Here is a 64555-nt window from a genome sequence, read left to right as displayed (position 1 = left end):
TTCCAAATATGTGATCGATTTTAGAGTTTGTCCCATGGACTGCTAAAAAGAATGTGTATTCTGTGGTGGTTGAGTTGAATGTTCTGTAGACATTTCTTCTATGGTGTCATTTAACTCTAATGTTTTTCACTTTATATTTCTGTCTGCATGATCTAATGGATAGAAGTGAGTACTGAAGTCGCCTATTGCTACTGTGTTTGGGTTTACCTGTGACTTCATTATCTAGCAGTGTTTACTTTTTTGAAGTTGAGTGCCCCTGTGTTCAATGAATGCATACTTATAATTGTAATGTTCTCTTCATGGATGGTTTCCTTAATTAGAATAAAGTGGCCTTCTTTGTCTCCTCTGACTGGTTTTGGTTTAAGGTCTATTTTGTCAGAAAATAGAAATAGCTACTCCTGCTTTTCTCCTGCTTCCATTTCCCTGGAACACATTGTTCCATCCTTTCACTGTAGTTATTGTCTGTCTTTGATGGTGAGATGAGTTTCATGGCACCAGCAAAAGGTGGATGTTGTTTCCTAATCCAATCTGCTAGTCTGTATCTTTAGATTGGGCAGTTGAGACCATTACTATTCAGAGTTATTATTGAAAAGTATTTATTAACTACTGTCATGTTGATTTTTTTTTTGTAACGTTTGTTTTCTTAACTTGACTGGTCTACCATTAATTATTCCCTGTAGTTTTTCAAATGTTTTCATCCTTCTCTTTAGTCTGATGTATTATTTCCAATATCCTCTGTAGTCCTAGATTGGGAGTCAAAATTTCCTTTAGCAAGCCAGGCATGGTGGCTCATGCCTTTAATCCTAGCACTTGGGAAGCTGAGGTAGGAGGTCTGCCATAAGTTCAGGGCTACAGTGACACCCTGCCTTGAAAAACAGCCCCCCCAACAAAAGAAACCCCATTCATTTAGCCTGCCTTTATCATAGACCAAGTTTTTCTTTCCCCTTCAATCATACCAGATGTCTTTTTGTTGGTTATAGTAGTCTGGGTTGGCAACTGTGGTTTTTCAGAACTTGAAATACATCCCTTTAAGCCCTTCTGGCATTTAAAATTTCCACTTAAAACCAGCTATTAGGTCCTTCTTTTATCTGTATATTTAGTTGCTTGATTATAAATGATGAGGGGAAGATCTTTTCTGATCTTCTGCTTGGTATTCTAAATGCCTCCTGTATCTATATTTTCATCTCTTTCCCTAATTTGTGGAAATACTCTTCTATAATTTTGCTGAAATGCTTATTATGTCTTTAGACCAAAATTCTTCTAGTCTCTGAATTATGATATTTGACCTCTTTGTTATGCCCCATATGTTCTAAAAGCCCCCTTCATGCCTTTATATTGATTGATTTTAGGAAGTTCCAATTTTCCCACCTTGTCTTCAAGCTCAGACATTCTGTCCTCACCTTGATCCATTCTGTCCTCACCTTGATCCATTCTATTAACAAGGATTTCTACATAAAAATAGAAAAGGGACTGGTTGGAGGGAGGAAAAGGTTCAGTGGAAAGGGTGTGGGGAAAGGTGAACAAGAAAGAGTGTGAGAGGTGATTGAAATCAAAATACTTATGTACATATGTCAAAAATGTTAATAAAAAGCCTCCCAACTACAGTAAGTCCAGAGCCAGATGGACTCACTCATAAATCTTACCAGACTCTCAAAGAAGAACTAATACCAAGGCTTCTCAAATGATTCCATAAAATAGAAAGTTAGGAGCACTACTAAACTCCTTTTATGAAAACCTTGATACCTAAACTAAAGACACAACAAAAAAGAAAATTACAGACAAATCTCCCTCATGACGGATCAAATGGATCAAAACATTAATGTCACACCTGAAACCCTAAACCCACTAGAAGAAAACAGGGGAATCACTATGTAGGCGTAGGCATGGACTTTCTGAATAGAACCCCAGTCGACTCAGGAAATAAGGCTAATAATAAACAACTGGGAACTCATGAAAGTAAAAAGCATTTGCACTGGAAAGGAAATTAACTGAGCAGAGAAGCAGTCTACATGATGGGAGAAAATCTGTTGGAGGGTTTGTATCTCCATCATACGAAGAACTGACTGAACAATGAGAAATCAAACAAGGCAGTCAAAAGAAGGAATACAGAAGTGGCACTTTTATCTAAGAAGAAACACAAATGGCCAATAAGTATTTTAAAAGTGTTTAACATCCTTAACCGTCAGGAAAATGCAAATTAAAACTACTTTGAGACTGTATCTCACTCTGATCAGGATGGCTAGTAGCATCTACAAATCAAATGACAGCAAATGCTGGCAAGGATGTGGGCCGAGAGGAACCCTAACTCACTGTTGATGGGAGAAAAAACTAGTGCAACCATTAAGCCAATGGACCTATCATATCGCCTGGCTAGACCACTCCTGGGCATATTCCCTAAGGACTCTACACTCTGTTACAGATACATGCTCATGTATGTTTTTGATTTATGAGAGAGAGAGAGAGAGAGAGAGAGAGAGAATGAATGAATGGGCACATCAGTTCATTAGCCACTGCAAATGAACTCCAGATGCATGTGCCACTTTGTGCATCTGGCTTACGTGAGTACTGGGGAATTGAACCTCAGTCCTTAGGCTTCACAGGCACGTGCCTTAACTGCTAAGCCATGCCTCCATTCCTCATCCATGTTTATTGCTGCTCTACTCACAATAGCTACCAAATGCAATCAGCCTAGAAGCCCATCAATGATGAATGGGTAATTAAGATGTGGTACATACACACAAAGGAGCTTTGTTCAGCTGTGAAGAAAAAGAAAACTATGAAATCTGCAAGAAAATAGATGAATCCTTAAAATGTTATATTAAGTGAAGTAACACAGACTCAAACTCGCTTGTATTTGGATCCTTGCTTTCAAATTTTGATTTGTACATGAGTTGGTTTAAGATTCAGTAGCTCCCAGGAAGCTAGAAAGGGGCCCATGAGAGAGAGGGAAAGAAACTTAAGGGCAGAGGATAGCAGAACAGGTGTGATATGAGAGAGTGGAGTGGTGAGGCCAGATGTGGTGATGTACACCTTGAATCCCAGAACTCTGCATGCACAGTTAGGAGGGTCACCATGAGTTCAAGGCCACCCTGAGATTATATGGTGAATTCCACATCAGCCTAGAGAGAAATCCTACCTACCTTGGCAGGGGGGCGGAGGGAGGGAAGTAGTGTGGCAATAGTATTGTGGATGGAAAGGTTTAAGTGGGGATAGAGATGGGAGATTGAGGAGAAAAGAGAGTTTGAAGGGAGGGTTAACCGAAACTGAAAACTTACTTCTCTATTAGCTAATTAAAAAATGTAACAATACCCAGCACTCAGGAGGCAGAGGTAGGAGGACTGCCATAGGTTTGAGGCCACCCTGAGACTCCATAGTGAATTCCAGGTCAGCCTGGGCTAGAGTGAGACCCTACCTTGAAAAACCAAAAAGGCTTGTGCAGGGTGAATAGAATTGCTGCTCCCAGAAGCCATAGGTTGTTAAAGGAAAATCCTAGTGCCAGGGGTAGTATAATTCCCCATGAGTGGTTGGTGAGGGTGACCCGCTAAGCCCTATGAACAGAACAGATTACTGACAATGCTCTTGAGTGCCTGCCAGAACTAGATGGTAAGAGTCTACTGCTGAAGACACCATACATTTTGGTTTCAAGACACTAAGAAATCAAGCTGGAACTGATTGACTGTCATTGTGCTGAAAAGTGCTGTGCAGGCTTCTGGGAGATAGTCTTCAATAGTCTTATCCAGCAGTGGGCCCCATGAGTTACACAGCCAAATGCTCAGGCAAGGTGTGCCCACTAGTGTAGTAGTGGCACTATTGTTATGGGGTAACCAACTGCTGATTGGATTTGAGGCCTCTTCCACAGGAGGGAATTCATGCCTGGTGCTGAAAACCCAGTCAGAAGCCTGTATGGCTAGAAGGGTCACAGGCCCTAGGAGGGAAGCTGCTCTTTTGTTAAATGGACATAATGTGCCCATCAAATTGACCTCTAGATGTTTATACAAAAAGGTTCATGTTGCTCTCACCTTTGGTCAGAGGAGTTTCTTTTTGTAGCTGGAAGTGACTACCAGCAAGACTCAAAACTCCTCAAAGTTCTGTGACTTAGCGCCTGTCCTTGGTGGGAGAACTTGCATTTACACACAATTGAGATGACGAGATTTATGACTTCTGGGCCTATACTTACTTGGTTAAGTGTTTGGTTTTGGAATTGAGGCTGCACTGGGCTGAGCTCTTGAATGACGAAGTGGATGTACTCTGCATGTTCGACTAGTAAGGACTGTTGAGGGACAAGAAGGTACACTGGAAGTGGGTTGAACGGTGGCCCCCAAGATGTGCCCATACCCTAAGTCTTATGCTACTCCTTTGGCAAAATGTGTGATTGCACTGAAGTCTCAAGAGATACTTATCCTAGATTTTCTAGTTTGTTTTTTTTTTTTTTTTTTTTTTGAGGTAGGGTTTCACTCTAACCCAAGCTGACCTGGAATTCACTCTGTAGTCTCAGAGTGGCCTCGAATTCACGATCCTCCTACCTCTGCCTCCTGGGTGGGATTAAAGGTGTGCGCCAGCACTCCTGGCCTTATGCTAGATTTTCTAGACCAGCTCTCAATCCAATAATGAGCGCACTCATAATGACACACGAGGACCACTGACAGAGGAGGCTGCAGGGCTGTTTTGGTCTGAATGTGAACCATCTGCCACAGCAGCCCTGCTGCCTAATGGCACTACTTTGGGAGATTGTGGAACTTTGGGGACACAGGGCCATGGGATGGGACCTGGGTGCTGGAGGACAGCTGTGCTTCGGCTTGACCTGTTTGCTTCCTGACTGCATGCAGCATACCAGCGCCTCCCTTCCTAGCCAGGAGTTGCTTCTGTTCTTTCCTCCCTGCCATGATGCACTGTGCCCTCTCAAACCAGCCCAAATAAGGTATTTTGTCTTAGCCAAGAGAAAAACAACGAATACACCCATGCTGGGGTAGAATGCAGCCACAAGGGTTAGCTAGAGCTACCAGAGACAGGAGGAGGCAAGGGACAGAATCTTCCTCTGAGCCTTCAGTGAAGGTATAATAAACCTGATAATGTCTAGCTTTCAATTCCTGGCCTTCAGAACTGTGAGGATAAATTTATAACCAGGTGTTGTGGTACATACTTTAGTTCCAGCACTTGGGAGGCAGAGGTAGGAGCATGGCTATGAGTTCAAGGCCAGTCTGAGGCTACAGAGTGAGTTCCAGGTCAGCCTGGGCTAGAGTGAGACTCTGCCTTGAAAAAAAAAAAAGAGAGGACAAACTTACGTTGTTCTAGCCATGTAATTTTAATCTTATTTCCTATTTTGTCTCCTTTCCAGGTTTATAAAATCATGTTCTCAAACTCTAGGTATTCTAGATGTTGATCAACATTAAACGAGTATGAGGGAGGGGAGGTAGAGTTCTATGATCAAATTATGTTGGTTAGCAGTGGATTTATATAGTGTTAAGCTAGCATCTTTATTGTAAGATTTTTTTCAGATACTTTCCAGTGCACTGTGTGAATCTATAAGATGAATGAATTACAGCCTAAAGCATTTCCCATTCTTGACCGGGGACTGTTTCCTATATCCACTGCAGCCACTTGGTGAAATTCCTATGCTCTAATTTTCTTCTCCAAATGCACCTGCTTATAAGAACCAGAGCTTGCTTTGCTTTTTGCGCATGTGTACATGCATGCACGCACCCAAGTTTATGTGATGTTGGAGCAACAATCATACTGCACTACTTATTATACAGGTAATTTTCCATTATGTTGGATTTTGACTGCACAAGTTCTAACCATGAGTATGGTACAAATAAAACTGTAGAGCCTAGAATACACATTTGAATCATGTTACAAAATATAGAGACAATGTTTAAAATAAACCAATTCAATAATATAGCTAAGCTGATGTGAGTGGTGGCAACCCCACCCCATCAGCACACACAGGTGGATGTGACGGGCGTCGAGGTGCAGCATGGTGTTCAGCAGCCTAGCAGCTGGCACCCACCACACCATGCCATCTTCCCTATGACAACTGACTCTCAGGAAATCCTTGGGACTCAAAAGAAGGTTGCTGCTCTTCCCATCTGGCTCTGTGAGTCACTGTGGCTTCCAGACAGCAGACAGCAGGAGCTGGGCATGAATATAACTCACTCAAAGTCGTGTGCCAAACAATCACTAGCACAGTGGATAAAATCAGATTTAGCAGCGATGAAAAGGAAACAAGCAAAGTGGACGGGGCTGCCAAACCTACCACTAAAAGTCTGAGAGAGGCTAGATCCACATGAAGTCCTAGCTGTAAGGAGAGGGAAGACAGGCAGATCAGGACCTCCTGGAGTCCAGACAGGACAGGAGGGCAGCTATGCTGAAACATTCAACGGCAGACATTTGTCCAGTGTCTGTATGGCAAGCTGTACTCGGCACTGTTCTCACAGCAAAGGAAGCAGCTGTGAAGGCATTTCCCCACATTCTCTTATCTGGGTTCACTTGGCCTTTGTGATGGAGGGCTTCCCGTGTGCAGACAGAGCCAGCAACAGCCTGGCGATGGCACAGTTCTGATCCAGGGTGAACATCCCAGCTGCTGGGGGAGTGAGGTCTCTTTCTAGATGCTGGAGACTACTGGGACATCATCATGGCAAGAGCCACCAGGGGAGAGCCAAGGAAGGGCCAGGTGAGGCTTCAGTCACAAGGCCTGTTCCAGGCCACCCTGTTCTTCATCTTCCATCTGTAACCAGCTCCAGTCCAAAGTCTGAAAGTCAACAATTACATTAAATGCACAGCAGCCACTGTGGACCTAAGCTATGTTTCCTCTTCAGGACATAACTAGGCACACTTTGGAATTAAGTGTTAACCCTTTATCAACAGTAGTCCTATTTCGGGTCACCCTGGAATCAAGAGAATTATACAATCAAAACTGTGCAGGAGATAGCCTTTGGACTAGCTCACAGTCTTTAGAATTCTGTGCCTATGGAAACTGGGAGGCCACTTTCAGCACTACCTGTAACACACAGCTCTCATGCATTTACTGTAAGTAGGTGGTCCTGAGCTAATCTAGCTATCCATTCCCAACTGCACCGGGCTGGGTAAAGCTTTCTTTCTCCTGGCCAAAGGGCCAGCAAGCTCTGAAATGATGGAAATCGATAGAACCTGGAGGCAAAGAGCAGTAAGTGACAGGCTGGTAGTGGGGTCTCTTGTGATTCTTCCCCATGCTAAGAAGTGTGAGAGGTAAGCAGATGATTGTATTAGCTGACGAAAATCTACTCAGACATCTACAGGAGTGATTAACATGTTCCCAGTGATTGTATCTTTGCCATCATAAACCTTTATCTTGGCTGGTTTTTCTTCAGGTCACTTTCCCTGTGCCTAGCAGTGCCTATGGCTAAGCTATGAGTCCTTGAGATACAGAACCAGGACAGGTTCTTGTTAGTTCACCAGAGTCTAGAACAGTGCTCAGCACACCATGATGCTCAGCAATGGCGTCCAAGGAGCAGATGAGGATGGGCTTCTGGGAATACTGCTTACTGTCTCCTCAAGATGAAGTCTAGTGGAGATTAAGGTGATACATATAATATTGTAAACATGTGATAATTAGGAACAACTTGAAGATGGACTAGCACATCAGAAATATCTACTGAGACCAAGGCTAACAATGGACCAGCTTTCACCTTTCTTTTCCTTTTTTTGCTGTAGAAAAAAGGGATATGGGGTAGATGGGACCCCCCCCACAGATAGTTACCATGAAACTCTGGTGCTGCCCCTTCACGGTCTCTTGCAGGGCACTTTCAAGCTGGGTGTAGAGAGTATGTGCTTCAGCCAGTAGCTCCTCACTAGAGACAACGACAGAATCACTACAGGAGCAGCTTAGAGGAGCAAGCACTACTGTTTTAAAATATGCTAAAAAGCTGTTGACCCCGTGTGCGTGCGCGCACACACATATGGCTGCCACAGCCTGCACGGGGAGGTCAGAGGACAACTTCAGGCGCTGGCCCTCACCTCCCATCTTTTGGAGGCAGGATCTCTTTGTTGGTCACCAGCAGGCCGGCTGGCCCGTGGGCTTCCAGTTCACCAACTCCCATCCCATAGGAGTGCTACAAGTACAGACACTCCCTGCTTTCTGGGTTTGATGAGGGTTCTGGGGATCCAGACTCAGGTGCGCATGCTTTTACCCGCTGAGCCATCTACTTTTAAAAACAAAGTAACAGTTTCTTTGATCCTGCCTATCTTAAAGCACCACGTCACCGAACAGTAATTTCATTTGACCGGTTAAATATTTTTCAGGGGCTGGAGAGATGGTTCAGCCATTAAGGTGCTTGCCTGCAAAGCCTAAGGACCCAAGTTCGATTCCTCAGTACCCATATAAAGACCAATGCACTAAGTAGCACATGCATCTGGAGTTTGTTGGCAGTGGCAGGAAGCCCTGGCATGCCTATACTCACTCTCTCTGTATCTGCCTCTTTCTCTCTCTCAAATAAATAAATTAAGAAAAACTTTTCAGATGTTCAAATCTATTCAGAAAAAATACTGTTGAAAATATGAGTGTAAATAGATTTCTGTTTAACTAAAAAGCAAAAGACTTTTTTTTTTTCTGACTTACAAGACAAATAAATTTCACTCCACACTCCCATTATCTGTTTCCTAACTTTTTTGGGGGAGGGGTCAGTGCTGGGACTTGAACCCAGGATGCTGTACATACTACACAAGTTCTCTACCCCTAAGCTATAACACCAAGCCACAGATTACTTATTTAAGAGAGACACAGACGGACACAGCATGGGTACACCAGGGTCTGTCGCCTCTGTAAACAAGTTCCAGGTGCAAGCACCACTTTGTGCATCTGGCTTTACATAGATACTGGGGAATTGAACCCAGGCTGGCAGACTTTGCAAGCAAGTACCTTTAAATTGCTGAGCTTTCTTCCCTAGCCCCAACTAGCCCACAGTTTTTAAAATTTTTATTTTATTTATTTATTTGAGAGAGAGAGCGCACACCAGGGCCTCCAGCCACTGCAAATGAACTCCAGATGCATGTGCCCCTTGTGTATCTGGCTTTTGTGAGCCCTACAGAATCGAACTAGGATCCTTTTGGGCTTTGCATGCAAACGCCTTAACTGCTAAGCTAGCTCTCCAGCCCCAACCCACAGTTTTTGAAATAAAGACAAATTCATGAGTTCCCATAGTCCTTTGTGATCTTTCAACACACAAACTTCTAGGGACCCATCTGATCACTCTTTATTCTAGTTGGTGACTGCACTCCAAGTTGCAGGTATTAGTGACTTCCAACGCAATCTCTATAGGGTAGTTCATAGTCCTGAACCGTGGTTGAGAAAAGCATTTCCAGCAGCCTGAACAGGACTTATTCCTATCATTGGTAATCACTGCACTTGCTGCTGCAGGATCTTTAGACTCTTCTGCTGTAGACTTTAAGGCTGCTGTGAAAGGCATGCTTTCAGGAACACTGAACACTCTGTATGGCAGCCACGGGTCCAGCATGAGAGTGACCTTTGACATGGTGCAGCTGCCAAGAATAAGCTTTTCAAAAACATCTTTTTTGATATTTGGTGCATTTGTCACAAAGTTTGTCTGCTGCATATGTACAGAGTTGTGTAATCATCATTATATGTAGTTGTAGGAAATGTTATATGATATCACTCTGAAAAGAAATCTCGGATCTATTACCAGTCAGTTCCATGGCCTTCCCCATTGACACCAGGCTAATGTCAACCTCTTTTCCATGCCTAAAAACTTGTCTACAGAAACTGTTTTTAATTATATTCAGTACCTGACACCCAGGACACAGAAGATGCTAACTGCAGTAGACCTGAACAAAACAGACCCTATAAAGAGTCCATCAGTGTGTGTGGATGGTGAATACGTTGAAAGCTAGGCAAGCACAGACGTGACGTGCCATGAAAAAAGGGCATCTAAGGAAGGAGGGTCGGTCCAGTAAGAGTGGCAGTCCTTACACTTCAGTGTGCAGCAGAACTAGCTAGAGAACTGCTGGGCACTACTCCAATTCAGAAGGTTTCCGGTAGAACCCGAGAACCTGCACTTCTGCTGCGGCTAGTGGTCAGGGGGAGACTAAGGGCTGAACCAGAGCAAGCCATTTGCAAGAGACAGGAGACCAACCCAAGGGCTCACTGGTGGTGATTGTAAATGCCTGAAGTTCAGAAAGGAGTAAAATTGCTGCTAGTGACTAAGCAACTTGATCAAAGTGGCATTAAGGGAGCAGAGGAGACACAGCAGCTTGGTCACTCCAGATGGTGGCTAGGAGGGAGGAGTGTACCTCATGAGGTGGGTTTGGAGGAACAAACAGCATCAATACAATAATAACATAACTTCCACTTCTAACATACTCTCACTAAGTGCCAGAATTCAACCCTCAAACAAAGGAACCTAGTCAGCAAGTGAGTGATAAGAGACAATGGGAGCAGAATAAAAATCAGGTTTGTGGGCTGGAGAAATGGCTTAGTGGTTAAGCACTTGCCTATGAAGCCTAAGGACCCTGGTTCTAGGCTCAGTTCCTCAGTACCCACATAAACCGCATGCACAAGTTGGCGCATGGATCTGGAGTTTGTTTGCAGTCGCTGGAGGCCCTGATGCACCTTATTCTCTCTCTCTCTGCCCCTTTCTCTGTCTGTCGCTCTCAAATAAATAATAAAAATAAACTAAGAAAATAAAAAAACAGATTCATATTAAAAAAAAGTTAGGTTTGTGGGCTGGAGAGATGGCTTAGTGGTTAACGCATTTGCCTGAAATGCCCAACGACCCAGGTTTGATTCCTTAGTACCCACATAAAGCCAGATACAAAAAGTGGTGCATGCATCTGGAGTTTGTTTGCAGTGGACAGAGGCCCTGGTGTGCCCATTCTCTCCCTCTTTGCCTTCTCAAATAAATAAAATATATTTTAAAAAGTTAAGTTTGTGACTACAGGTCCTCATATATATAACAAAGATAAGCAAACATAAGACCCTCAGACAGATGTGATTGGGTCTAAATGCATTCCCATCTCCATGTTCTCCCCATGCGCCCTTAAATTTACATTTGGCACTTTCAAGCATGATTTACCTTTTCTGGGCTGACTGAGGTGCACTTTCGCAGGCAGTGGAACTCTGGGACATTAGCTGCCCAGGGTGACTGAGTCGAGAGGTATTCATGCTGTCTGGGCTTCCGCTGACAGGACCCCGGACCTTGCTCTGAAAGATAGTCAAAAAGGCAATCAACAAAATTCTGGAGTCAAGACATGAAATAAATTCTGCATCATACCGCATACTTTCCCATGAAACAGTTGGCTGCAAGATACCACAGCTATTCCTAGAAACGACAGTCAACATGTCTGTCCACGCCAACAGCTGGGACTTGGACTTCAGTCTCGAGTGTTTTTGCATCCACAGCTGTGCTTCCTGAGAAAGGGTTCTAAGAACAGGGAGCCTTAAGTGCCTGCGTTCATAGGTTTTCTTCCAGTTGTTTGACTTGTTAGCAAGCTCTTACAGGGACAGAAGACAAAGGTGCTTTTACTCTCTTCCAAGTAGGAGACTAAGACCCATGAAGTGGATAAGAGACTGGAGTACACTACCCATACCGTAGCTGAGAAGAAAACCAACACGTTCTGGTGGCCGGGAGTGCTGTGGCCGGCCTTTCTCCGAGCCAAGGCTCAGCCAGCAGCTTCTGCACTGCCTGTCGCCGCCCACGGCCCATAACCATGACCTGTGGCCAGTTCCTCAGCACTTCTAGCCACATCTCCAGCTGAGTCTCTGACCACCCATGTATGCCTCATTGTCCCTGCTCCTCCTTTCACTACTGCCTGCAGTTCCACAGCCCCCCCCCCACTTGACCCCTGCACCCCCCCTCTACCAGTGCCTTTCAAGTAAGCAGTTTTGTACTGCTCCTCACCTATCTGCTGCTCCATCTGTGGAGGCACTCAGCCGCCCTCCTCTTTCAGTTTTGCCCTGGGCTTGGACCAGTGAGCACAGCAGGTTGCTGTGCCGACTGACTCCTACAGCTGAGGTAGCCTGCTCCCCACACGGGCTCCTGAGCTCCAGTTCCCCACTCTGGTCCTCACTCTTAGTGCTGAGGTCTGTCAAAGTGCCATATCCAGGCTCCAACTTCTCCCCCATCTCTGATGCCACGAATCTCCTGAACACTGTTTCCTCCTGCTTGGCCTACAAATGTGTTCTAGTTTTGAGAATCCATATAAAAGACCATCTCTCTCACTGCTAAAAGCCTCTATCTACACAGCCTCCATCTTTTTGTCATTCTTTTACTTTGTTTTCTGAGACAGGGTCTTGCTATATAGCCCAGTCTGGCCTTGAACTCAAGATCCTTCTGCCCCAGACTCCAAATTGCTGTGATTACGGTGTATGCCACCATGCCAGACTTTTGCTCTTGAGACTGGTTACTAATTACTGAACAGCTTTCTTGCCATCCCATCTCAGCTCTCACAAACCTGCACAGTGGGTTACTCTCCACTGACTTCCAAGACATGTTGTTTCATGGCTCACTCCTTTCTGTTAGCTCTCTTTTTGGTTTACATTTTCTCTGAGTGACACTCACTGGCATCACAGCTGCAGTAAGATGGTGTGCCCATGTTCATTACAGCCTCAAAAACAAATAGCAGTAACCACAAAGCCCTTGGAATAAACTTAACCAAAGAAGTGAAACCTTTTTCAATGAAAAATTTAAAACAATGGAAAAGGAAATTAAAGACACTGGAACAGTGAAAGACCTCCTCCCATGCTCATGGATCTGAAGAATTTGTATTGTGAAAATGGCTATCTTACCAAAAGCAACTATAGACTCAATGTAACCTCTATCAAAAATTACAATAGTATTTTTACAGAAATAGAAAAAATAATCCCCAAATTCATATGGAAACACAGAAGACCCTGGGTAGCTAAAGCAACCCTTAGTTAAAATAACAGAGCTGGAGTTATCACTGTACCTGACTTCCAGGTCCACTGGAGCACAGTAACAGAAACAGCATGGTACTGGCACATAAGCCAGACTCAGATCAAGGGAACAGAATAAAGGACCCGGATTCAAACCCACATACTAACAGCTTGCTGATGTTGGACAAAGATACCAAAAATACCTATCTCAAAAAGGACAATGGGGCTTGGAAACTGAATATCCACATGCAGAAGAATGAACCTAGATTTCACTCTGTACACAGATAAATCTCAAAGTGATAAAAGAATAAGATCTGAAGTGATTAGAGAAAAAAGCAGGGAAGATTCCCAGATGCAGGTATAGGTAGGCACTTTCCAAAAATGACTCCAATTGCTCAGGAAATAATGGCGAAAACTGACAAATGAAATGACATGAAATTTTCTATATAGCAAAGGAAACAATGAGCAGAGTAAAGACATAGCCTAAAGAACGGGAAAAAAATCTTCCCAAGTACACATCAGATAGAAGATTCATATTTCAGTTATAATAAGAACTCCACAAACCAAACACCAAGAAATCAAACAATGCAATTAATAAATGAACTAATGAAATGAATAGACAGTTCTCAAAATATGGACAAATGGCCAATAAACACATGAAAAGATGTTCTACATCATTAACCAACAGAGAAATCCAAGTTTAAACTATATTTAGATTCCTTCTCTCCCCATTCAGAATGAGGTGAGATTTTTAAAAAGACAACAAATTCTGGCAAAGACAGAGAGAAATGGGAATCCTATACACTGGTGGTAGGAATGTAAGCTAGTACGGTCACCACGGAAATCAGTATTGGGGGTTCCTCAAAAAACTAAAAGTAGATCTTTCATAAGACCCAGTTATGCCATTTCTGGGCATTTACCCAAAGGACCCCAGGTCAATATACCACAGAGATACTTGAATACCAATGTTTACTGTAGCATGATTTACAACAGCCAAGTTACAGAACAAACCTAGGTGTTTAACAGAGGAATGGATTAAAAAAATGTGGCGTATATACACAATGAAATTTTTTCAGCCATAAAAAGAATGAAATTAAGCCAGGTGTGGTGGCGCATGCCTTTAATTCTAGTACTTGGGAGGCAGAGGTGGGAGGATCTCCATGAGTTTGAGGCCACCCTGAAACTACATAGTGAATTCCAGGTCAGCCTGGACTAGAGTGAAACCCTACCTCGAACCCCCCCCCCCAAAAAATTAGAAAATAAAATTTCATTTTCAGGAAAATGGATACAACTAGATATCATATTAAGCAAATTAAGTCAGTCTTACAAATACCATGTTTTGACTCATTTGTGGATCCTAGATTTAATATAGGTACATAAAATCATGTATCCAATTTTATACAAAAGTAGAAATAAAGCTGTCTAGGGAACCAGTGAGGGGAGAAAGGAGGAGTGTGGGACATATGGTCCCTCCTTCCCTCTCTGTACGTCTCATTATGTAGCTCAGACTGGGCTAGAACTCATAGTCCTCCTGTGTCAGCCTTCCCAGTGCTGGGATCATGGGAGTGCACGCTCCTGCTCAGCTGTGCACGTGTGTGCGGCTAGGGGTTGCACCCATGGCCTTGTGAACACCAGGCAAACATTCTACCATGGATCCCCATCCCTAACACCAACAGGTTCTGAGGAGACATTCAGATGACAGACACTGAGGTCACATGAAGATACAGACACAGATAAGACAGATACAGCCCCAAGCCAAGGAAGGCTTACAGCCACTGAAGCTGGTAAAGGCCCCTGGGGCTACTAGAGGGAACACCATCCTTCTAACATCTGGATTTTAAACTTCTGGTCTCTGGAGTGCCAAGGAATTATGTCTGCTTTGGTAATTACAGCAGCCACCTCCTATGAGCTCTTCCTCCAGGGAGCCTCCCTATCCATTCCATGTTACAAAAAAAGCTAGTTGGCTGGGTGTGGTGGTGCACGCCTTTAATTCCAGCACTCAGGAGGTAGAGGTAGGAGGATCACCATGAGTTTGAGGCCAGCCTGAGATTACAGAGTAAATTCCAGGTCAGCCTGGGCTCCCTACCTTGAAAAAACAAAACACAAACAAACAAAAAAACAAACCTAGTGGAATAGCTAGAGGTGGGGAGCCTGCTGCTGGTCCTTGGTCTCCTGGCAAACAGTGACAGTACAGGGCAAGGGAGCTGAGAGGCGGGGGCGAGGGCTCACTCACACATGCAATCTTCAGGAGGTTCCAGAGCTCCTTCTGCCGCTTCTCCTGAAGCCGGACGACAGTCTTCTCATCCTCATTCATTAAACTCACTACCTCTTCCACCTTGGGCAGCAATTCCAGAGCCTTCTGCTTGCAAACCACGGTTTTACTGGGAAGGACAAACGTGCCACATTTAGTGAGCTGTGGGGGCACAAGCACATATTGCCAGACTATTAAGACCCGGTCAGCCGCCGTGGGAGCCAACCACAGCAGAGCGAGGGAACCGGCCTCATTGACACCTTGCCCTGGCTCCACGTCTCGTCCCGTAGCAGGAGAGGGGCGCCTACCTGAGCTGCGTATAGATCACTCGTACTTTCTTCTCGAAGCTTTGGATTGCTTGAAGTAGCAGCCGTACCATTTCTTGACTGTCGCCATCTGTTCGCTGGTCTGAGGAGGAAAATGATCTAGTTGCTCCCAGTGGCCAACAGAGTGCATCAAAAACAAGACAAGAAGGGGCAAAGCAGCCAGAACCTCCTACCTCTTGGCCTTTCCCTTAGTCTCCTGTAGAGTTCCCTTGCTTGCTCCTCTCTGGAACAGAGAAAAAGCTGTTCAGATTCAAGGCCCAACAGTCACATGTGAAGGGCTAGTCTGCTAATCACTGATTTCTGGGCACAACTGGTCACATGTCTTCAATGGGAGAAGACTGACATTCCTGGTGAAATGTCTATAGTAAGCAAACGACCACTCTCACTGCCAAAAGTCAAACAAGGGTAAGTGAAGAAAGCAGCCTCAGGGAAAGGAGCATCTACTCCTCCCTGGGTCCCTTCTCTGCTTGGTTTCTGCAAGAGGGATTCCAGATGCCATCCTGGGACCCAAACAAGGAAACCCTTACCCTCACAAACTTGAGTCCACGGCTGGACACCAACTCCTATCCCTTCAACAGCTTCGAAAGAAGACTCTAACTGGTTCTGGTCTCACAAATCTATAATTCCGTCACTCTCAGGAGGACTGCTCCAAGTTTGAGGCCAGCCTGGGCTACCTGGAGAGTAACAGGCTACCTAGGGTTATATCACAAGATCTATCTCTCTCTCGCTTTCTTAAAAAAAAAAAAAAAAAAAAAGGAAAGACAAGAAAAGAAAGAAAGTAACCAAAAAATTGGGGCTTGGAAGATGAACCAATAGGTAAGAGCACTTGTCACATACGCATGAGGATTTGAGCTGGATCCTTAGCACTCACACCAAAAGCCAGGCCAGACTGTGCATGCCTTTAACACCAGTGCTGAGTGAGGCAGAGATACAGGAAGACTGCCAGGGCTCCCTGCTCAGCCAGCCTATCAAAAACGCAGTATGAGTTCCGGGTGCAGAGAAAGATCCTGTCTCAAGGAAATAAGGTGGAAGAGCACTAGAGGATACCAGCATTCCTCCTGGCTTCCACATGTGTGCACACGGGGCGTGCAAAACTGCACACACAAGTGCATCACCACACACACAACCAAAAACCAAACAAGGAGAAAGTTCTCATTTGAAAACCTGAGAATAAAGGGTTAAAGAACAAGAGAGCGCAGAGCGCGCAAATCACTTATTTTTAGACAGGATCTCATGTAATCCATGCACCACCACTCCTGGGTTTCTGCAGTGCTGGGTTCCAATCCAGGGTCTTGTGAATGCTAAGCAAGAACTCTACCAAGGGTTTCCCCAGCCCCAGAACAAATAACTTTGTTTGTTTGTTTGTTCTTTGAGGTAAGACCTCACTCTAGATCACGCTGACCTGGAATTCACTATATAGTCTATATAGGGTGGCCTTGAACTCTCAGTGATCCTTCTACCTCTGCCTCCTGAGTGCTGGGATTAAGGGTGTACGCCACCACGCCTGGCACAAATTCTTGATTTTCAGATTTCTCATTCTCAGAATCCTAGTAAAAACATTAGGTAATATTGAGAGCTCAAGTGGCAACACACTCAGTAAACGGACCCACCTGCTTGGTTCCCATCTGTCAGCACACAAGGGCTGCATGCTGCTAGGTCCTCTACGTAGGATGGAAATGCCAGGACACCTCAACCCTTCCTGGAGCCAATGCCAAACTCCTGGGCTGGCTAGGTTCCTCTTCCTGCTCTATTTCCTGCTCTGCAAGCCACACCCGAGCTGGAGTGGGGTGGACTGGACAACCAGGGATGTCTACAATGGGAAAGACTACTTGCATCTACAGTTTTGAATATGAACACTGCTTCTGAAATGCATTGCTTGAATGGTGCCTCACAGATTTGTGACATCAGGTTTTCTTGTCACTTGAGAGATCTAGACACTACAGCTCAGACTGGTGGTCATTTGCCCCAGCTTATGTCTGAAATATGCCAAGATGATTCACTAGGAGGATGGTCCCACTGAGCCTCCTGAAGTGATTCCAATACATCCATATGTGTGTACTCCTCAGGGGTGCTGGTGCATGCTGGGACAGAGCTGCAGCCCACTCCCGGGTGGTACTCACAGGTCATCCAGTGTGCCTCCCTGCTTCCGACCCATTGGGCTCCGCTGTAAGTCCACGATGTCAGTCTGCAGTGCCATCATCCGCTCCACCAAATGCTTTACTTCGTTTTCCTGGTGGAAAAGCTGTGTTAACATCAACTGATGGAAAAAGAGCATTCTGAGGAGCAGGGTTTGCCAGAGCAGGCTGGGAAGAGACCCTCCAAACTTACAGGAGACTCAAGTGACTGGCCAGAAGATACCCGGACTCAGGAGTCAGAATGAGCTGAGTCTGGGTCTCATGCTTACCCCTTTCTATATCCCTGGGCAGTTACTTAACTTTGAGTAGCAGTTTCCTCCTCCATCCAGTAAGCCTCGAGGAGGGCTTAAATAGGACTAAGTAAGATGGTGTAAGTCCAGTCTCTGCCACAGAGAAGATGCCCAATGTACATTGCTTTATCTTCTCTTACTGTGTCTACCCCAAAGCCACCTATGTGGCAGGTGCTGTACATGAGTGCCAAGTTAGGGAGAATGCATACCCCATCAGGCAAGGATATTCTCCTTTAAGCATTCATTAACCCATTAGGACTCACTTATAAAGACAAACATTAAGCCACAGAGACAAAGCTCCTCATCCAGTATACAGGGGATAATGATGGGAAGTCTTGGAACCCAGGGTCTTAGATTTATATATGGCATTAGAGTCACGCTTATTTCCCTGATCTCATGTTGACAGGGTTTTAAGTGGGATCTGATTTACAGTATTCACAGACTTTCTGCCTAGGCTCACTCCTTCCTTCCTTCCTCTCTCTTTCTCCCTTCCTTCCTTTCTTCTTATGGATTTCTTTAAAAACATTTTTTTTGTTTGTTTTTTGAAGCAGAGTCTCACTCTATCCCACACTGACCTTGAACTCACGGTGATCCTCCTACCTTTGCTTCCCAGAGCTGGAATCAAAGGCATGCACTACCACACTTGGCTCTTTTGTTAAAATTCTATTTATTTGCAGGTGTGTGTGTGTGTGTGTGTGTGTGTGATGGGCACACCAGGGTCTCTTACAAGTAAATGAACACCAAACATATGCATGACTTTTTGTGTCTGACTTAATGTGGGTATTAGGAATTGAACTTTGGCTAGCAGGCTTTGTAAGCTAGAGCCTTTAACCACTGAGTTATGCCCCCAGGCCTACATATGGATTTCACAAACCAATAAGCTTGGGCCAAAACCTTTGACAAGAGGGAGTGGTTGATCATTTAACCAATGCCTTCCATAATAGCAAGAGGGCTAAGCCTTTACCACAAGGCCATTTGGCATCTTGCTCCTTGAATAAATTTGGACCATCTCGGTCTCCCTGTGCAGCTCTTAAGCCTGGCCACAGCAGGGCTCGGTTGTATCCATTACTCTTGTTTCTCTCCAGAAAGTCTGATGAAGTTCACATGGTGACACAGCAGATCAACCCAGTGTGTAATGAGAAAGTAGGAAATGTTGGAACAAAGCTTCCCCCACAGCACAAGTACAGGAACCTAGAATGAGTCTCCTACCCGCCCACACAGCTCCACAGCCTGTTCCATTTCCCTCCAGGCCAGCAGCAGTTTATCTGATGCTGGAAAAAAAATTGGGAAGAAAAAAAAAAAAATGAAAAACAAAAACACCACAAAACTAAAACAGAAATAAATAACTAAATTATAAGGGAACAAAAGAAACCTCAGAAAGAAAAAAGAAGGGCAAAAGAAGGAAAAAGGGAAGAACAGTGTCTTTAAGCTCACTGCAGAGCACACTCACTGATCCCAAACTCAGTCTGCTCACTATACTTCTCCAGGTCAATCTGGATGCTGGTTTTAAAGAAATCCAACTTGGCTTTGAGCTGCTGAGCCATGGAGGCCATGGAGTTCTTCATTTTGGAGAGGCAGCTGTTATTCCGAAGGAGATTCATCCTGCAAAAACCACGAGAAACAGAGCCTTGGAACATCTTTGGGATTTAAATACCACTTCCTGTACCATCACAAAACCCTTCAATTCCAAGGGAGGTCTCTGCTATAACAACAGTCATCCTGTTACCAAAGTAGCCACTTATAACTATGAAGACAATTTCCTAAACCTCAGCGATGCATAAAGTTCTATGCCAATTGAAATTAGGCAAAGTACTACACAGAGAGCCAATTATTTGTCCTGACTGGGGAAAGTGTCAGTGTGCCTCCTGCATAATCATCAGGGTGTCTTGCTAACCCAAATTACAATGAACTTTTCCAAGTTCTAAATCGTGTTCAGTTTAGGCACCAGAACCCTCACTTTTCGTTTATCCTCTGGCTCCATCTGTCAGCCATTCACCTCAGCAGGCCAAAAGGGCTTCCCTCCAGCCAGGCCACCCAAGCTTCCCGCCTATCTCCTCTCATCTCTCCTGACAGTTGCCTCTGGATCCCTGCCTTGGCCACCCCCCTAGAGTGTTGGCCACCAAGCAATTTTAAATGCAGTAAGACAGAAATGCCTGGCACAGTACATGGCAGCTCGCTGTCCTTGCTGTAGCCGGTTGCAGTCCTCCTTCAGGGTTTGCATGCTGTGCCAGACTTGGCCCCATACCTTCCTCAGCTGGAAGAAAGGGAGGTTTCGCCTGGGTTCCTGAACTGAACACAGAGACCAACAATTATCAAAGAATTTTTATAAGGAACCACATCCTGCCTGCAGCATTGCTGGTACTTTTAAAAGTTATATAACCATGCATGGCCACATGACTTTGCAGGCACCACACGTTATTACTGGACAACACATTTTGAGTACTCTCTCAATAGTACCAGATGGTCAGTAAATAGCTATTTGATTTGGTTTGAAGAAATATTTTATACACTGCGAATGGAGACACACGCATGTCATCCAAGCACCTGGGAAGCTGAGGGGGGAGGAACAACGGCACTTTGAGGCCAGCTTGGCTTATACAGTGAGTTCAAGGCAAGCCTGGGCTATGCAGCACAATCTTGTCTCAAAGAGAGAAAGAAAGAGAAGGGTGGGGGGCAACATTTTATGATACACTTAGAGACACAGGTGCAGGGGTCCATATATTACCAATAGAAACCCTTGTGTTACCACATTTAGGTTGTATGAAGTTTTATAAAAATATAGCATCAAGCTGGGCATGGAGGCACATGTCATTAATCCCAGCACTTGAGGAGAGGTAGGAACATCACTGTGAGTTCAAGGCCACCCTGAGACTATATAGTGAATTCCAGATCAGCTTGGGCTACAGCAAGTTCCTACCTGGAAAAACCAATATGATATATATGGCATCAGCCACCAGTGCTAGAGATAGCTAAATAACCAAAAAGACTGGTGACCTCAACATCTTGGATCCTTGATCTGTTCTACATGTGTAGGTGGGGATAGCAGGAAACAGGAGAGTGTGATAGATTAAAATATCCATCACACATTTATGCAATGGGAGACTATAAAATCATTAAAAAAAAAATCAGGCAGTTCAACACATCTCATGAAAGAACAATCCAGACAACATACTGAGTGAAGAGGCAGGTATACATCAGTATGTATTTATTTATCCCCAAGAACTTTTCCTAGAATGGGACCTTACTGACCACAAGGCATGTTTATGCTTTAGTACCTTCTGAAATTCTGTAAGGTTTTTTGTAAGTATCACATATATACATTAACTCTGTTGGTTTGTCTTGAGAAAGGTTCTACTATAGCCCAGGCTGGCCTCAGACTCACTATGTAGCAGAGAATAACCTTGAACTCATGATCCTCCTGTTTCCACATTCCCAAAACACATTAATTATTAAAATATGAATGCACCTTCAAAAATAAAGCTCCAGAGTACCTGAGCCACTCCCTGCATGTCCTGCCCTGAGCACCGGGTAAATGGATTTTCTTCATGCCTCTCCTTCCCACTTTGTCCTAAGTATGACAACTATCATTTAAAAAAAATAAGGTGGAGCTGGGTGTGTGGTGCACGCCTTTAATCCCAGCATTTGGGAGACTGAGGTAGGTGGGGTGGCTGTGAGTTCGTGGCCACCCTGAGACTACATAGTGAATTCCAGGTTAGCCTGGGCAAGAGTGAGACCCTACCTCAAAAAAACACAAAACAAAAACAACAACAACAAAAAAGTGTTCTTACGGATACAGCTGACACTTTCAGGTTGGGGCCGTGGGGTGATCTGAGTCTCATAGGTGATTTTACTGTTGTCAAAGAGAAAGACAAGATCCATGTCCAGTGTGTGGCCCTCGTTTAGCTGCAAAGGGACAAGAACATGCTGGGATCTGGGGGCTCTACCCCCTTCTCTGCAGCCACCCATGAGGGGCTGCAGAGCCCTTCCCACTGCTCTCTATCAGCATCAGCCCAGCCCATGGGCACAAAGCCCACATGAGTTCTTTCCGCTCCTAGCACGATTGCTATCCGATCCATGCCTTACTTACAATGCATCACAATCTGCTTTATTCTAATCGCCTCTGTTCTGCCTCTCTGCCAGTATCAATGTCTGGCCCATAGACTTAGGCGAGCTTGTAGCTTCAACCCCTAGCAGGCAGATCTCTGCTACAGGGGACATGTCATGGGGGGTGGGAGGGGGCTGCAGATCTGAATTTCAGCCCAAATGTTGGAGAGAGCAGTTTGAACTCTGGCTGTTCACATTTCATGGCGCTGGCTGTTGTGATGTCATTTTGCTTGGATCTATGAAAGGAAGCCAGCTGCTTTTGCCATTGATGGTGTTCCCTTGGACTCTGTAAGCCTGGAATAAACTACCTTCCTCCTGTATGCTGTAACTGATTGGGTGTTTGTCTCAGCAACAAGAAGTTAATTAACTTTCTCCTGTGCAGAAGCTCCTGGTACACTTTGCACTTCCCTGTGCAAAGTCTTTCTCATCTATTAACATGCTCTCCATCAGTAGGTCTTTAGGCCAGGGACCATGTCTTACACTGACACTGTTAATGCAGGTGACCAACACAGCTATGTACTCACAGAGAATCCTAAGTAGCTTGAGTTGGCCAGGAGAGCCCAGCAGTTTTGGCAATAAAGGTGTAAGACAGCCATATTAGGTGGTGTGGAAGTGACAGTGCAAGCATGACTGATGTGTGTCTCTAGTAAGCCCTCTCCCAGCTCACACAGAGGCGGGTCCATTATGTGTGACTAACTGCTTGACATGGCAGAGTAGCAACTCGGAGAACCATTAGTTTCAAGAAGATCAAGGCAGGGGAAAACAGGGCAGTGTGCAAGAAGGCAGGAGCTCACCTTGCCCTCTGAGGTACACTGAGTAGCAGGCTTGTCAGGGAGCAATGCCAGACCTGCCTCTTGCAACAGCTCTTGATCCTTCTCCAGGATTCCCGTGTCTTCCTGGATTCTTGCCTTTAGGCTCTGCAGACTCTCGTCTTCCGTCACAGGGTAGGTGTGAATGGTGCCTGTGACCATGTTCAAAATATGAACCAGCTGCAACACAACCCAGATGTTATTGGGAAAAAATTCTTTTTTTTATTTTTAATTTTTTAATTTTTATTAACATTTTCCATGATTATAAAATATATCCCATGGTAATTCCCTCCCTTGGGAAAAAAAACTCTTTACAGAGGCTACTGCCTTTGTCAAGATCCCTCAGCTACTTCCAGCACTTCCTAGGGAAGGACTAGCATGAGGAAGAAAGGCTGGGTGCCATGTTCCATGCTCTCCGGACTTCATATTCCCATTTTCCCTTAGTAACAGTGTGGCACCCAGTGACATGGTACCCAGTGACAAACAGCTCAGTTCGCCTATCCTCTTACTTAAGCTGAAACACTCACAGCAACCCAAATTTCCCCACAGGGCTGAGAGGCCACAACCTGCTGTATCCACTGGGGACCACAGCTGTTGCCTTGGAGCTGCCTTGGCTCATACTCACTTTCAAGTTCAGGATGTCATCCAGTGCCTTGAAGCAGCCATTGGGACCGTACTGGGGGTCTGTGCCCCTTTGTCTGGGGTGCCACATAAGCATCAGCTGCAGCCACTTCTCCAGACGCTCAGCCAGGACACTGGAAAGAGCAGAGGATATGAGACACCTGAGCCAGGCTGCCTGGGTGTGCAAACCAAAGCACAGCTTCAGGTGTGTCTCACCATCACACATGTGATGGCAACCAAATGATTACTGAAAATGAAAATGAGAGAAAACAAACGCACATTTCCAACTAATTCAACTAGAAGCTTCTCTCCCACCTGACTTGCTAAAAATAGGGAAGAGTCTGATAATGGGCTCGCCTGGTATGAGTGAGGTCTATGCTCATTTGCATGCATGTGTACACATGTGTGCATGCACACGCAGCACAGTACTTTGTAGGCTAGCCCTGCTTCTTAACTAAATGTGAGAGCAATGAAAATCTGGCAACGGTGAAGTTTACGAACTCTCAACAATGGAATATCAAGATCCAGTGTGTGATGATGCTGAGAACAAGTCCAGCCGAGCGAGTGCTGGGTTTCTGGCAGGGCGCACTCCTGGTGCTCCAGCACCTGCACCGCAGCTGCGGTTCTGAGCACGCAACATGCGCTTCCTGCGTGACACGGGCGGTCACGCCAGCTCAGGTGAGACCAGCGGGTGTCATGAGCAGCAGTGCTTTCATTTCACACACCACGCATTCTGTTCTTATAGAAACAAAATGCTTTCATAAGAGAAAACGAAACCTTTTAATATTTTTCTACCATCATTCATCTGCATGTAAATATCAAATTAGTGTATCTTGGGGTTTAGTAAATGTTTGCTTTTAAAAATAGGCATTTGGATGGGCGTGGTGGCACACATGTTTAATCCGAGCACTTGGGAGGCAGAGGTAGGAGGATTGCTGTGAGTTCGAGGCCCACCCTGACACTACATAGTGAATTTCAGGTCAGCCTGGACCAGAGTGAGACCCTACCTCAAAAAACAAAACAAAACAAAACAAAAAAGATATTTGTCTTGTTAAAAAAAAAAGTTAGGTGAATTTTGGCTTAGAATTAAGAGAATGTCTAGCAATTTCTGAAATTGACCTAATCATATTTCTGCAATTTTATCTTCTTTATTTTTGCAAAGAAACCTTTTCAAGATTGACAATTATAAAATCAAAATATCACCTAATAAAACATTAATAATGTATGGCTTTAATCTCAGCACTCAGGAGGCAGAGGTAGGAGGATTGCCTTAAATTCGAAACCACCCTGAGAATTCACAGTGAAGTCCAGGTCAGTTTGGGCAAGAGTGAGACTCTACTTTGAAAATCCATAAAACCTTCTTCTAGCCCAGAGTGACTTGGAATTCGCTATGTAGTCTCAGGGTGGCCTCGAACTCATGGTGATCCTCCTACCTCTGCCTCCTGAGTGCTGGGACTATAGGGGTGTGCCACCACGACCAGCTCAAGAAAAAGAAAAAAACAAAACTTTTTAATATGCTCTACATCCTATAAAGTACATTTAGTCAAGGGTAGAGAATGCTGCCCAGTTGGTAGCGTGCTTGCTTAACAAACACAAAGCCCTGGGCTTGATCCCCAGCACCTTGTAAGCCAGGCTGGGAGGATGAAGGTGATGCATGCCTATAATCTCACTATTGAGGTGGCAGCAAGAAGATCAAAAGTTCAAGGTCGGGGGCTGCAGAGATGGCTTAGTGGTTAAGGCACTTGCCTGCGAAGCCTGAGGACCCAGGTTTGATTTTCCAGGATCCACGTAAAGCCAGATGCACAAGGTGGCACATAAATCTGCAAATGCATTTGGAGTTCATTTGCAGTGGCTGGCGGTCCTGATATGCTTGCACTCTCCCCCACCCCCCAGATGCACACACAGATAAATAAATTAAAAAAACATTTTTTAAAATGTTCAAGGTCATCCTCAGCTACAAAGTGAGTTTGAGGCAAGCCTGGGACATATGAGACTCTATCTCAAAAATAAAACAAAATAAATGCCGGGCGTGGTGGCACACGCCTTTAATCCCAGCACTCGGGAGGCAGAAGTAGGAGGATTTCCATGAGTGTGAGGCCACCCAGAGACTACAGAGTGAATTCCAGGTCAGCCTGGGCTAAAGTAAGACCCTACCTTGAAAAAACAAACAAACAAAAAACAACAACAGGGCTGGAGAGATGGCTTAGTGGTTAAGCGCTTGCCTGTGAAGCCTAAGGACCCCGGTTCGAGGCTCGGTTCCCCAGGTCCCACGTTAGCCAGATGCACAAGGGGGCGCACACGTCTGGAGTTCGTTTGCAGAGGCTGGAAGCCCTGGCGCGCCCATTCTCTCTCTCTCCCTCTATCTGTCTTTCTCTCTGTGTCTGTTGCTCTCAAATAAATAAATTAAAAAAAAAAAAAACAAAATAAAAGCCCCTGCAAATATTTAGCCATAATTTAATTCTCCATGTAAAAATAAACCAAGCTGGGCATGGTGGCTCACACCTTTAATCCTACTGCTTGGAAGGCAAAGGTAGGAGCATCTCTGTGAGTTCAAGACCAGCATGGAACTATAGAATGAGTTCCAGGTGAGCCTGGGATAGAGTGAGGCCCTATCTCAAAACAAAAAAATTAGCGCATCAATCACGCTAGTATGTAAATTAGCTTTTGCTTTTAATAAACAGTAACATTTGATGTTATATGAAATAATTTTAAAATAATTTTTAATAATTTATTATCAGTCATCTATATGCCCAGAGTCACATAAAAATTTCTTGATCTTGAGAAAAAAGGAGAAAGTCTGCTGAACACCCTTCTTCCACGTCTGCCTCCAGACTGAGGGACAACACAATGGCTGCAACTGCCACTCTCATGGCCACACCTCAGAGTGGCCTCACTAAGTAAGTAGCCCAGGTAGGCCTCAAGCCCAAGATTCTCCTGCCTCAGTCTCCTGAGTGCTGGAATTACAGTCAAAAAGATTTAAAATTTTCTAACAGAAAAAGTTAATTAGTCAATTAAAAAAAGAAAAACGAGGGCTGGAGAGATGGCTTAGCGGTTAAGCGCTCGCCTATGAAGCCTATGGACCCCGGTTCGAGGCTTGGTTCCCCAGGTCCCACGTTAGCCAGATGCACAAGGGGGCGCACGCGTCTGGAGTTCGTTTGCAGAGGCTGGAAGCCCTGGCGCGCCCATTCTCTCTCTCTCCCTCTATCTGTCTTTCTCTCTGTGTCTGTTGCTCTCAAATAAATAAATAAATAATGAACAAAAAAATATTAAAAAAAAAAAAAGAAAAACGATAATCTTAAAGACATGCTTTAAAAAAAATAGATGGGAAAAATTCTTAAAAAAAAAAAGCTGGTTCTGAAGAGGGGTGACAAGCAGAAAGCTGAAGCAGTCTGGACTAGACCCTGTGCTCTGACCTCACCCATTCTCTGAGTACCTGACGGAGGCACGTGGACACAGCCACATTTGTCCTGGCCTCCTTCAACCACTCAGACCTCTTCTAAAGCCAACCCTTTTGAACTTCACCATCATCTACCCATGGCCTTCCCTTCACATTCCAGTACGTCCAACATAATCACATGTAGCACTTCTCCCTGTCCTCTACTACTCATGGCGACCAGCACCCATGTGGTTTCCACGTGTGGTTGCCTGACAGCTCTTGTGTGTCCCAAACCCAGTTCTAGTCCACTGGTTAGCCGCTTATATTTGGGATCTAAAACTATACCCTGACTGTGGGAAGCCATGCTGGCTTTATCAGGCTTTGCTGTGTCAGCTACTGTGGGAAGCCTTGCTGGCTTTATCAGGCTTTGCTGTGTCAGCTTGTTTACTGCTTTTGTATCCTAATTGTCTGTGCATGAGCACATGATGTTATCCTAACATGGCTGCTCACCTATCCCGATTGGGTGATGCATAGTCAACTGATGAGACTTAAGCCAATCAGACGACACTACACAATCATCTGACCACTAGTATATAAGCTTGGGGCTCTGTAGGGTCAGGGTCCTTCTCTCTTTCAGTCTGGAGCTCCCAATAAAGTGTGCTTGAGAAGAATCCTGTTGTTGTTGTTCTTCCTGCTGGCGGGAGGGGCGCAACACCTGACACCACTCAAACCTCAAAGATTTATTTAAGTCAGACCAGGAGTGCACAGAGAAGTCATGTATAATCTTGTGGTGGTGAATCTCTGGTCGTCAACTTTACAGGTATTAGAATCACTGTGGAAACAAATCCCTGGTCATGTCTGAGAGGGAGTTTTCTAGATTAGATTAGTTGAGGTGGGAGCCACCGCCAACTGTAGGTGGCACCATCTCATGGGTTCCTGGACTGTATGAAAAGGAGGGAGCTGGCGGAGCATGTGGCATTTGCCATCCACTCGTCTTCACTGTTGGACTGAATGTGACCAGCTTCCTGCCCCTGCCATGCTTTCCCCACCTTTCCTCCCTTAAACTCATTTTTTTGTTTTGTTTTGTTTTGGGTTTTTGAAGTAGGGTCTCACTCTGGTCTAGGCTGATCTGGAATTAACTCTGTAGTCTCAGGGTGGCCTTGAACTCACGGCGATCCTCCTACCTCTGTCTCCCCAGTGCTGGGATTAAAGGCGTGCGCCACCACGCCCTGCTTAAAGTCATTTCTGTTAAGTATTTTGTCCCAGCAATGAAAGCCCACTGTAAGAATTCCTAGCCTTAAATGGTTTCCTGTGGAGGAGACAAACCCTATTCAGAAGTGAGGATAACTAAAGGTAGAGAGCACTAGAGATCGTAAACCCTACAAATACACTGGGGGCTAAAGACAGAACATTCACATACAGCACTTGCCTAGCAGACACAGTCTTGGGTTCCATCTCCAGCACAGCAAAAACCAACCATTCAACAACAGAGATGAAGAATGGGAATCCAGTCTATGCTTTTTTTCCAAGGTAGGATCTCACTAGCTCAGGCTGACCTGGAATTCACTCAAATTCTCAGGTGGCCTTGAACTCATAGCGATCCTCCTACCTCTGCCTCTTGTGTGCTGGGATTAAAGGTGTGCACAACCATGCTCGGCAAGTCCATGTTTCATGTTGAGATAGACTAGGTCAAGTTCTTAGTCACAGAGTGATAACCTGATAACCTATTCAGTAGTTATAAGATGCCATGTGAAGCCTGTATTTCCAAAAAAGGAAGAAACACGTAGAAAACAAGTGCACTGTGCTTTACCTGTTGAGATTATTGGGGTAGGGTAATGAACTTGAAAATTTCACTGTTCCATTCAAGTCTTCACTAACAACGATGTCCATTTCACTCTTCTGCCGGACTTTGGAATGCCTGTAAAGGTGCCATGTTATTAAGATGTCCTTCAAGGCACTCAGTGGTCACGATTCTTTTAACATTTGTAAGTAATATCACATTGCAAATGGACACCTTTGAAATAAGGGTCAGTATGCTGGTAAGATGGTTTGAGTACTTATGGATGGTGTACACTGTGGTTGAGGTGTAACTCAGTGTACAGTGGGTCCTTAGCATGAGTGAGGACAGAGTTAATCTCTAGCACCACATTAAAAACCAAAACAAGGAGCTGGGGAGATGGCTTGCAAAGCCTGCCAGCCTGGGTTAGATTCCCCAGTACCCAGGTAAAGCTGGATGCACAGAGTGGCATATATATCTGGGTTTGCAGTGCTAAGAAGCCCCAGTGTGACCATACATTCTTTCTGTCTCTCAAATAAAAAACAAACAACAAAATAAAACAAACAGCCCCCCCCCCACACAAAAGCCATTGTCAGAAGGAGATTTTGAAGGACAGACTCTGGAAGCAGGAGTGAAAGGGCATCCTTGGATACCTATCAAGTTTGAGACTAGACTGGGCTACATGAGACCCTGTTTCAAACAAACCATTTTCATGGTATAATTATGTACCCATTGAAATGTTAATGTTTTTATATTAATCTCGAAAAATGATGACCACCAGGCAAATGGCCAGATTTGTGTGCTTTTGGAAGGCATGTGTTTAAAGCACCTTCCTGGAGAGCAGCATAATTTGCTAATTCCATTCCTAGAAATGTGCTCCAGGGAAGTAGCAGTGGATGTACAAGGATCTACATGATACTTAGCGCCATTTTCAGGAGTAAAAACCATAAACCATCCAGTCTTCCAACAACAGGGAGTTACATGAAGTTCAGTACAGCCACTGGGTGGAATACCAAACAGATCTTCTAAATAACACGGGAAGACCTACAGCATGTTGAATGAGTGTGAACGCGGGTTATATCCAACAGTATCATCAGCTGGTTTTGTTTGTAACACACAGCAATGTTCTTAACGATCGTTTCCAGGCTGTCTGATGGCAGTTGACTCTTGTGTTAAGTGTTTCTAGCTTTAGTGTGTGTGCTACTAAAGCGAATACTCTTGATTACTTCTCTATTTCCCAAAAGCACAAATGAGGGTGGAAGAGATGGCTTAGCGGTTAAGCGCTTGCCTGTGAAGCCTAAGGACCCCGGTTCGAGGCTCGGTTCCCCAGGTCCCACGTTAGCCAGATGCACAAGGGGGCGCACGCATCTGGAGTTCGTTTGCAGAGGCTGGAAGCCCTGGTGCGCCCATTCTCTCTCCCTCTATCTGTCTTTCTCTGTGTCTGTTGCTCTCAAATAAATAAATAAATTAATTAAAAAAAAAGCACAAATGAAAACAAAGTAATCTGTGGGGTAATAAACTGTATGTGTATGATACACTCAGTCTCCTGACAAGGATTTCTTTTCTTTCTTTTTTTTTTTTTTTTTTTGGTGCTATAAATGAACTGGCTCTGAAAGAAATTTCAGTGTAAAATGTTTTAAAGACATATTCAGGACAGTGTTCAAATGTTCTAATAGCTCTGGTGGGTAAGGGAGAAACAAAATCAAACAGGCATGTCAATCTGATTGTGTGTGTAGTGGTTATAAACATCCCCAATACACATAAAACTAGGGGCATCATCAGGTGTCTTTGGGGAGGGAGACCAGGTGGTTGGAAGACTTGTGTGAGATGACTTTTCACACCATATTTTTCATACTTTAAAACATAGTAAGCAATAAATTTAAACTTATTGCTCAGCAAAACCCCTTTAAGCAAAAAATTTTACATGAAGATTCACTGTTGATAATTTCACTACCTTTCCTCATTACCTGCTGTGTGTACACATCCTTTTACACCTTGCTAAGACAACGTTTGCAGTGTGAGCGCGCAGACACACAGCGCTCCGTAAGCACACTGACCACAGAGCAGCAGCAGCAGCAGTGACTTGGTATTCTACGTACAGATGTTACCACAGCTGCTTTCTTGTCCAAGGGTGAGTAGCTTGAGTTACCCACAGACGGGTCTTAAGGCAAGACAAACCAGACTTCTCAGGCCTGGACTGCAGCACCCAGCACAGGGCACTGGGGTGGGGGGGACGGCAAAGATGAGCCCAGGGCTCACGACTTGCTTAAGGCAATCCTCTCGCCTGAGCTGGTCTACTCACCACTGCACAGGCTGCCAGTTGGGGAGGAACGGCCGGAAGCCAGTGATGCACTCGAAGGCCAAGGTGCCAAAGCTCCAGTAGTCCACGGTCACAGTGTACTTCTGCTGCTCCAGCAGCTCAGGGGCCTGCAACGCACGGGGCACACCCAGATGCCCTTCTGCTGGAACAGCCGCCAACTCATCGCAAGGTGCCCACTCCTCCCACCTTCACCGCCACAGCACAGGCACATCCACTCTAGGGCAGGGAGGTGACAAGCTGAGCAGGTGCACTGAGGAATTTCTGTACCTCACCCTCTAATGTTGAAAAAAGGGCTAAGGACTCAACCCTGAGGGCTCACTTTCAGGCAGATTAGAGTAAATCAATTATGTATTCCTCTGCCTTAATTTCTCCCCTTTTAAAAACTAGGGCTACAGCATTTCGGGTGCTTACTGAAGGCTACATGGAAAGCCTAGTCATGGGTGCTGTGCAGAGATGAGACAGGCTATGAGTGACAAAGGAAAATGACACCTCCTGTGTACACACACTGAACCAAGTAACCCTGAATCAAGTGGCATGTAGCCACACAACGGGTCGAAGTATTTACCATCAAGGAGAAAAAGCCAGATGCATGGCTGCTACCCTGAGCACATTGCCTAGCATACAGCATACGTCTCCTGAACGTGTGACTTGAATAGCGCGTTAGCCCAGAAGAGGGGAGATCAGAGCCCCACCTTCTTCCTCACAAGACCTCACAGAGCTGAAGCCTGTACAGACCAGACCCGTGTGAGTCTAGTTAGAGGTTCTTTCTTTCCAGAGGTTACAGGATCTATGCTTATCACTTCAGTGATGGGACTGGATCCTTCCAGAGGAAATCTCCTGGCAGAAAACACTGGCATGGGCAGCATGCTTCTGAGCTCACACAACCACTCCTATACACCTTGTAAACATCCACATTGCCAGCAAGACTGAGAAGCAGGCAGTCAAGGATGGAGAGCCCCACTGACATGGACATCAGAGAAACTGAGAAACAAACATATGACCCATTTCTCACCAGGTACTGTAGGGTTCCCACAAACGAAGTACACAGACTGCCCTGATCCAGTTCCTTGGCATAGCCTAGGTCAATAATTTTGTGTATTAACTGAAAAACAACAAAGAAAAAGCAGAAATCTGAGGGTTATGAGAATACAGTGTTGGGGCCACTGCCTGCCTCAGAGCTAGCATGAGTAACTGAGTTCAATCCCCTATACTCATATGCCAGGAAGTAACATCCAAGGGTATACTCTGGCATGAACGAGTATGTGTGTATGTGTGTGTACTTTCGTGGGGGGGGGGGTACACATATCATAGTGCAAATGTGGAGTCAGAGGACAGCTCCAAGTGTCAATCCTCACCTTCTACCTTTCTAAGGCAGGATCCCTTACTGTTGTCCATCACTGTGTTCACCAGGCTGATGGGCCCATAAGCTTCCAGAAAATTCTCTTGGCCTCCCTTTTCACTGTAGGCACCCTGGGATTACAGGTACCTGACCCATTGTCGGGCTTTCCATGTGGGTTTTGGGGATCTGAACTCAGACACTCACTTTCATGGCAAGTACTTAACCTACTGAGTCATGTCCCTAGTCCAAAAGTGTATGTATGTATGCATGTATGTTTTTGTATGTGTATATATATAGTATGTATGTATGTACATATACATACATACATACACATATATCCTTATACAAGGATTCAGATCATTTGCCATTAGAACAGAGATACTTTTGAATTCCCAAGGGGTATTAGATCCCAAATTCTTTTTTTTTTTTTTTTTTTGCAAAGGGCTGGAAAGATGGCCCAGGTTTTTTTTTTTAATTAATTAATTTATTTGAGAGCGACAGACACAGAGAGAAAGACAGATAGAGGGAGAGAGAGAATGGGCGCGCCAGGGCTTCCAGCCTCTGCAAACGAACTCCAGACGCGTGCGCCCCCTTGTGCATCTGGCTAACGTGGGACCTGGGGAACCGAGCCTCGAACCGGGGTCCTTAGGCTTCACAGGCAAGCGCTTAACCGCTAAGCCATCTCTCCAGCCCAGATCCCAAATTCTTAAAGCCATCATATTCATAAAAGATTGCCCTTGACATATGGTGGTTTAGGGTAACAGGAAACATACTCTATAAAAAGGCTGGGCTCATGTTCTCTTTTGGTCTAAAGAGACCACACAACAGCCTTCCAGATCATCAAACCTGGATGTTTTTAACGTGGAAGACTAGGCCAGCCCCTGCTAAGGACATTCCTCAGAACTACTGGCAAGGATGAACGTGTCTGAGGCTGAGGAGATGGTTCACAGGTACGAGCACTTGCTACCCAAGCAATTCCTCAGCACCAGTGTAAACAGCTGAGTGTGGTCTCAGTCCTGTGGAGAATGGAGACAGGAGAAGAGGGGACCCCTGGGGCCGTGCTCAGCCAGTTTGACGATGACAGCAGCTCTGGGTCAGTGAAAGACTCCATCTCAAGGAAACACATGGACGATCGACAGACCAGAGGACACCTGATGTTCTTCTCCAGCCTCCTTGTGTGCATGCATGGGACATGTGTATCTGTACACACAACACACACACACATAGCATTGTGTGGAAGAAAAGGGGAGGGAAGGGAAGGATAAGTGAACTTGCCATAGCCCTGAGTTGGGCCAAGCTTGCTGAGGGCAGCCGTAGTAAGAGGGATGAGTGGCCTGTGTTTACTCCAGATGAAAAAACAAAGTAGGAAAAGACCACAGCATTGAGCTCACCACCACACCTAAGCAGGGTAGGCAATGATAAACTGGACCAGGTCCGAGATGAATGGATGCCTGTGCCACGTGTCTCTTCTCAGCCCTATCCACAACTAACTCCAGCAGGTTTCCATTTCAGCATCAGAAGTTGAGGATCACAAAACAAATGGAAAGCAAGAGTCTTCTAAGAAGTGTTGTGACTGAAGGGAGGATGACAAATATCACTTTCCTTCTCAGACTCCTGCAAATCTGGCAAGTAGCAATGTGATTTACTCAAACTCTGCCTCAATCTGTCAGCAAGAACAGTTTGCTGGACTTTGTTTCCAATCAAAATTTTCTTGGGCTAAGAAATGGCTCAGCATTTAAGACACTTGTCTGCAAAGCCTAATGACCTGGGTTCAGTTCCCCATTACCCATGTAATGGCCAGATGCACCAAGTGGTGCACACATCTGGAGTTCATTAGCAGCAGCTGGAGGCCCTGGTCTGTCCATTCTTTCTGTCTGTCTCTCTTGTCTCTATCCCTTTCTGCTTAAAAAAAAAAAAAAAAAAAAATTAAAAACAAATTCTCTGATAACACAGCGTGACTCAAGGAAGGTAAATACAAGCAAAGCACAGCCGTCCACCGCCGGGCAGCCCTGCGAGGCAGCCCCCACACTCCAGGAAGAGCACTCACTCTTTGCTCTCCTTGCTGCAGAACAATGTTTTCTGGCTTCAGATCTCGATGGATGATTCTGTTTTCATGAAGGTATCTAAGAGCAGATGCTGAGGGAGAACAAAGGGGAGTGAATTTTTATTATGCCTAGAAATTGCTTTTCATTTCAGAATCGTCTACCCTTAAAGATAAACATAGTGTTTCCCTGAAACAGATTCTGACTTTTGATGCACAAACTAGTAGTGGATGAAAGGTGACTGGGGCAGATGCTCCTCAGAGGGGACAGAATGAGGTGTGGCTAGAACAGAATTGTAAGATTTAGGCTATATGCATCTTAACTTGTACTATTAGATCTTTCTGATGATGCATGAGAAGTTTTTTTGTATCTCAGTGAAAGTGCATTCCTGTTTTCACATTACAATGCTTCCTGAATTCTCTAGTAAATATTGTGGTCATACAATCTGAATTTCCATAACATCCCACTCAGCTTCAAAGAGGAAGTGAGAGTATGAGAAGGACAGAGAACAGAACACACTGACAGCTCAGTGCATATTTTCCATGTGCTCCGCATTGGCAGGTTCTGTGAGGGACAATAGACATTCACCACTCTAAAGAGTGCAGGATCTATGGGCTGGAGAGATGGCTTAGGAGTTAAGGCATTTGCCTGAGAAGCCTAAGGACCCAGGTTTGATTTCCCAGTACCCATGTAGGCCAGATGCACAGGGTGGCCCATGTGCCTGGAGTTCATTTGCAGTGGCCAGAGGCCTTGGCACACCTGTTCTCTTTTTCTCTATCTCTCATAAATAAATACAATATTTTTAATAACAACAAAGTACAGAATCTAGTTGGCAAAGAGGCAGCTACGAAGTTAGTCTACACCTACAGCTTCTGCTGTGAAGGGCAGATGTGATAATAGGACCCAAGGGTACAATGGCTCAGAGCACCGGGGACCCATCTGCAGCTAAGACTCCAGAACATAATATTTTATCTGTAAGATAAGTTAAACGACTTTAACAGAAGTACTAGCAAAGTTGAGAGTGTGAACAAGATAAGGTGGAATAAATATTGGAAAGATGAAATTATCCCTATGTAGAGATAATAGATAAACCTGGAAGATTTAGTAAGGTGGTTAGAAACTAAAGTATTTACAAACAAGTAGGTCTTTCCTACATCAGCTTATCCAGATGAGAAAGGATTCCATTAACATTAGCAACAAAAATTCTGAAACACCATACAGTAAGTCCAACAAAAAGCTGTGTTAGTGCCGGGCATGGTGGTGCATCTCCCAAAACTTGGGAGGCAGAAGTAGGAGGATCGCTGTGAGTTCAAGGTCAGCCTGAGACTCCATAATGAATTCCAGGTCAGGCTGGGCTAGAGTGAGACCCTACCTGGGGAAAAAAAAAAAAAAAAGTTGTGGTATGTGAGAAAAGCTACATGGCACTCAGGAGGCAGGGGAAGGAGGAGGATCTCTGTGAGATCAAGGCCACCCTAAGGCTCCGTAGTGAATTCCTGGACTACTGTGAGACTCTACCTCGAAAAACAAAACAAAATAACAAGAACAAAAAGCCTGTCTCAAGCCCAGAGAAATTAACCTGGCTTGAGCTGGATGGAAAATGCAACATTAAGATTAAGAAAATACTGTCATGTCTGGGATTTATTTTTTTTAAAAAAATCTCTCAACACCTGGTCATAGTGATAACATGTATCTATAACAATTAAAAAGTATACCCTTACAACCCCTAAAAACTGAGTCAATTCTTCATGTTCCAATTGCAGAAACTAACTATGAGAAGCACTCATTTTCAGGCTACAGTACGGGGCTGAGGACGGAGCTCAGTGGAAAGCACTTGCTAGCATGCTTTCCAGTTTAGTAATGAAGCAAACAGAAGTAAACACTACCTGCCTCCCTCCATTTTCTGGACTACCCAGGGGCATGTCCCAGTATGGACTCTGCAGAGGGGCCCAGTGCAATACCTGTGGCAGGTATGGCGATGTGTCCTAGTATTGAATTGACTCTGCACAGAGAAGTCTGGTGCAGCTCCTGTGGCAGGCACAGTGGCATTTTCTTGTACAGACTCCATGCAGAGAGGTCCAGTGTAGCACCTACGGTGGGCACAGTGGCGGGTCCTAGTATGGTATCTCTCTGTAGAGAGATGCGGCGCAGCAAGTGCAGCTGGCGCACAGTACCCACACCAGCGACCGTGCTCTCCTCTGGTGTAGGCTAAGAATATGACAAGCTGGTGCCCTCACTGCCAAAGCAGAATTTTAAGTCACACTCTGTGTATTCTTCAGATGACCAACCCCAAGTTAAAGGAATGGATGGGGGCAGCTAGACTTCTGTCGAGGAAAGTGTTTTGGAAGGGCCATCCTTATGAATCCCTACCTTCAACACTACAAGTCTCAAGATTCACTAAGCTCCCCTCAGAACACTTGCTTAACATATATTTCATGGAGAAGATATGAAAAGAAAAATGGGCCACATGTTTGAGACAGGGATTAGAAGAAAAAGCAAAGAAAGAAACAATCGGTGGGGGCTGAGGATGTAGCTTAGTGGCAGATAACCTGCCTAGCATGCACAAAGCCCTGGCGCGTGTTCACTCCTTAGTGGGGGAGGAAGTAGAGAGAGGAGTGGGGAAAGGCTTAGGACAGACACACAGAGAGAGCAAAGAGGGAGAGAGCAGGGAGGAACAAAGAGGAGAGAATGGAAAGAAAGAGAGGAGGAAGATGGGGAGGGATGGGAAGGGAGGCTAGTTAATTGATGGGTGGTGCAAGTCGCTGCTACTTAGAGGAGAGAATGGAAAGAAAGAGAGGAGAAAGATGGGGAGGGAGGCTAGTTAGCCGATGGGTGGTCCAAGTCACCGCTACTTAGGAAGAACAACAGGGTGTCTGTGGTCTCGATCAAAACCAGCTGGGTTCTTGCCCACCATGAACCACCAAATTTGTCACTGGGCTTTCCAGGCGAAACAGACTGGAAGGCCAAGTTGGATATGTTGAGGCAGACTTAGTCTGGCTCAAGGTTTCTTGGCTAAAATAGGCTCAATGACTAACTGGCAAGGCACAATAGCAGCAAGACCAACTGTGCAAACTCATTCTCATATCTGCTCCAAGTCCTTGAAGAGCGAAGGAATGCTAAGGGAAAAGAGAGTGACGGGAGGCTGAGGGGCCGGGGCGCGCCGAATGTGCACAGGGGAGCAGGAGGAGGGAAAACAGGCTCTGTCCTGTATATACATGGTAAGCGGGCTACCATGGCTGAAGAGAAAGGCAAGGTGCAGAAGTCTGACCATCACCGAACAGCAAACCATGATGAGAGTGTCTGTTCAGCTGGTGTGAGGGTGCACACCTGCACTTCCAGCACTCAGGAGGCCGAGGCAGGACTGCTCTGAGTTTGAGGCCAGCCTGCACTATAGTGAGGCCTTCCCTCAGAAAACCAAAAGGATGGTGGTGCACATCTTTAATCCCAGCACTCGGGAGGCAGAGGTGGGAGGACTGCCCTGAGTTCGAGGCCACCCTGAGACTACAGAGTGAATTCCAGGTCAGCCTGGACTACAGTGAGACCCTACCTCAAAAAACAAAAACAAACGAACAACAACAACAAAAAAAAAACAAAAAAAAAACACCCAAAACAAAACAAAACAAAAAAAGGACGGGCTACTGAAATGGCTTAGTGGTTAGGCACTTACCTACAAAGCCTAAGGACTTAGGTTCAATTCCCCATTACCCACATAAGCCAGATGATAAGGTGGCACATATGTCTGGAGTTTGTTTGCAGTGGCTAGAGGGCCTGGTGTGTTCATTCTCTCTTTCTCTCTCTCAAATAAGTAAGTGAATAAAATAAAAGATTCTGACACTTTAAAAAAAAGGACAAAAAACGGGGCTGGAGACATGGCTTAGCGGTTAAGCGCTTGCCTGTGAAGCCTAAGGACCCCGGTTCGAGGCTCGGTTCCCCAGGTCCCACGTTAGCCAGATGCACAAGGGGGCACACGCGTCTGGAGTTCGTTTGCAGTGGCTGGAAGCCCTGGCGCGCCCATTCTCTCTCTCCCCCTCTATCTGTCTTTCTCTCTGTGTCTGTCGCTCTCAAAATAAAAATACTTAAAAAAAAAAAGACAAAAAACCAAAAGGAGGCTCATGAGGAGCTGGCTGAGCAGTTAAAGGCACTTGCTTGCAAAGCCTGCTAGCGCAGGTCCAGTTCTCCAGCCACCTATACCAAGACAGGTGAGTGCTCATTTGCAACACGCACATATACGCAAGGCAGACACCCAGATGAAGGGAGCGGAGCGTGGTGGCGCATGCCTTTACTCCCAGTACTTGGAAGACTGATGGCAGGAGGATGTTGAAAGTTCAAAGCTAGCCTGGAGCTACAGAGCGAGTTCCAAGCCAGCCTGGACTAGAGTGAGGTCCTGCCTTGAAAAACAAAACAAAACAAAACAAAACAACCAAACAAAACCCAAAGGAAAGTGCCCTTTCAAAAGATGGATGAGCAAAATGCTAATAAAGAGGCCAGTTCAAGGTCATGACAGTGATCTTCGGTGTTGTGGAAATAGGCAGGCAGTGTGGACAGACAGGCCCAGGAAGGTTCATACCTTGTGGAGGAGCCAGCAAAGGAGAGAAGCCAGAATGGAAAGCCAGTTGTCTTCCCTCTTGTTGTTATTATAATATGTTAATCTGGCTGTTTACCATTTCTAATAATCACCTTTTGTTACAGTCAACAGTCGGGTCAGACCAGACCAGTCCCCTCAACAGCAAGCACATTCACAGTGGGGAAATACTAGAGTATCCATCCTTCCCATGGGAGAAGAGTGCTCCCTGCCCTCGCTCCATGTGCTGAGACCCCCCCTTCTGCTGACTGCCGGGGCGCTGTTTACCCGCTGGGGGCAGCTCCGACAGGGGCTGAGACAGTCATCTGGGGTAAAGCCAGGGACCAGGATTCCTGAAGGCTCCTAAGACAAGACTGTCCATGCTATAGATGCCCCATAAAGGTAGAACCTTTAAGAGGAAGGGACTAATGAGACACTTTCCAGCCACTGGGAGTGCTCCTGGGGATCGTGGGACCCCAGCCCCTTACTCTTCCTCTCATTTCACCCTGGCCCTAGGCAGCTCTGCTCCACCACTCACGCCTCCCATGATGCACTCCTTCTTACAGGCACCCACATAACAGGGCGCAATAACCATAGCCTGAAAACTGTAAACCTGTGAGCAAAAGTGAAACTTTTCTCTTCCCAAGTTGACTGTCTTGGGTATTTGTTACAGCAACAGAAAGTGGAATAGCACAATGAACCACTGGAGAACAAGGAAGACTAATTCCTTCTATGCTCCTTGTATAAGGCCATGGCAGCCGCACAAAGTGGGTCCCCATGTATTAGGGATCCCCTGGTCCCAGCCCCAGCTCTGGAAGTAGGAAGTGCTGGCACCTGTCCCTCCATTCTGGTTTCTCAGGAGTTTGCTCCTTCACTGGCAGAAAGAAACATATCAGTATTTCCCAAAGGATATGGGCAAGAGTATTTAGTCAATGTAAACAGAATTTCCTTGAGTTTTTCAGAATCAGAGTTAAGTGGAAGTCCAATTGATTCCAGATACCTCTGACGTTGGCCAGTTTAAGGCAATGGTCTGAGGGGTTTGCACAGGAGGCACCCTTGTGTGTTTGTGAGGTATCTGCCTGTTGTTTTCTTGGCAACTTAACCTTCACTGGAAGAGTCCTACCCTCCTCTGTTATCATGATGAAGCTTTGTGTGGGGTCTGTGGGAGGCCAGGGCCCAGAGATTAGGGCCAGACAACTTTAATTCAGAAGAGAAGGCAAAGAAATCTGGAGCCTGTGGCTGGGGGTGTGGCTTGGCCACTTACCTACAGTCAACCTGGCAGAGAAAAGCAGTGACTCCAACTAAGGCAGTGAGGAGACAGCACTCAGAACAAACTAGAACAAAAAATGCTCAGGACTTGTTTCAAAATACACAAGAGTTGTGTCTGACTCAGCCCTGAGACTGTTACAGAAGGACTAAATCTGATGTCAGCCTCATTCACAAATCAGAACAAGGATCAAGTAAGACAAACACACCAGCCAGCAAGCTCACCCTTGCCCTCAACCACAGGATCAAGGCGTGGGACTGCACCTCTGAAGTGACTGGGCTAGAAATGGGTCTGGGGAAGGTCAGCCAATACCAGGCAGGGAGCCTTAGGCTCCCACCTGCTAGGTTTGCTGGATCCAGTCTCAGCTCATAATCCATATTAGGGACCAAGGGTTTTCGGAAGACAGCCAAACATCCAAAGCCAGAAGGGGAAGGAAATGAGCAAGGGACATACATTTGCTCACAAATGCTTTCTTGCCAGGAACAGAGCCTGTGCTAAGAGTTTGTGTATACCACCTCTCTGAAGCTCAACGATCCTAGTGAGAAGAGCGATGCACCCATTTTACAGCTAAGAAAACCATCACCATGTAGCAGGTTCCAAGTCACACTGCTAGTAAGTAAAAGTTGGTTTGTGAGCTGGAAGTATTAATATATGTGTGTGTGTTTTGGGGGAAAAAGGTCTTAATTTCTTTTGGAAATTATTTCATTCATTTTATAAATATTTCTAGAGAAGGTGATGAACAGTAGCTACTACTTTTCTGGCTCCCGAAGAAAAAGTGGCCACAAAAGTTTCTTCCTCGCCCAGCATGCACAAGGCCTTGGGGTCCATCTGTAGCAGAAGGTGTGGGCGGGGACTTTTACACATGAAAAATTTGAACACATAATACCTAAGGTACCACAGAAGGAAAATGTCAATGGGGCAGCAGGCCATTATTATACTTGAGCCAATCATCTAAATAACTTATTTTTGGTTTTTTATTTTGAGACAGTGTGTCTCCACTTTAGCCCAGGCTGGTGTATAACTCACAGCAATCTTCCTACCTCAGACTCCCCAAGTACTGGGATCATAGGTGTGAACCAACTTCCAGCTTAAAGTTCTTCCTAATAACTATTTTTTAAAATGCATAATCTAATGAGTAATGAGAGGGAGAAAAATATTTGAGAGAATAACTTTAAAGGAAAAAAACAACTTGAGGGAGCTGTAACCAAAGAGGAACAGAAGCTGCCTGTGAACAGGACACCCTCCAACCTACTAACCTGCCTTCAGCCTGCCGAGAAACAAACAAGGAACGGGGCCGCTGACTGTACGAGTTACACCCAAGTGAACATCTAACAGAGCGTGGCTGGGTGAGCCTTGTGCCAAGGGGTCAAGAAAACAAGATTTCCTGATCTGTGGACTTGACCCTCCAGGTACACAGAGGGTCCTTCCAGCAGGTTTATGTGTGCCAACAGAAAAACCAGAGGCCAGGGATGGCTGTCCAGTCAAGTCAGCTAAGACTGGAGTGACATCACATTGCCCTCAACATGACTCCATCTACAGGGAAATGACCCAGGACGCACAGGGAGGTGGGTATGTTATGTATCAGATTATTTGGATTTCAACTTTAAAAATGGGTGCTTGAACTCCCTCAAACTGTTCTGCCTTTCCTTTACTGAAGCAAGCCAAGTAAGAAGGGGCTGAGGGGAGTAGACCCCAGCTGCAGGCCAGGCTCAAAGCACACAGCTGCAAAGAGTAAATACTAATGGCTGCAGACTCTCGGGGGAGGTATGTGGCTCTGTCCCACTGCTCCAAATTTTCCTTATTACAATTTGATAAAACAAGGTTGAGTACACAGAGCTGGAAAGATGGCTTAGTAGTTAAGGCGCTTGCCTGTGAAGTCTAAGGACACAGGTTTGATTCCCCAGTACCCACATAAGGCAGATGCACAGGTGGTGCATGGGTCTGGAGTTCGTTTACAGTGGATAGAGGCCCTGGCGCGCATGCACATCTCTCTCTCTCTCTGCCTCTTTCTCTGTCTCTCAAATAAATCAATTTTTTAAAAAAATTTTGAGTAAACAAGCCATATAGACAGCTTGAAAAAGCTGAGGTTGGGAAGGATGAACTAGTCATTCCTCACATCAAGGAGCACATCTCAAAGGTAAACTAAGGAGAATTCAGACCCTGTGAATCCAAACTATCAATGTTTACCAACACTCTGGATGCTCTCCATAAGAAGTTCTGAGCAAGCCGTGGTGGTACTTCTGGTCTCTGCTGTCCCAGGCCAGGGGCAGGGTTGACCTTCAGAGCCCACCTCTGTCCCCATTAGAGCAGGCTCCAGGGTCTAGAAGAAACACCACATACCCCTGGGCCCATGTGAGTCTCAGAATGCCACAGGCGCCCTCATGCGAGGACACTACAGTGCCAACAGATGATACAAACACAGCTTTTCCTAAGCCTGAGGCTGGCAAAGAACTACTGGTGTGGAAATGGAAAAAATTCCCTTTCAGGGACAAAATCCAATCAAATGACAACTTAGTCCATCACTGGCTATTCTGGGAAAGTAGAGTGGAGCTTTTTAATGGAAAGGAAATCTATTCCTCTGACTACATCATCCTTCACCTCATGACTTACTCAGGAAGGAAGGGAACTATTTGAGTCCAGCACCTGCCTGACTAACCTCTTGCTGACCTCCTCACTCTGTTGAGCCCTCTCCATGCCCCCAGCCTGCCCTGTGTAGAAACCTCAGTACCAGAAAGGACTCACAGGGAGATCACATACCCACCCTGAAGGGCACAACCTGGCTTCCCGAATGGGACTTACCAATGTCACTCAGCAGGGTGAGGATGTCTCCTTCCCGTAGGCCACAACAGTTCTCAAACTGGTTCAGATACTGTGGAGTATGAAAAGAAGAATCAAGAGTGGATGGTCACACACCACTAAGAAGCCCACCAGTGTCTTCTACCAGCCAGACACCTGAGTGCTAATGCCAGCCCTGGGCTTTGGGAGAGCTGTGTGGAGGCAGCCGCGGCAGCAGGGCTGGCAAGAATTGCTCCAAGGAGAAGCAGAGGCAGCCTCTGCAGGCACTCATGTACTCAGCTATCTGGCCTGGTGGGAGGTGTCTGACTCAGGTTGTGCAAGTCTGAAGGAGGCCAGAGTCTAGGCTCAGTGGCAATACGTCTGCAGACACGGAAGGTGGGGAAGGCTCACAGACAGTCGTCACTCTTCTGACCACTTCCCTGACAGTACCTTCTTTGTGGAATCATCTAATGCAGGAATGTTGAGTGTGCCAGTAGGCTCAGAAGGCTCCACCTGCATCGTAGCCTGAATGTCACTGCTCCTACTGAGGAGGTACTGCTGAGCTCTCCATTTCAGAGGAGAGGGAGACTTGACAATCCCCGGTGAATCAGTACTGACATGCAGCTAAGGGGCAGGGCTGGAAGGTGAAGCCTTTCCCAAGGCTGAATCCAAGCACAGAACCCTTTATCCTTCTGGCCCCTCAACTTATGAAGGGACTCAACATGCTGCTGAAGTTGGCTTGTGGTCATTAACATTTCAATTCAGGAACATCTCAATGTGATATATTTACCTATGTAGCATATAGATTTCATTCTTAGTTTTCTGAGGGCCTTTTTTTTTTTTTTGGCAGGGTCTCATTATATTGCCTAGGCTGGTCTCAAACCCCTTGGCAAGAGATCCTCCTGCCTCAGTCTCCTCAGGAGCTAGGAGTACAGGAGCACACCATGCACAACTGACTTAACTCTTTCACTCAGTGACTCTGACATTCGCTGTGTGCTGGCCATGCTTGTCTCTCCATGTGCATGATGTAAATTTTGAACATTTTTTTTTTGAGGTGTGTAGGGGGGAAGCAAGCTGCCATATTTGGGAAAGAAAAAAGTCAGAAGAAAGGCTGGAGAGGTGGCTCAGCAGTTAAGGCATTTGCCTGCAAAATGTAAGGACCAAGGTTTGATTCCCCAGATACACAAGGTGGCACATGAGACTGAAGTTCACTTGTAGTGGCAGGGTGCCCTGGTATGCCCATTCTCCCCCTCTCTCTTTCTATCTCCTTTTCTCTCTCAAATAAATATATAAATTAAAAAAAAATTTAAGTATCAAGAGCTCTGGGCAGCAGCATCCTTCCCACAGTGTGACTGCAGGATACAGCAGGGACAGGGAGAAGCTCCCTAAGATACAATGGCCTCCTGCCTCCCATAGATTGCCCCGAGTCCCATGCCCAGTCATTTTGAGACTTCCATCGTCTTCTTCCCTGGATCACTGACTCTGCTCTTCTGAGCGTTCTATCACCTGTCACTAGTTGTAGCTCCCCCTCCTGCCTCTAGGCACTGTCCACTGATTAGGGCAGCGTACAGCAGCACGACTTCACCTCTACAACTGTCAAAAGGTTAGGAAAATCACGGTGCTGTCAAGCTCTCCATTTGTCACCAACTATCAGTCCTGCTCATGAGTCAGATCTGTTCCCCCAGCTGCACCACTCCCAGGACACACACACCTCTTACCTCCATACTAGGAGCCACTCATGCAAATCAAATCTCATGGAAACTTTCCTTATCCAGTAATAAATCCATGAGTAAATAAGATAAAAGGCCCAGAAGAGTAATGAGAAAAGCACATGAGATAAGCTTGGGAAAATGCCATGCAAAGAAAGAAGAAATGAGTGGGCATCTGAGCCCACAGGTCATGGGCCTTCTAGAGTAATGAGCTGGGGGTGGGGCTGGGGAGATGGCTCAGTGGTAACTTGCTGCACAAGCATGAGGACCCACGTTCAATCCCAGCACCTATGCCAAGAGCTGGGTGTGGCCACCCATACCTCTAACCCCAGGGCTCAGAGTAGAGACGACGGGAGGCTCTCTGGGTTCGCTGGCTAGCCAGTCCAATGAAAAAAATGGCCAGAGCTCTAGGTTCAGAGACCCCATCTCCAGGAAATAAGGTGGGAGAGTGACAGAAGAAGACTCCCAACATCCTCCTCTGGCCTCTGCATACATGCACATGGGGCATGCACATCTGCACACACAAGTGCATATAGCCCCCACCAACACACACACAGAGTTGAGGAAGACTCAGCAAAAGAGCACATTAAAAAAAAAAAATTCTTAAGCTAGGCGTGGTGATGCATGCCTTTAATCCCAGCACTTGAGAGGCAGAGGATCACAGTGAGTTCGGGGCCACCCTGAGATGACATAATGAATTCCAGGTCAGCCTGAGCTAGAGTGAGATCCTACCTCAAAAAAAAAAAACAAGCCTGTAGGTGAGTCAGGGGGATCTGGAACTGCAGCGCTGTTCCCTGATGACTAAGCCAGCGCCCTTCCTGCTGCCCTTTGTGACTCTGTACAGTGCTGTGGCCTCTGTGGGAGAAAGTCCTTCCTCACAGGACAGCAGCAACACTGACTCCAAAGGCTACAGCGGCCCTAACATACCAAGGGAGGAAGTGTGTCTTAGACCTTTCCCGTATCTCTCCTATGGCCCAGACCCGATGGTGGTTTCCCCGCCACATCGGTGGTCACGGTGCAAACTGCAGAGAGCTCTTCCCTGACATTTGCATAAGAGGTTCTGACTCAGCGTTTTGGTTCACACACCCATCACCTCACGGAGGACCCGGAAGACGGGGTTGGGGAAAGTAGAGTCAGCTCACGGACTCCCTGAGCTTCCTGGTGATGACATTTCTTCCTTTCCGGTGTCCCAGACCTTTGTAGATGTGCCCCAGAACTCTCACCTTTCGAAGATCTCCTCCTTGGCAGTACTCCATAGCCAACAGAGGTAAATCATTGGGTGCTAAGTTCTGCATCCCCTCTGGGACATCCCGGGCAGCCACCACATTGGGATGGTTCAGCCTAGGAAGAAGGGAAATCAGTAAGGACAGTATGGCAGCTTCAGCTCGAACCTGTCCCCCTAGAATCACGGGTCCCCATGGAAGTAAACAGAGGAGGATGGCGGCTCAGAAATGGAGACGCACCCAGTACTCGGCTAAGTCGGCATGTACTCAGCCTCCCTCAGTACTCTGAACTCAAGCACCATAAAGGCAACACGGGCCATCTACTGTCTTTAGAGAGAGTGCCCCATTTCAAGTCTTCATCGTACTGCAAAACTGCTTCTAGCTGCAGTCAACAGGGACTTCCAACCCCATGCATCAAGGGGAGGAGTGACCTGGTCATGCACGTGGGCACACAATGAAGGAGATGCCTGCTCTTCCTTCACTTCTGAAGAGGTGAGTAGGGGGAACACCTGTTTGATTACCTTTGGGCTGACTTTTACAGTATTCACCTACAGGCCCTACCAGCTGGGAGGATAGCATCCACCCAGGACGGACAGACCCCATCTCCACACTGGAGGAGGACATAACCACAAGAGGGTGGACAGCAGTAGAGTCACATGGCCACTCTGGAATTGGAAACACAGGGAAAAGGATTTTTGCTGACAAATGAAAATTTATAACTATTTTTAATTCATTAGTTAAAATTTTGAGACATGGTCTTATTATGTTTCTTGGGCTGGTCTCAGACTCCTGGACTCAACTGATCCTTTTGTCTCAGTCTTCCAAGCAGCTGAGCCAACAGGTACACACGATGCCTGGCTATAATGACTATCTTAAATTACTTAGTACGACAAAACTGACCAAAGGCCCAGTGCAGTGTTTAAGTGTTACTCCTCTAAGAAGAGCGGCACCTGTCTGGACAGCCTGGCTGCCATACAGCGAGGCTTCGAATAGCGCAGCGGCTGGAGGGGTACTGCAGGCTTCACCCCAGCTTCACAGGCCCTCACCTTCTCATGATCTGGATTTCTAGGCACCAGCGGTCTCGGTTCCGTGGGCTAAGCTCTTGGCGGCACTGCTTGATGGCAATCTGCTCGCCCGTCTCCTGCAGGAACGAAACAGTGGGGATCAGCAGCACATCAACAAGTCACCGCCTCTGAGAGCCCAGCAGCCACACCGTGTCCCAGGGCACAGCGTGGGACACCTGCTCCCTTGGTCGGTCTCCTCGCCTTCCCACATCTCAGCCTCTACCACAGTTCTTCAAGCGTTGCTTACCGCATCCATAAAGCCTCTGCTGCCCGAGCCGGCCCAGAGGTTTTACTTCTCTCTCCACTGTTGGTAACTGGCCACTTTCACTGTACAAATGCCGTACAATCTAACCTAGTGATGCCACAGCGAACGTCTACTATTTCATGTAACAGTTCTGTCTCATCAAGACAGACTAGGAGCATAGCAAAGTGGATGGCCAGCTGCTCAAATTCCAGCTGTCTTAGCAGCCATGTGACCTGTAGGTAAATCACTTACTGTGGCTTCATCTATGAAATAGGACTTCTGACCCTCACCCTCTTACTGTCGTTATTAACTGCTAGGGTGACTTTACAAGGGGACAACCCAGGTCATAATGCATGTACTCCTTTGAAGTTTGTCTCCAACTTGTCTTCCCAGCCACTGTCCTCCAGCTCAAGCTATGCTATCCCACTTGTCCTGGTCCCTGCTTCTGGAGTCCCGTGCTCCTGTTCTCTGCCAGCCCTGCAGACCTCCTGATGCGAGACACCCATGCCTTCTTGCTTATGGCCACTGAGGAATTCCTCACTCCCCCCCTGCGAAGCTAGTGCTCCTGCTGCTGTTGGCTTTGTCTTTGTTAAATCAGTTTTGTGCTTTGATCTCAGCACTAGCACATTCTCTACCGTGGTTTATTCATTATTTCATTCTATTTGTTTTATGTGACAGGGTCTCATATATCCCAGGCTGGCTTCAGAGTCACTATGTAGCCAAGGATGACCTTGAATTTCTGATTCTTTGCCTCCACCTCCTGAGCACTGGGTTATAGATATGGTGACACACACCCATCTTATGTGGCACTGGAAACACAGTCTAGGCAAGTATTCTACCAACTGAGCTATATCCTTAATGGAGGAGAAAGCAATCAATAGGTTTTTTAAATTTATTTTTATTTATTTGACAGTGACAGACAGAGAGAGAAAGAGGGAGGGAGGGAGGGAGGGATGGAGGGAGGGAGAGGGAGGGAGGGAGAATGGGCACGCGCCAGGCCCTCCGGCCACTGCAAATGAACTCCTGATGCATGTGCCACCTTGTGCATCTGGCTTACATGAGTCCTGGGGAATCAAGCCTTAAACCAGGGTCCTTATGCTTCACAGGCAAGTGCTTAACCACTAAGCCATCTCTCCAGCCCATTTAATTTTTTTTTTCTTTTTGTATGACATATTAAATGAGTGACTGGTTCCTGAGGTTAACACACATCTCTTCATTTGTATACCAAGAAGCTAAGTGGCACATACAGGAAGGGAGGCTTCTGAGCCAGTGGTGTGGGCAGCAGCAGGGAAAACAGCTATGGTGTTAGGCACTCCAGCTGCTACTGGAGGAGTCTTCCAGGAAGGCTGAGGGGCAGCAGTGCCCTTGTTCACAATGGCACCAGTCTGGGAGCTGACCCTACCACAGCAAAGAGATGACTTGTGCTACTACTGTGTGTTCTGTGCACCTGCCCAAGTATGTCCCCAGTGCCCATGCTCAGCACACACCTGTGGACACTCATCACCTGCAGGATGGCAGAGTAGAGACAGGAAAGTTTTCAAAACTGTACCCAATTCTACAAATTTTACACATTATAGTATACTCACATTTATACACAGGTTTCTATTTTGATACAAGAAATTTCAAACCTAAGGAACTTCAAATCAGCTACTGGATATACACAATACCACTGGTCCCTGGATAAGGCTGTCCTTGAAGCACTGACAGACCATTTTCCCAGCTTTTGCATTTTATGAAAAGGATCCTAAATTCTGTAAAATGCACAACTCAAATGGTACTTAGCAGGACTTGAAAAGGCACACAGAGGACCACAGGGGGATTTCCTTAAGGCTGTCCAATTGTACCGCAGCCTCACATTTATTAAAATGGCCTAAATCCTGCAGGACCAAGGACTCATTTGGTAAGAAATGGGAAAAGAAAATCTCCAAATACAACCAACAGTTTCCTAGTAAGATCACCAAATCATCTATCAATAAGCCAATCCTGGGGCTGGAGGGATGGCTTAGCAGTTAATGTGTTTGCCTGCAAAGCCAAAGGACCCAGGTTCAATTCCCCAAGACCCATGTTAGCCAGATGCACAAGGGGGCGCACATGTCTGGAGTTCGTCTGCAGTGGCTGGAGGCCCTGGCACGCCCATTCTCTCTCTTTCTCTCTCTCTCCCTCTTTTTCTATCAAATAATTAAATAAATAAAAATATTTTTAAAAAGTAAGCCAATCCTGGGCTGGAGAAATGGCTTAGCAGTTAAGGCACTTACATGTGAAACCTAAGGACCCAGATTCAATTCCCCAGAACCCACTTAAGCCAGATGCACATGGTGGTGCATGTGTCTGGACTTCATTTGCAATGGATAGACCCTGGCATGCCATTTTTTTCTCTCTTTAATAAATAAATAATTTTACTTATTTATTTATTTTTGTTTTTTTCAAGGTAGGGTCTCACTCTAGCTCAGGCTGACCTGGAATTCACTCTGTAGTCCCAGGGTGGCCTTGAACTCACAGTGATCTTCCAACCTTTGCCTCCCAAGTGCTGGGATTAAAGACGTGCGCCCCCAGCCTGGCTAATAGTTTTCTTTTTTTTTTTTCTTAAAGTACACCCTAAAACAAAAAATATTCAAGAAAACTTCAGAAATAAGGTGCAACCACCTTTTGGTCATTACCATTCCAACACCAGAGAATAGATATTACAGTATCTCTAAAACACTCTCAGAACTCAGAAGCAGTTTTTATCCAAGTCCAATGCATCTGGGATTAATCTCTCCCCCTACCCCCCTTGAGGCAGGTTCTCACTCTAGCCAAGACTGACCTAGAACTCAATCTGTAGCCCAGGCTGGCCTTGAACTCAGTGATCCTCTGACCTCAGCCTCTTAAGTGCTGGGATTAAAGGCATAAATCAGCATACTTGGCTGTATGTGATTAAGTACTCAAAGACAGAGTTACTTTCATGTCTATTCTTTTGGTAATAGCTCTGAACAAATACCACTTATTGCATAAAATTCATCTGTGGAAAGAACATAACTCAATAGTTTTGGTATACTCGGAGTGTGTAACCAAAATCACAACCAATGCTGGGTATGTCTCCAGCTCCCTGAGAAATCACATATTCATTAGCAGTCACTCCCGCTGTCTTGAGTCTCCCCATCCCTTGGCCACCACCAATCTAACTTCTAACTATGGATTCTCCTGTTCTGGACATTTCATGTAAATGGAGCCATGCAGCACGTGGGCTTTTGAAGAAAGTTTTTCTTGGCATATATTTTTAAACTGAATGTTTTATTATTTCAGATTATTTCACAAGTGGATCAAATGAGTGGTAAAATATTTTTGAATTAAACAGAAATGAAAAATGACATGTATTTTTCTTTTTCTTTTTTTTTTTTTTTGTATTTCATGTTACCTGGCTTAATAAGTTCGTTTATAGCTCTTTCTTTCAAGAAAAGAGCACACTGAATTATCTTGCCACTTTTCTTTCCCTATTTCACTGGTAAGGTTTCTAACTGTCTTGTGTTAACACATTTTCAACGTTAATTCATAGTGTAGCCACATGTCCACTTCTGTGACCTCAACTGCCTCCTCAGTGTAGCGTGCAGCAGGTGTGGATAATCAGGCTCTGCCCTAAGCATCATTCTCATCCTCTGTCTCATTTTTGGCCTGGATTCTCAGCTCTCTGGAGAACAGCTGCCTTCCTTCAAGCTCCGATTGCTCCTGAGTCAACCAGTGCAGTTGGACAGCGGACTCTGGGAAGAAGGCCATCATCCACTGCTTTTCAAGAGAGAGAGAGCAAACAAGAAAAGTGTTTCTCTCTCTCTCATTTTTCGAGGTAGGGTCTTACTGTAGCACAGGCTGACTGGGAATTCACTATGTAGTCTCAGGGTAGCCTCATACTCACGGTAATCCTCCTACCTCTGCCTCTCAAGTGTTGGGATTAAAGAAAGGCGTGTGCCACCATGCCTGGCAAGAAAAGTGTTTCTCTTATCAGTGTAGAAACTGTTACAGCTCAGGAAGTGTAAACTCTTTCTAAAAGTCTCCAGTTTCACTTCCTTTCTGTCTTGAGATTTAAGCAGTTTTGTCCCATTTGCTCCACCAATGGCAGGTCTGACCAGTGCTGCAAGCTGGGCTTAGAATGTTGAGGTTTAAATGTTCTTGAAACAATATTAAGAGTTAAGAATGTGGGGCCAGGCATGGTGGCGCATGCCTTTAATCACAGCACTCAGGAGGCACAGGTAGGAAGATCACAGTGAGTTTGAGGCCACCCTAAGACTACATAGTAAATTTCAGGTCAGCCTGGGCTAGAATGAGACCTTACCTTGAAAAACCAAAAAGAAAGAGAATGCTGAGAGGTGTTTAGGTCGTAAGAGCAGCCATGGATGGACAGACATTGAGGTAAGAGCGAGCTGGGCCTCCTCTTATCCTACCTTCCACCAAAGGACAGCAAGAGGGCCCTCATCAGATATCAGTAACTGCATCTTAGGATTCCTAGGCTTTGAAACTGAGAAAATAATTGTTCATTACAAATTACCAGCCCCAAGAATTCTATTACCCTAGGACAGAATGGACCAAGACACTGGCTTCCAGACAGATGCAATCTCCAGAGAAGCCTAGACTTGAGGAAAGCAGAATTTGACATGGAGAGAGGATACAGGCTGCCCTGGGGAAAAGCACTGATACAATCATTCCTTTTCAGACACTTCCATGACAGCACCGTGAGCAACAGTGTAGTAGAAAATGCTGTCATTTGTGGTATACTATCTCAGAATGACACTGAAACTTTAAATCACGATGCTCAAAATCTGCATATGGCTAAATTTAAAATACAGAATAGTATACTAGTTTCTTATTGATGGTGTAACAAATTAACCACAAATCTGGTGGTCTAAAATGACACAAATTTATCATTAATGTTCTGTATGCCAAAAGTCTAAACTGGGCCTCACTGGGCAATGTCAAGATCAATGCCAGCCTCCCTTCTGGAGGCACTAAGGGAACATGTGTTCTCTGTAACCTCTAGGGCCCGTGCACATTCTTTGTGACCCTTTACTTACTCCTCAAAACCAGAAATGGTCAATTGCATCTTTCTTACCTTGTATTCCTCTGACAGACTCTCCTGCCTCCCTTTTCCAGTTTTCAAGACCCTGTGGCGACACGGGGTCCACCCAGGTAACTAGGACAGTCTCATCTAAGACCAGCTGATTAGCAGTGTTGAGTCAACCTGCAACCTTGATTCCCTTTTGCCACCCCCCTCACTCTTTCAAAGGTTCAGGGGACTCAGGCATAGATCTTTGAAGGGGACATTCTGTCTTCACAAGCAATGTAAGTATATGGTCATGAAACATGACAGTGAGATCTGTTGGTAATTTAGGTAACTCGTCAGGGTACCCAATACATGTAGTCTCTTGTCAAATACAAAGAGTGGAGCCAACACACCATTGCCACCTGGCCCATCTTAGCTAGAACAGACTTTTATAATGAAGATTGACACTGAAGACTGAAGAAACTGAAAACAGTAAAACTACCTACCTTGGAATAACTGAATACAGAGACTAGGATTGATATTTTTTACCTGTGGTCAGCTCAGGTTAGCTCTACATTTGCAGGAAAAAAGGCTGACTTCTGAGGTCTAGGGATGTCTGAGATGTGCTCCTTATCTGCCTCTAGGAAGTTCCTGAAAACAATCCAGTGTTTCCTTGTTTCATTTGAAACAGAAACTCAAACAGAATTGACTTTGTTACAAAAAAACATGGGCTTCAACATTTACACAATGGAATTCTACTCAGCAGTTAAGAAAAAAAATGATACAATGAAATCTGTAGAAAAACGGACACACTTGGAACAGATCATAGTCAGTGAACTCACACAATCACAGAAAGAAAAACACTGCATGGTGTCACTTATCTGTGGTTCCTAACCTGGACCTGCTGGAGTGGCTGACAGACCTGATAGGCAACTCAAGGCCCATACAATAGGGATGGGAAGGTTTGGGGGGAGGGGAAGAAAAGGGGGGAAACAAACAAAATTAAATCCAAAATGAGCTGACACCATAGAAACCTTTATCCTTGGAGATAACCTAAAAAATGTAACCCTCAAAAAAAACCTGAAAAGTAGGGCTCTGGTAAGGGTAGATGAAGCCTAAGCTTAAAAGAAAAAAAATTCTCTGTCTCTGTCATGTAACTCCCAATACCAGGGACTGGTTGCTACCCACATTGAGCTGTTGATCAGGGACCTATGAGGTCCCCAAATCAAGACAGCTTTCTGTCAAAGCACCACCTGAGGTGAAAGCTAAGACCCTATTGCTGAACACACCATATGCTGCTGACACAGAGCATGGAGAGACCTGGCTGGAAATTAGAAGATAGCCAGTCCCCAGACAGTTTGCCTGTCTGTCTAGTGCTGGAAAGCACTACATGAGCTACTACAGGAAAATGGCTAACAACGGTCTAAGCAACCAGAGGTCTATGCTACTCAGAAGCAAACACCCTGACAAGTTGTACATGCCAGTGCAATAGTGGCACACCGCCTCAGTGGGTAACCAATAGCTTTCTGATTGGCTAAGAGATCTGCTCAGTGCCAAGTAGCCTATATCTGGATTTGGGACCAAAATCCTATAGAGACAAAGATCATGTTCTCCAGTGTCAAGCTCTCACTAGTCTTTGGCTAAAAGAGGGGTTACATAATCAAATTCTCCCTAAATAATGCGTGTCCAATTTAAACTATGCTGAACTTCACTCTCTGTTGGAGAATCTGTTCTTCTTTTTCAGAAGGTAGCAAGACCAGAAGGGATAAACTACCCCTCACACTTCAGCCAAGCCACAGCTGAAACCACAGAGGACTTGGGGAGATGAGCAAGAGTGCTGCTTCCATGCTGAACCTGATAACCAGCACCAGGGTGAAGAAGACAGACCCTGAGGATACTCAACACTTATCAAAGCAGAGATCCAGAGGCTCCTAAGAGCTCATCACTGAAGTAGACTTAAAACTCACCCACCGCTGGGCATGGTGGCACATGCCATTAATCCCAGTACTTGATAGGCAGAGGATCACCAAGAGTTCAAGGCCACCCTGAGACTACATAGTGAATTCCAGGTCAGCCTGAGCTAGAGTAAGACCCTAACTCAGAAAACAAAACAAAAAACTCACCCATCATGGCTCATGGAATTTTGCGGAAGAGGGGGGCAGAAAGATTGTAAGAGCCACAGGTTGAGACATCATGCCCAGAGGCATTCACTACCCCCAAAGATAATTGCTGCTCCCACAACGCATAAACCACAACCCCACGGGGAATATCTGCAACTCCAATGAGGAGTGTCCCCAATGGAATGAGGGCAGGGACAAGGGAAAAGAGGGTACCAACACATGACATATCCATACGAAATACGTTGTTAATAAAAAAATTAAAAACATTAAAAAAATAACACCTGCTTGAGAAATCAGCATTCAGCCTGGTCCTTCAGAGGCAGACTAGGAAGATTCTGCCTCACGGTGGAAGACTTGACTTTGCCTGGAACCCCACACCCTGAAGTCTCATTCAATTCTGGTGAAAAGGAGACCAGGCCTGAATTGCCTCAATATCCAATGTACTTCCTTCTTTTTCTTTTTCTTTTCTTTTCTTTCTTTCTTTCTTTTTTTTTTTTTTTTGAGGTAGAGTCTTGCTCTAGCCCAGGGTGACCTGAAATTCACTATGTAGTCTGAGGCTGGCCTCAAACTCACAACAATCCTCTCACCTCTGCCTCCCAAATGCTGGGATTAAAGGTATGCACCACCACACCCAGCTCTTCCTTTGAGAGAGGGAGGGAGGGAGAGAGAGAAGAGGGTGAGAAGGAGAGAATGAGCATGTCAGAGCCTCTAGCCACATGCACCACCTGGTACATCTGGCTTATGTGGGTCCTGGGGAATCGAACCTGAGTCCTTTTGGCTTTGCAGACAAGTGCCTTAACCACTAAGCCATCTCTCTTTCCCTCAATATCCAATTTTCTAGTAAACAGACCTCTCAAGTTACAGGACATAGTTAGGATATGAAACAAGCTGTGTATAACTGCGAGCTATGTCCCACCCCTTGTCCTTCAAAGATGCTGCAGGCTCAGGTCCCTGAAGTTAGCACCTTCTTTCTTTGTATATAACAAAGGTTTACTGAAAATACCAGCCCATCTAAACTTCACTGACAAATGGTCTGTGCTGAGCCTTGGGATTAAGGGTATGGGATGGATTGATGGTGGAGAAAAAGGAGTACTTGTAACATACTGAAAATGTTCTGAAGGCAGCCCTAGCTCTGGTCGCCCCCTGAAGAAAGCACCTCGGTGGAGGTGCACAGTTAAGACTGGGACAGACGGAGCCTCTACTGCTGGCGTCTTTCCTTGCTAGCCTCGTCTCTGTGGGTATGCTTCGCAGCCTCTCTGTGCTTATACTTCCTCAGCAATAGTTCTTCCCTTGAGAGAGACCGGGAACCCCAGGAATAAAGGTTGTAAGATAAAGCTGGGCGTATAACTCAGACATAGGCACTTGCCCAGCCTCTTCAATCCTCTGTACTACAAGCCACACAAACAGGAAGAAAAGAAAGCCGGAGTATGTACGATACCTGGCCTGCTACGATGGGCATGGAGGAGGACCTGGAGACAAGAATTTTGGAGGTAGCCCTGGTTATAGAGGACCTGGATGTGGCAATGAGGGTGGGAGCCATAGAACAGAAAATTATAAAAGTCGAAATTACAATGATTTTTGGAAATTTAACCAGCAATCTTCTAAGTATAGTCTAATAAAGAAGAGAAACTTTGGGGGTAGCAGGATTATAGGGGAACTACAAGGTGGAGGATCTATGGTGGAGGAAGTGGGGGATTTGGCAGGGGGAGCCCAGCCTACTTTTCAACTTTCTGTGGGTTTCATTGTGCAAACAGTAAAGGATAAGAGCCCCAGGGACAACAGACCTACTCCCAAGTTATTAAAATAACAGTGCTAAGGAATCTCTCCTCTGACGCATTCATAAATACACAGTGACAGTGGCAGAAGCCGGCAGAGAAGATGCAGACACATTTTGTGAATGGATTGATTACTTAATAATATGACCTTACTGTGGAGGAAGAATTATTTAAAAAAAATAAACTTTTAACACAATTCTTTAGCTTTTCTGTTTTTTCCCCCCAGTGGTCTGTATAAGCCTGTAAGTGTTCTTTGATAACATTACATTAGTAAGTTTCAGGTGACATGCGAAACCTTTTTAAAAAAAATTCTGTTTTGAAAAGCTATTAGCCAGGATCTTGGTGTAATAACACGTAACATTTTCATTTAAAAAATTTAAGCATGTGTGTAGGGTTAAGAAGCTGTGGCACATGCCTTAAATCCCAGCACTTGGGAGGCAGAGGTAGGAGGATCTCCATGAGTTTGAGGCTACCCTGAGATTCCATTAGTGAATTCCAGGTCAGCCTGGGCTATAGCGAAGACTCTACCTCGAAAAAGGAAAAGAAAAATTGTTATGCAATTATGACAATAATTCTAAGACACCTGGCCTGATGCCAGCATGCAGTAGGCCCTCAGTCAACAATAAACCTGACTCAGGCACCACTGCTCTGACTTAGGCTCTTTCAAGCAACTTGTCCTCATAGCTACAAATATTCTCTTGCTTGTAGACATGACAAAGCACACTGAATCGATATATAATGTTGAGCACAAGGATTATACTGACTGGATTTAAGTAACCAACCACCAGATCTCAGCTTCAAAAGGCTCGGAAAAGAAGCCCATCCATAGAGAGCACGCTGCATCCTCTGCTCTGCATCAAGGATTAAAGGTTGCCCTAGGCACTTCAGATGGCCTACAGGCTTTCCTTCATGGAGGAACAACAGACCACAACATGGCAGGAAGTTTCCTGGACACAGCAGGCTCATCAGACAACATCACTGTGTCAATATCTGACTCCTCCCTGACTTCCTCCACCATCTACCCCACCCCAAATCCTGTTCAGTTTTAAAAAAATATTTTATTTATTAGAGAAAGAAAACAAAGTGAGTATAGGTGACCAGGGGCTTCTGCCACTGCAAATGAACTCTAGACACATGTGCCACTTTGTGTGTCTGGCTTTAAGTGGGTACTGGGGAATCAAACCAGGGATGTCAAGCTTTATAAGCAAGCTCCTTTGACCGCAGAGCCATCGCTCCAGCCCCCAAATCTTGTTCATTTTGCCCCTACATATATCTTAAATCTGCCCACCATTCTCCATTGCCACCACCATCAGCCAATCCAGTCTTTCACCTGGACCTCTCTACAAGACAAGATGTTGCATCATGGTCTGGGACTCACAATCTTCCTGTCTCAGCCTCCTGATTCCTGGGACTGTAGGTGTGCACCAACACACCTGGCAATATTTCTAAGGCACCTTCACCCATAGGACTTGCAGAACTCCTACTTCCCAAATTGGGTGTGTGAATGTTACCACCATGCTCTCACATTCCTCACAGGTTCCTTCCATTAGCTCAGTGCTCAGGGCATGGCCTAGAATGTCTTCCAACTAAGTGACTCAGGAGGATGACTATCTGGAAAGACCCTCTGAAATAGCTGGCCAGCAGCCTCGGTGACCCTCTGCTTCCAGGAAGTGGTTAGCAGTCCCTTAGTTGAGAAGGCATTCAACAACTTTTAAACTAGAACCTAGGTACCTCCTTCATGAACTTTGGTGGGTCTGAGTTTGGAGTCAGGAACTTAATTTTGGCTGCTTGGTGAGACAGGGTTTGGTATATGTGTTCCAGGCACTGGCCAAGACTAGCATCTCAAACAAAAATAAAATAAAATAAAATAAAAATAAAAAACAGGGCTGGAGAGATGGCTTAGTGGTTAAGCGCTTGCCTGTGAAGCCTAAGGACCCCGGTTCAAGACTCGATTCCCCAGGACCCACGTTAGCCAGATGCACAGGGAGCGCCTGCATCTGGAGTTTGTTTGCAGTGGCTGGAGGCCCTGGTGCCCCCATTCTCTCTCTCTCTCTGTCGCTCTCAAATAAATAAATTAAAAAACAAACAAATAAAAGAAGAACCAAAGGAAATAACTACAATTAAGCTTCCACAGAGCACTCTCCCAAATCATCAGATGGTCACATGTTATACCTTGTACTCAGGAGAGCAAGTGGATAGGGCTACAGAAGTGTTGCAGTGGAAATGTCCCACTTAGGCATTATTATGGACTGTATTTTCCCATTTGGGTAAAAGAACTTTCATGCAGTACACAAGTGGCTTACAGAGATTACTGCAAAGAGGGCTGGAGAGATGGCTCAGTGGTTAAGGCACTTGCCTGCAAAGTCTAACGAGCAGAGTTGGATTCTCCAATAAAGCCAGATGCACAAAGTGGTACATGCATCTGGAGTTCCTTTGTAGTAGCTGGAGGCCCTGCCATGCCCATTCTCTTTCTCTTGTAAATAAATGAATAACATATTTTTTAAAAAAAATGCTGCAAAGAATTTCAGGGCAGCTACCACCAGCACAAACTAATATGTGGGAGGACACCTAATATAAAAAATTGGGGCGGGAGAGATGGCTTAGCGGTTAAGCCCTTGCCTGTGAAGCCTAAGGACCTCGATTCAAGGCTTGATTCCCCCGGACCCACATAAGCCAGATGTATGTACAAAGGGGCTCATATGTCTGGAGTTCATTTGCAGTGGCTGGAGTCCCTGGTGCACCCATTCTATCTCATCTGCCTTTTTCTCTGTTGCTCTCAAATAAATAACTACAAATAAAAATAAATTGTCAGACACAAAAGGACTAAAACAATGAAAATCTAACCAGATCCCAAAAGAAATCAGTCCAAATCACTCAAATTTATTTGAAATATGGACCTTCATTGATTATCCTCAATAGTAATGTCAATCTTTCACATGGATATGTTTTTTGTGATGTGCAGTACCACAAATACAAGCAACAAATTCTTAAAATATTCAATAAATGTATTTAAAAATACTTTATTGGTCTCGTCCTTTAAAATTTCCAGCCTTGTATGTTCTGCAACCTTATCAGTATATGATGTATTCCTGCATGACAGGCTAATATGTTAATTCAGGCTGAGAGATTTTCTCTTTAATAATAGTTCAATATAGTTAGTAATAAAGTATTAACATGTCCTTCCTGGTCCCCTTCCTTGCCAAGGGGGTGGCGGGTGAGGGCGTGTCCACCCATTCAGAACAACCAGGACCCAAGCAGCAGGAGCCCACCTGCTCTCCCAGCCCTGCCCAGAGCCCCTACCTGATTGTGCCACCTGATGACATTTCCAAATCCCCCAGTGCCAAGTCGTTCTTTCATCTCCCAGGCCCCACATGTCTGGGTTGGCAGGGAAGGTGACCAGCTCATCCTGATGCCCTGCTAACCCTAGAAGCAAGTGGAGAGAGGAGCAAAAGGTTAGGCTAGCAGATCGCCGAGCTCGGGGAGATGGAGGAGGAAAAAGGGAGACGGGCTTGGCTCAAGAACTCAGCATCTGTGTCTGGTTTGTGTTGCGGGGGGGGGGGTGGTCAGGCAGGGTCCTTCTCTTCGACCCCCCCCCCCCCCCACCGAGGAGGGAGGGAAGGAGGGACGCAGCAGGCGCGCATGCCCACGCGGGACCCGGGGAGGGAGGGGGACGCAGCCGCCCGCGGGACCAGGCCGCGCGGCTCTGCGCGCACTTCCGCCTCGGGCCCGAGACCCACGCACGCTCCCTGGCCGCGGGGTCGGGTCCCGCCGTCGGACTCACCTGCCGGTGGGGCCGCGGGGCCAGGACGGGGGCGGCCAGACTGCGCGCTGGGACACCCCCTCCCGCGGCAGACATGAACGAGCGCGGGCAATCTCCACACACCCGGCCCGGAGCCTCTTCCTCAAACACTTCCTGCTTCGACGTCGCGGTCACGTGGCCGCAGTCCGCTCTTAAAGGGGCCGCGCCCACCCCGGTCCTGGACCGCCGCAGCCGGCGTGGGTCCGCCCGCCCCGCCGGGGTGCTGCAGACTGCGTGCGCGCGCTGGGGTGGAGACCAGCCTAAAAATAACCTACTCCAGTCCCCCCCCCCAGCGCTTTCTGGGGCTGAGCTTGACACCTCCCCCTCTAGGTACCTCTAACCAGGGGAAATGTCGCCAACTAGGATTGACTTAGGGACTGTCAACAAACACTGGCATCCTTCCACGCTCCCCAGTCTGCATGCTCCCTGGTTCATTGCCAAGAATGACAAACCACAGCGACACGCTTCAAAAAGCGCACCGCCAGTTTACTCCTTCCCCATGGAAAGGACTGGAGGAGGGGAGGGCTCTAGGAGTGTCTAGCCAGACTGGGATTTCAGCGCCACTAGAGCTGGGACATTGTGACAGAAGATGTCAACGTTGACATTCACCTCCTACCTACCTGGCATTATAAGATCTTCCATTAATTTCACAGTTTTATGATATTACTAGACCAAAGGTGTGTGTGGGGGGGGATTGATATATTTTACTATAATTGGAAAACCTGCTTTTAGAGGAAATCTGAAGCTGGCAAGACTTAACGCTTGTGGAGCGCTTTGTGCCATGAACTGTACTTACTCTGAGTTCCTTATGCACTCCTCAGAACCACCCTGCCAGTTGGACAGTACCAAAGGAAAAGTTCTTATCCTAAAGTCATAGAGCTACTAACTGGGCAGGATGAACCCAGTATCAAATCCAAGAAGCTGGTTCCCACGTCCACATTTTATTTTTTTTCGAGGTAGGGTCTTGCTCTAGCCCAGGCTGACCCGGAATTCACTATATACTCTCAGGGTGGCCTCGAACTCACGACGATCATCCTACCTACCTCTGCCTCCCGAGTGCTGGGACTAAAGACATGCGCCACCATGCCTGGCCCAAGTCCACGTTCTTAATATCTGGTTAAAGGTAGTATGCTAAGAAGTTCAGAAGGAGAGGAAGAGGAGAAGGGACAGGGGGAGGGGGAGAAACCCCCACCAAAGAAAAACAAGTTCAGAAGATAGGCTGAATTTTGAATCCAGATCCTGCTATGCTACGCCTGATGTTTCACCAAGTTAATGAATCACTCCAAGCGTCCAGTTCCTCTTCTTCAAATGGACACAGTGCATTAGGTTGACTTGCGTGCAATCATCTTTCTTTTGTCCTTCCTTCCTTCCTTCACTCCCTCCCTCCCTACCCCCCCTCTCTCTTTGAGTTAATCACCCTGTATCCCAAGCTGGCCTCAAACCTAACAAATTTAATATGTACCTGAGACTGACCTTGAACTTCTGATCCTCCTGCCTTCGCCTTCCAAGTGCTGGAGTTACAGGCACATGCTGCCACACTCAATTTATGCTATGCCTGTGCTGGAGATCAAACCCAAGACTTCAAGCATTCTGGGCAAGTGTTCTACCAACTGAGCTATGTCCCCAGCCTGCAATTTTCAGTTCTTTTAAAATATTTCATATGGGCTGGAGAGATGGCTTAGCGGTTAAGCGCTTGCCTGTGAAGCCTAAGGACCCCGGTTCGAGGCTCGGTTCCCCAGGTCCCACGTTAGCCAGATGCACAAGGGGGCGCACGCGTCTGGAGTTCCTTTGCAGAGGCTGGAGGCCCTGGCGCGCCCATTCCCTCTCTCTCCCTCTATCTGTCTTTCTCTCTGTGTCTGTCACTCTCAAATAAGTAAATAAAAAAAATTAAAATATTTCATATATTTATTTGCAAGGGGAGGGGGAAATGGGCATGCCAGGGTCTCTTGCCTCTGCAAACAAGCTCCAGACTCATGTGCCACCTGTGCATCTACAAAGGCACTCCAGACGCATGTGCCACTTTCTGCAGCTGGTTTCATGTGCGTACTGGCAAATCAAATCCAGGCTGTCAGGCTCTGCAAGAGTGCACCTTAGGGCTGAGAGATGGTTTAGTGGTTAAGTGCTTTCCTGTGAAGCCTAAGGACCCTGGTTCGAGGCTCAATTCTCCAGGACCCACGTTAGCCAGATGCATGAGAGGGCGCACACGTCTGGAGTTCGTTTGCAGTGGCTGGAGTCCCTGGGGCTCCCATACTCTCTCCCTCCCTCTCTCCCTCTTTCTCTCTCTGTCACTCTCAAATAAATAAATAAAAATGAACAAAAAAAAATTTAAAAAAAGAGCACACCTTAACCATTGAGACATCTCTCCAGCCCAATTTTTCTTTTCTTTTCTTTTTTTTTAGAAAACAGAAGCAGTGTCAAAGATCAGTAACAGAGCTGGAGAGATGGTTCAGCAATTAAAAGTGTTTGCAAAGCTTGATGGCCAGGTTTTGATTCCCCAGTACGTACATAAAGCCAGATGCACAAAGCGGCACATGCATCTAGAGTTCCATTCCAGTGGCAGGAGGCCATGGAGTTCCCATTTTCCCCCTTTAAAATATATATTTATATATTTTTATATACATATATAATATATATAATATAATGTATATTATATATATATATATATATATATATAAAAAGAACAGTAACAAGAGCTTGCGAGATACCTTAATGGTTAAGATGCTTGCCTGCAAAGCCTAAGGACCCATGTTTGACTCTCCAGATCCCAGTAAGCCAGATGCACAAAGGTGAGGCAAGCGCAAGGTTGCACATGGCCACTAGGTGGTGCAAGCATCTGGAGTCTGATTGCAGTGGCAGAGCCCTGGAGTGACAATTCTCTCTCAAATAAAAAATTTAGCAAAGCTTAAAAAAAAAAAAAAAGATCAGTAACAAAGATCAGGAGTTTGAGCAGAGCCAGACTAACAGCAGCAGGAAAGTGGGAAGTGGGGCACATAGGCTATAGGAGACACCAGCAGAGTGACGAGGAACTGATGAGGTACTGGCCAACCCCATGCCTGACATCCCAGGCTTCTACTTGAACAGAAGCAAGGGTTGGAGTTAGCTCTTAGACACATACATCATCCTAAACGCAGGGGTTGGTGGTCCCCAGGGTTGTGTCATGAACTTGACCTACTCAGTGTTTCTTCTTTTCCTTACTACTACTATTATTATTATTGTTTTTTCGAGGTAGGGTCTTACTCTAATTCAGGCTGACCTGGAATTCACTATGGAATCTTAGGGTGGCCTCGAACTCATGGCGATCCTCCAACCTCTGCCTCCTGAGTGCTGGGATTAAAGGCATGCGCCACCACGCCCGGCCTTTTCCTTTTTAATTTACTCATTTATATTATTAGTGTGTGTGCACGTGCATGCCTTGTGAATGTTAAACACACACTGCTCCTGAGCCACACCCCCAGCACTTGCTCAGTATTTCTTCTCTTTTTAATTAATTAATTTTTTTTTTTTTTTTAGAGAGAACAAGAAAGAGAAAGAGGGAGAGGAGAGATACAGAATGGGTGCACCAGGGCCTCTGCCACTGCAACTTTCAAACTCCAGATGTTTGCACCACCTTAAGCTTCACAGGCAAGCACCTTAACCACTAAGCCATCTCTCCAGCCCAGTCAGTACTTCTTGATTACCTGGTAGTCATGGCTAAATAGCATGCTCAGCCTCAGAGCAGAGAGAAAAAGTAGCATGATCTAACAGTCATAAACCACACAGTACTGGCTGGGTGTCAGTTCACTGGTTAGTAAATGCATTTTAACAATAGTACATTTACTGAGCACCTGTGTGTGCTGGGCACTGTGTGGATTGTTTCCCAGGTGATGTCATAGAGTTCTCTTTAATCCTTGTCCTTGCTACTCCACCAAAGATGTCCACTGACACGCCAAAAGTTTACACCAATGCATTTTAAGAGCTCTCATTTTGCCTGGCTCAAAATGATTTGGATTTCATCTGAACATAAAGCTGATAAATTACATATTCATAATTTTTAAATTAATGATAACCTGTATGTTTTATCATATTCCAAAATATTTATCTTCTGCCTCATTTTCCCTTCAGATAAGACCATGTCCAGATCACTGCCTGCATCTGGGTTATGTCCCACCCCAAAGATATGAACAGGCTGCTAGACTGTCTCAAGGTTTTTGTTTTGTTTTGTTTTGTTTTTCCAGACAGTCTCTCTCTAGCCCAGACTGACCTGGAACTCACAGCAATCCTGAGTGCTGGGACCAAAGATGTGTGCCACCTGGCTTATTTTTCAGTTTCCATTACTTCAAGGCTAAGTGTGATTATCTTGTGGACCACAGGGTGGTCAAGAACACACTGAACAGCCTGGCATGGCTCTAGGCATTGCTGACCCCAGTGGATCTAAGCAATGTAATGTGCCTAAAAGGTGCTTAGTGTCCTCTGGGGATCTACAACCTACAAATAGCCACTGAGTAAGGACAGAAAAGGACCAGGCAAAGAAAAATCAGGTTGCTAGCTTGCTCTGCTGCACTGCACTACTGATAAGGGTGGAGCTTGTCACGTAACTCGTCTTAACGTAAAACCTTGCTCCCACAGGAAATCAGAGATAACTTTTCTCTTACTCAGTCTTTTTATGTCATCAGCTGATTAAACTCTGCTCTCTCACCTAATAACCGGCACCGTCTGAATTGAATCATAAGAGGAAAAGCCACTCTCAAAGATAGGAAGGCC

General features: G+C 45.7%; 1 protein-coding gene across 5 annotated transcripts; it reads right to left on the bottom strand.

Annotated features, from left to right (window-relative positions):
- Positions 1–5283: 5283 nt before the first annotated feature.
- Ikbkb (inhibitor of nuclear factor kappa B kinase subunit beta) lies at positions 5284–59931 on the bottom strand. 5 transcript variants are annotated; one of them, XM_004669018.2, is made up of 22 exons: positions 59798–59931; positions 59317–59439; positions 46852–46946; positions 45806–45923; positions 42898–42967; positions 34279–34367; positions 31905–31994; positions 30875–30999; positions 28606–28713; positions 23424–23553; positions 22784–22978; positions 21674–21788; positions 20051–20174; positions 19336–19487; positions 19095–19156; positions 17581–17690; positions 15634–15683; positions 15443–15542; positions 15117–15264; positions 11064–11191; positions 7736–7826; positions 5284–6748 (listed from the first exon to the last, which is right to left on the bottom strand). In XM_004669018.2, exons 2-22 carry the CDS (start codon positions 59419–59421, stop codon positions 6683–6685), a joined length of 2271 nt encoding a protein of 756 aa, XP_004669075.1. In that variant the 5' UTR covers positions 59422–59439; positions 59798–59931; the 3' UTR covers positions 5284–6682. The 5 variants fall into 5 exon arrangements, with proteins under 5 accessions (XP_004669075.1, XP_044987095.1, XP_044987096.1 ...); XM_045131160.1 differs by having other exon boundaries at positions 19360–19487; XM_045131161.1 differs by lacking the exons at positions 59317–59439; positions 59798–59931 and adding an exon at positions 46327–46470.
- Positions 59932–64555: the final 4624 nt, after the last annotated feature.

Source organism: Jaculus jaculus, chromosome 12, assembly GCF_020740685.1.
Source record: "Jaculus jaculus isolate mJacJac1 chromosome 12, mJacJac1.mat.Y.cur, whole genome shotgun sequence".
NCBI lineage: Eukaryota > Metazoa > Chordata > Mammalia > Rodentia > Dipodidae > Jaculus > Jaculus jaculus.
The sequence above is the reverse complement of the archived record's forward strand: the minus strand, read 5'-3'. Positions and strand labels throughout refer to the sequence as shown.

What these genes read in the sequence shown, in the direction of transcription:
- Ikbkb (XM_004669018.2), bottom strand. Translation starts at nt 59,421, where the DNA reads ATGAGCTGGTCACCTTCCCTGCCAACCCAGACATGTGGGGCCTGGGAG. An exon ending in GGAGGCACACTGGATGACCT is followed by an intron (nt 15,684 to 17,580) that starts GTGAGTACCACC and finishes TCTCTGTTCCAG; the next exon opens with AGAGGAGCAAGCAAGGGAAC. An exon ending in GGCAGCACCAGAGTTTCATG is followed by an intron (nt 6,749 to 7,735) that starts GTAACTATCTGT and finishes GTTGACTTTCAG; the next exon opens with ACTTTGGACTGGAGCTGGTT.